Source organism: Anoplopoma fimbria, chromosome 22 (genome assembly GCF_027596085.1).
Source record: "Anoplopoma fimbria isolate UVic2021 breed Golden Eagle Sablefish chromosome 22, Afim_UVic_2022, whole genome shotgun sequence".
Lineage (NCBI taxonomy): Eukaryota > Metazoa > Chordata > Actinopteri > Perciformes > Anoplopomatidae > Anoplopoma > Anoplopoma fimbria.
The window spans coordinates 4,770,777-4,832,214 of NC_072470.1; the positions used below are offsets into that span (position 1 = coordinate 4,770,777).

Consider the following 61,438-nt stretch of genomic DNA (forward strand, 5'->3'; position numbering starts at 1 on the left):
GTCTGTGCAAGTATAGAGACAGTCTTCCTGATTATTTTCATTATCATTTCATCTGCCTGATTCATTTTCTTAAAAAACATTGATGTCTAGTTTGCTTGTTTTGTCCGACCATCTGCCAAAACCATAAAATACTCAATTTATTGTCATACAAAACAAATAAAAGCAGCAAATTATGACATTTGAGAAACTGAAACCAGAGAAACAATTCATTAATTGAGAATTAATTATTTTTCAACTGAATTGATTAATTGACTAATTGTCGCAGCTATAATTTCCACTCTACTGCAGACTGTCAGCAAACTTTCATTTGAGCAGTCTAGTGTGATGCCGTTAATAACTGTTTACAGCATCTGAACTCAGAGAACCTTCTGGATTTATGATCTGCTCACGCTGGTGCCAGTGTGTTAAAGTACAGACGCAACCCCGTTCATCATCTCACATGCGTATATCACCGGTCTAGTATCACATCCACAGAAATACGCTAACATAATACATTACATCATCCTGCTTCATGTGCGAGAAATTTAAATTACAATTACAATAATTCTTTTGCTTTCTAAAATGTTACTTTATGGAAAAATAAGATTATTAGAAAGATTATAAAAATCCCATCACACTTATACGCCCATCATATGTTCATCATAATCAAACTTTGATGAAATCTGTGTTGAATTTAGATTATCTCATCAAAAATTGAGTAAAGCCAAGCACAGTAAACTAGAACAAAGCCAGTTTTGTTACATAAACATACAAAATAGATGATTTCAGCACTAGAATGTAGACATGCATATGTATGAAGTTATTATTGAGGTCAGTGCAGAACAGAAGGAGGGAAGACACATTGAATACACACAAAAACTCTAATTGATTTGTAGATTGAAATGTGTATATATACTATATAATACATGGCTTTATTTTTTATATTTTTCGGTACAAATCTCTTTTTCCTCTCGGTCTGTCCCCCACACACACATGCAGGGAGGCGGGGAGAACTCAAAGCGTCATTCGTTTTGCAGGATAAAGAATGTTACATTTCTAATGACCCATTAATCCGGGTTTACATTTCCACGCCCTGCAGGGGGGGAATCATTTAAACGCTCATCACAAAGCAAACTGCAATAAATCAGGCAGGTCTGCAGCAGGAAATCTCAGAGCCTAGGCCGGTTTGGTGCCTGGGAGGTTGCTGGTGCAAATCCATGCAAAAGAATGAATATGAAGTTGTTTGTGGTTGACTCCAAACCCCATGTGTTCCTTCATCCAAAACCGATTAACCTCGTGTGTGCTGGCGTGACCTCCCGAGGCCTCGCACTGTCGATTACATAAGCGCTTCGCAGTAGAATGCCTGCGTGCAGGTCTCAGTATCGCCGGCCCCAATGGGACAGAAACCACTTAAACTGGTGATGTTGACAACATTAGTCCGACTAGCGGAGCTACGAGGCAGCTGCCTGCCAATCTGTCTTTTTGAACGAGGATTGAGCTTTTCCAATCTGTCACTCTCCAAACGTCCTGCTGCTTTTATGTTGTATTCTCTTTTTTTCCCAGTTTGAATGTTAAGTCAAAGGATGGTAAAAATGTTTGTGTTTTGTATGAATGAATGAATGAATGAATGAAGAGAATAAATGAAAGGCCAGTGGACATTGATTGGAATGTGTTTTTAGAGCTGTCATGCTTTATTAAATGCTGTAATGCATCATTCTTTTCCTTTAATTTCGCTGTCACTCAACAAGCCTCGGGAGTCAAAATGCATCAATCAGCTGTGTGATGATCCTAACAGACGCCTCCTCTCTCTCTCTCATCAGATGTAGCAGCAGCACGATAATGTGATGACAAAGAACAGTTAGTGTTATCTGGACAAGTTTCTGAGAAATACACCAGAGAGTGAGATCTGTCTGTTAGAGAGTGAATATTAATGCTGTAAAGTGATAATGATCATTTCACAGTCACAGATTACCTGGAATAAACAGTTTAGGGGTAAACTGTGTCGAAAGGTAACGCAGTATTGGTGTTATGTAATGACAAATTAAAGAAATGCAGCTCGGGGCATTGTAACCAACACTGAACTGAGCTGCTCTTATCAGGGAAATAATAAGTAGACTATGAGGACACCTGGTGGACGCTGTTGGGAACTGCTAGCAGAAATAAAAAGCTACATTTTATCTTTAAATATAACAGAAGGAGATTTAGCTTTTTTGAAATGATAGCTATAGTGCATGATTCAAAAACCCAATTCAATGTAAAAAATTATTTAACATACTTTGCTTTGCAGTCATGCATATAATGCACTCAAATAGCAGTCTCACAGTTGACTCCTTCATGACACTTTAATATAGATTATGATGCTTAATACAACAAGACCTTAACATTTATTGTTCACATACTGTAGTTTGCATTTTTTGGAATAAGATGGATTGATAAGAAACATATTAATATAATGAGCAACAATACATGAAACCAAAACACATTACAGTGTTTCAGTCCCTGAACACAACTGATCTTTGACTTTTGGCTAAATTCTGCTTCACTGTAGCTGTTTTTCTATCAGACAACATGTTCATGATTTCGGGTTGTACCAAACAACACCACACCATGTTTCATTGTACATCAGAAACAATTTGCGATGAGTATCATGATGAATGTTAATCTGGAATCTGCTCTGAAAAATGATAAATAAATCATACAAGAGAAGAAAATAACCAATGCAGTCTTTGTAATGAGTGAATTCATCTCACATTTTATGTCGTTCTACATTTATATTGTTGTTCATCCTGTTGATTTAATGTTTTGGCTCTCCTCCCAGTGAGACGTTGATATCTTCAGGTTTGCATAGTATATTTTCAGGTTTTTAGAATGTGTAGTGCAATCTTAAGCCAAAATGGTTCATCTGTAATCTTCATCAATGGCCTCAATGTTACACAAGTTTTAAGATTGTGACAAAGAGTAAATATAATTTTTTACAAAACGACCATAATTGATGATACATGTCCTGTATGCAGCAGATTCTGATCAATCAGGCTGATCCAGTGCTCTCCTGCATCACTCTGTGTTACCACAAGAGGGCGCTGTTGTTCTTAAAACAGGAGTTGGTTTACAGCAGGGGACATGTGAGGTCAAGGATAAGTTCCTCCTCGTCTTTGCTGTTGAATTGGAACATAATTGTTAAGACACATCACTTTGAATAGATGTCTTCTAGCCTTTTACTTGCAAAATATTAAGTGTTGTTTTGCTGAATCTCTCCTTGAAGAGGTTTTTCAATTTAGAGAAGAGATTTGGTCAAAGCTAAGGGTGACACGTTGCCCCCTTTTCTATTCAGTCTGGGCGTTTCTGATTTGATTAGAAACATGTGATGTCTGAAATGAGTAGTGTGCGAAGGAAGGTGAAGTATATTCATCCTTGGATTGGAATGTTGTTCTCTTCATTGGTCATTTTTTATGAACTCCGAGACATATTTTAATGAAAAATAAACGTTTAAAACAAGCCAGCCTTTTAAAAATACAAAAATCTAAATATACAAATGAATGCATTTGACATTAACCCATTGCACCTTGCATTCTTCATATGAATATGATATATTTCTGTACATCAATAAAAAAACCTGACTGAAATCAATCATAGAGAACAAATATAGAACTGTAATAAAGAAATAATCTGCAGAATACAGACAACAAACCATCACCAGCTATAAACTCATGGATAACGATGTAAGGTTATTGAGCACTTTTGTAGATAATTTTCTTTCGATTAGTCCATGAAAGTTCAAAATATTGTGAAGAAATGTCCTTCACAACTTCCCGGAGCCCAGGGTGAAGTCTTCATAAGTCTTGTTCACCCGATGATATTCAGTTTTAAATGATAAATGACAATAAAAGCAGCAAATCCGCACATTTGAGAAGATTGAAAACTAAAACAACATGAAAACCGTCGACTATTCGTGTCAACTCCACATTTTTGCTTCATGTTTGCTGTTTAGTGGATGGATATGTATTTACGTATAGATGGACGTGAACCCCACTCTGACGTTAACGCAGCGTTTAGTGTCACCACTATCTTCAGAAATGCTAAATCAACTCTGTGTGGCGCCGTGTGTTAGAAGCTTAAACTGATTGTTGGATTTGGGGATTGAAAGAAAAGCAGGGCCGAATCACTCAGGTGATGACCCCGACTTCTTATCTCTCCTCCCTCCCTCCCTCCCTCCCTCCCTCCGTCCATTCAACTCCCCCTCCAGATATACCCTATTTCATTTTTCATCATTTTCACCCCCCCTCCTCCCCCTCCCCTCCCCTCCCCCGCTCCGTCCGAGATGAAGATTTGGCTCTCGCTCATCCACTCGGCCCCCGCGTGACCGCCGTAATTCAATTTTTCCAATCTTTCTAATCTAAAGATTTCGTTTTCATTTTTCTAATACTATCAAGGCAAAAGAGAAGGGGTGGGGGGTGGGGGGATGTGGTGGAGGGTACACAGCTTGGGCACCATTTGTGAATATTACAACCTTGTTTTGTTCCTCGTCTTGATTAATAAGAGACTTCTTTGAACCCGTCCCTCCCCCTCATGTCTCTTCATCTCTGGCTCTCTTCTCTCTTTGACATTTCTGCTGTTCTCTCTTTTTTTTTTTATCCTTCCCCTTCTATCTTTCACTCTTTTTCCTTTCTTTTTTCATCCGTCTTTTCTTTTTCTATCCCCCTTGAGTCAGGTCCCAAGTCCTAAATCATTACGATTATTTGGCTCCGGGAGGGGCAGCGGAGCGTATGGGGAAATGTTAAATCCATGATGGATTACGACGTCCAGATTGTCTTTTTGAATTAAAGAAAATGATAAGGAAAGACATGTAAAAACAATCATAAGTAGATTTAGTTCTCAAGGAGAAACTGTGTTATAATGACAAGAGAGTGGGTGGGGGTGGAGGGGTGACGGTGCTGCATTCAATCAGTGAACATCGGCTCGGCGTGTCCCCTTAAAACCTTCCCCTGGTAAAACGCAGCCAGGCTTAACCGGGACCTGCATCCACTCAATTTAGGCTCTCATCAGGAAGGCTCTCGGCGGCCATCTTGTTTGTCAGTTTGTGTTATTACTCTCCTCCTTCAACCGTCTGAAGAGCAGAGGAGCTTTCTCATCGAAGATTCTTCTGTTTTTTGTTTTTTTTTGCGGTATCATCTCCTATATATTTTACTTGCAGTCTGATTTACTAGAACATGAGACCTGTCAATCACAAGTTAGCCCCGCCCTAAAGCATACACTGCTTTATGGTCCATTTTAATCTAAATAAAACCATAATTAACTAAATGAACATCATGCTGTGTTGAAGAAGACTTGAAACTAGAGATTGAGACCATAAACTCATGTTTACAATGTTTACTGAGGGAATAAATCAAGAGAGAAGTAGAGTCATTTTCTCATAGACTTCTATACAACCAGAGGAGTCGCCCCCTGATGGACAGTAGAGAGAATGCAGCTTTAAGACACTTCAGTGTTGACTTCACTTTCTCAGAACTGGAGGTTGACGCCTGCTTTGGATCAATGAGACATGAGCAAGAGTTAACTCTGCATTCATGTCTTTTGATAAATGGAATCTGTATCTGTATGTGTGTGTGTGTGTGTGTGTGTGTGTGTGTGTGTGTGTGTGTGTGTGTGTGTGTGTGTGTGTGTGTGTGTGTGTGTGTGTGTGTGTGTGTTGTCTGAAGATGGAGGGGGAAGAGGGGCTGAGGATGAGAAAGAGTTGGATTAGTGGAGGAAGACTGAGTGGTTTTTGTGGAGATTATGTACTCAGGTCACTGGGTGCTTAAATTCAGATTATATTTATGAAACTATGTCTTTTGTAATTCCTACCATGTGTTCTTACTTTTAGTGCAGTGACGGTCTTCACTTTTGAGATTTGGTTGTAACCCAGACAGGATGTTCACATCATTGTACTGTAGACCATGACACTGTATATTAAGGCATTTTTGTGGTACGGGTTACTTTTTGAAAGTTTTCCTACATAAACCCATTCAAAAACACTCCCCAAACTGGGAAAATGATTGTTGAATATGCCTTTATTCATCTTTACTCGTCAGGATTGTCATTTTTCCCTTATGCACTTCCGATAACTTTTGGGGGCAAAGTCCTCTATCTGTTCAAAAATAGGTTAATCTGAATCTACAATGAGGCTTCTGCTGTCTGAGTTAGTATTTTTAGTATTACATTCCTAGTTTTATTGACCATCTCTCCTCTGTAGGACAGAAAGATGTACCTGAACAATAAAGACTGTAACTGAAGAAGATGCCTTGATTTGATACTGTCAGACTGTTGAAGCCTCATATTAACCTCAGATGTAGTTTGGAATATATATTGTTGCACCAAAAGAGGACTCTGGATTTGTCCCCATCCCTCTTATGTTATGAAGAGATCTTTTAATAGTCAGTATGAACAGGAGGAAGTTTTAAGCTGCACAGAGTCAGCGGTCAGGGACGGATTAGGGTCAGCTAATGTCACGTTTAGGGTTACATCGTCTGTAGAGTTGACTCTGCTGCACTTCTACTTTCATTCAGATATTATACTCCTACAGGTTCTGCTTTTGTCAACAACTTGATCCAGTCTAATATTTAATTTCACTCTCTTTTCGACTATTTCGGGGAATCTGTAGCGACCCTTAAAGCCATAGCAGCATAATCTTTCAAATATTTTCATAACATTTCATTATCATCATATGTTTTTGCTCCATTATCCTAATTTGAAGGCTTAGATTCTGCCTTTTTTTTTTGTCCGTCTTTCCTGTCTCCCTCCCCGACTTTTCTCTCCATCTCATATGGACTTGTGCAAGAAAAAGCAGGGGGCAGTAAAAGAGCATGACATGTTAATGTGCAGCACTGTGCGCTGCTGTATTACGCAGTACAGTGTGATGCCCCGGCACTGTAAGAGGCTTTGAGTAGAAAAAACCCTGAAGCGTATTGCTATGGATAAACAATGTCTAATTGATTAATTTGTGTTTTCATTTCAATAGACATCCTTGTTTTCTGTTGTCTGAATTTGTGAAAAACTTGTTGGAAACTGATAGAAAAGAGAAACAATAGTACACACGACATTTTACGAGGCATTTGTCATTATTTTCTGAATTTTTACAGACTCAACAACTCATCAAAAATTGACAATTGTGAACGACTCATTTGCTTACCTTGCTGCTTACATTATTTCTTCTCTTTCTTCTATTAAAGTCTGCAGCGTCTCGTGCACACAGAGACAGAGAATCCCTCAGTGTCTCACAATGTTGGCAGTAACTGTAAAAAGAATTGGTGCTAGAGGATGTTTGCGTATTACAAACACACATAAGATATTCGGCATGCTGATTTACCATTTCACATGCCACCCTGAGAGCTTAACCTTGTTTTAACCCCAATAAAACTATTTGCTCTTCTCCTTCAGCCCCATTGTTTCACCTCAGACCTGCTTAGCTGCCAATTGACAGCTGTCCACAAGTGTGTGTGTGTGTGTGTGTGTGTGTGTGTGTGTGTGTGTGTGTGTGTGTGTGTGTGTGTGTGTGTGTGTGTGTGTGTGTGTGTGTGTGTGTGTGTGTGTGTGTGTGTGTGTGTGTGTGTGTGTGTGTGTCATTTTCCATGTTCGGGACACCCAGTCCCCCAGCTGACCTGCCAGTGAACCTTGACCGCTGCATGCTCAAAGGGGCCGCACAAGCTTATTTGTAGTCCGTTTGTATGTGGACAGACGAGCACGGGAGGCCTGAGATTCTTTCCCTCTGTTACTTCTTTCACGTCAGTTATGAAGAACTGCATATTTCTTTCTTCTTCCTTTTCACAGTCTTTCCGTCTGAAATGCCTTTCCTCCCTGCTTACAAACCCAACGTGATTTCTTTCTCTTCCTACAGTAACCAAACTCTTCCTCCTTGTCTGTCTACTCAGTGTGTCATTCAGTTATTTATAGTATGTCTTTCTGAAGAGGGCTCTTCTAGGAGCCCTATCCATTTCTTGATAAATGAAATTCCTCGGCCCACTCTGGGGTCTTAACAATAGGACCATGCAGACGCTGAGCTTAAGAGTCTTAGAATATTTAAACACATGCGCCTGCTCCTCATGTCACATTTTTGTCTTCTGTCACATACATATTTCATCAAAATGACAGAATTCAGATGTTTAAAATAGAAACGAGTTGACACCTGAAGGGGTTTCTGTCACTGTACTGTTACAGACGTGTAAAAGAAACTCTCAAACCAAGGACACTAACATAATCACAGTAATTATTGCAAGTTATTTTAGTGCTAAAATTGGTCTATTAGTCAATTTATTCAATTAGTTTTGATTGTCAATTGTTTAAGTAATTTATCAAGGAAAAATGCCGAGCAATGTCTGGTTCCAGCTTCTCAGTTGTGAGGATTTTTCTTCTTCTCGTTGTCTTTGCAAATAAATTCTGAACCGCACAACCAAAACAATAAATAAAATTGACTCTCTGGCTCTGTTAACAAAGTCTAAAGTCAAAAAGATTGTTTGCTTTCACGTGATTTGCAACTACATTGCTGCAAATGCACAACTACTCAAAAGGGTTCAATGCTTGTTAAAGATTTGCAAGTTGCTGTTCTGCATTTAAAAGTTATTACATAACAAGTTTTAGGTTGTGATTTTGGTTTATGTTGTGTTTACTGGATTTATGTCTTGCACATTGCCTAGTTGTTAGCATTGCTAGCTGAACACTTGGTTGTGTTGCTACTTGCTTTGTCAAACGTGGCATTGGCAATTGTTCCCTCGCTTATTGAGGAGCAGCAGTGTTGCGTTTCAAGTTGTTTGACCCAGAATGTCTCATAGTTTCCAACATTTAAAGATTTATGAATGGGTTATTATTTTACAACAATGCTTTGCTTTTGATTGGATTTTTGTGTTCTTCCATTGAAATATTGTTTTAGCGTCCCCATCACATTAACGTCTCCTGATGTGATGCTTTCTTCGGCCATGAAGGGAGGTACTCCTTTTCTTTTGGGGTTCTTTCAGGACCGTCATAGATAAGTTTGGCCCTGAACCGGATTCGGAGGCTCGCTCAAGGACACTGGATATTCAGTCATAGTCTTTGTATCCAAGGCCGGATTTTGCTGTTCTTTTCAGGTTCAAATATCTTCAAAAGATCTTTTTAGTTTTAGAAACATTGCCTCTCATTAACATATTTGTGTCTCCTTTGTTGTGCCGTAGAAGTTTACACAGACTTTTCATACTATACTTTTTGACAATTATTATTTTTTATTTCATTAAATCCCTTAAATCTTCTTTGAAAAGCAGTTTCTTAAAAGAAAATATGATTAAACTAAACATATTCATCAAATATAGAAAATAATCAAATCAGACTCATCAACAAAACCATCCCTGGAATGTGACACTTTATATGGTGCCCATATCTATAAAGCAAAACAAACATACTTATTATGTGTTATAATATGTGGCACTGTATCATTTAGGCTATAAGCACTCATAAATATTCACAATGCTGGCTAAAAATATTCATAACACATTTTATGAGCATTACTTATTAGTTCTAATATCAAAATACTTTTATTACATATTTGTCTGTTGTAATACATTATATTCCTTTTTAAAAATGCATTATAATGTAATAATAAGTAACTCTAAGTGTTGCTTTAAGTGAGGGGAAATCCCCAAATCTGCAAGAACAACACAAAACGTTGTAACATGAATATTTCTGATATTATAATCACATTGTAATGCATTAAAACAGGGGCTATAATGCATAATAAGACTGATGGAATTATAATATCCTATGATCCTTGCAAAAAACTGTGAGTGAAGGAACAGAGATTATAAAGTATTATGATACTTCGGGTGATTATAAAATGCTTTATAATATGTTGTGATTATTGTTGTATAATTAAAGATATTTATGACTGCTTATAGCTATAATTACACAGTTCTATAAGCAGTTTGAGTACGTTTATAATGCATTATATCAAAAGGGACGAATCCATTATTCCACAAAACCCAAAAGACAGTAACGCATGATATCTTGAGAGGAAAACATGAAAAGTAAGAAGGATGAGAGACAAAGAGAGGAGGAAACATAAAAACGTGTGAGTTGGAGCGGTGTCAGGAGAGGTAGGTGATGTGGATTAAAATGGAACGGCCCCGGGCTGAACTCCATTTTTGTCTGGTTAAAGGACAAAGTGAGCGGGGGAAGTTAGTGTGTGTGTGTGTGTGTGTGTGTGTGTGTGTGTGTGTGTGTGTGTGTGTGTGTGTGTGTGTGTGTGTGTGTGTGTGTGTGTGTGTGTGTGTGTGTGTGTGTGTGTGTGTGTGTGTGTGTGTCCGTGTGTGTGCGCACAGATGAGAGCACGATCTGTGTGTCAGTGGATAGAACCCCTGTTATTCTTGAAAGGCTCTTATTGACGGACTCAATGGCCTTATCGGACATGAGACACGTGGCCGACACACTCCCTCAAGTGTATGTGTGTCCAAGCAAATGGTGAAAGTGTGTACATCTATAAGCATGTATTAACGTGTGAGTGTGAGCCCCCTGTATCCGCCCTGTGTGAGGCTGTATTGATCGCCACACCAGAAGTCTCCTTTCTCTGCTGGTTGTATTAAACCATCACAGGGTGTCCAGTCGCTGCCCTCAGGGAAACTTGATGAATACAAGTTTAAAAAGCTTTGATTTTGGAGGCTAATGCAAACTTTTATAATGCCAAATTATATTTTAAATCTACATTAGTGCTTTTGTTTGCATCTTTGTAGTGGTCTCTGGCTAAAAAAACTTCTTAGCTGGCAAGTCATTTTATTTTCACTGCTTTGGTGTTTGACAATATGACATTGTTTTAATGACTTTACACACCTATTGAGCAAAGTTTATCAGGTAGCATTAATTGAAAAGAATAGACTGCAACAAAAGATTCAGATGTCCTCGAAACATCATTTTCAATTTATTAATTCTTTAGAAGCAAAGAGAAACACGAAGCTTTGAATAAATCCATTCTTGTCTCTTTTTTTGTAGTTGGCAGAGACTTTTGTTCATTAAATTAAACCAGTGGGAGAAAAAAAGGATGCATTGTTAATGTGTGGCCAATTTTCTTCAGCCAACATAAGCTGAGTTTTTCTTTTTTCTTATTCAGTCAAAATACTGTATATCCCATCCGCTGAATAAGATATTTATGCCGACCAAAGACCTTACAATTACCTTTAATCATCTGAAAGCAGACTGTGAAGGGGTTAAAGCTGTAAGACAGAATCAGGGACATCGCCGTCATAGCGACCTGTCAATCATATCCTGCTTTATGGTCTATTTTACTCTAAATTGGACCATAATTGACTAAATGAACATCATGCTGTATTGAAGAAGACTTGAAACTAACGAGTGAGACCATAAACTCATGTTTACAATGTTTACTGAGGGAATAACTCAAGAGAGAAGTAGAGTCATTTTCTCATAGACTTCTATACAACCAGAGGAGTCGCCCCCTGATGGACACTAGAGAGAGTGCAGCTTTAAGACACTTCAGCGTTGGCTTCACTTTCTCAGAACTGGGGGTTGGCGCCTGATTCTAACAAAACCACCTTTTGTATGTAACAGACTCTGCATCATGTGACAAGCATGTAGGGAAATCTTTTTTATCTGCTGCCCCAACAAACTCATTCAAAACAGAACAGAGAAGGAGAAGCACTACAACCATTAACACACTTCAAGCTGGATGTAAACTCTCCCACTAGGTGGCATGTTGAGGCACTTGGATGCTCCATTGCTGCTGCTTTCACTAATGATGTGATGTTAAGCCATTTGTCTCCATCACATGCAGCCTCTTTCTTTTCTTCTTCACTGCCGTTGGCCTCTTGACTCCTGTGTTGCAGTCTTTTACCTCCACTCTTTTTTTCATTGTGTCTCTGGCTTCTCTATTCTGTCATTGCCTTCCTTTATTTCTTCCTCCCCTCCTCACCCCTTGTCCCTCCCCTTTGTGTGATGAAAAAGTGCAGTCTTGGCGTTTCAGTCTCATATCAAATGCTCATATGCATAAAGGGAGAGCGAGACAAAGATGCCAGCCAGTGTTGTACTGTGTGTGTGTGTGTGTGTGTGTGTGTGTGTGTGTGTGTGTGTGTGTGTGTGTGTGTGTGTGTGTGTGTGTGTGTGTGTGTGTGTGTGTGTGTGTGTGTGTGTGTGTGTGTGTGTGTGTGTTGTTTGCCAGGAGAACATTGCATTGAAGCACCAGTGAACATCTGGCCCATGTGCCAATGATTGGTTGGGGAAGTTCCTCAGGATATAACACTTGAAAATGTCTTGGCATGTTCGCGACAACAGCAGTGCAGTTTGTGCAGCAATTCTGTGTGTGTGTGTGTGATGACTGTATTTAATATGTGTGTGGAGGTGTACTCTGGTAAGTGATTATATTTGTGATGCGTGTCTGTGAGGGATGATTTTATTAAATGTGTGAGAAAACTTTCATGTGTGAGTGAGTTTAAGGTGATTGTATGCCGGTGTGTGTGTGTGTGTGTGTGTAGTGGTGATCATTGTACAGTACTTGTGTGTTTGTGTTGGGAGCTTTTACTTCCCACCATTAGCTCTAAACCCTTTTTTTGAGCAGGCGGCTGATTCTTCCCTTGATTACTATTTAGACTTCTACTCATTTACCGAGCGCCATCTCTCCTTTGTTTTATCTCTCCATTTATACCTTCTGCTAGCTCGTTATTCCTCTTTCTCTAGAATGATTTAATTTTCTTTGCTGGTTCCTGACGGTGCTTCTTAGGTTCAACCAGAGGCCAGTAGAAGTTTTTAAAAACTTTTTTTCCTTGCTGTCTTTAAAAAAAACACCTTTTTTGTTTTGTTCTCGTCTGTTCTTCTGCACAGTTTCTTCTCTCCTCTGCGACTCTCACACCCTGATCTCCTCATACGCTGTAATAGGCTACGCATGCATGGCTCTGTACGCCGCTGATCGCACATGTGTCTGTTGTGTTGGTGCGTGCCCGTAAAATGGAGGCGGTGGCCCTCATCGGAGACGTCCGCCCGGTGGCGGCGGCGGGCGGCGGGCCGGGGAAGATGCGGCAGGGTTGTTAAAAGTGTTGTTAAGAGAGCGGCTGGCAGCTGTTCCTGACAGGTTGGGGATGGAAGGACAGATGGTGTTTGATTAGCGAACAGACCGCTGATGGAAGGAGGGATGGAGGGAGGAGGAAATTGATATCAGTTAGGAGGCAGGGAGAAAAGAAGAGGGAAGGATGGATTCTTTGACTTAAGGATGGATGGATGGATGATAAATGCAATACAGGAAAAAATTGTTTGACTCAATGTATGGTTGGATTGTTAAAACTGAAGAACAAACATAACTTTATGAACCATAGAAGTTTTTTCTGAGATTGATGGAAGGATAAATAGATGTTTAATGACTGAAAAATGAAGGATTCCCGGTATATGAGAATGAAATGGGTGGAATGGGAGCATGACCTGATGGAGAAACGAAGGGATGCAGAGCGAGTGCTGTGAGAAGGAAGTGAAAACGCTGTCGGGGCAGCTGCTCCAAACAACAATTAGCTTCATCCACCTGGGTGCCATCTTAAAGAACTGATGCAAATAAACCTGCAGCGCTGGCTGATTAAAGTCTGTTCAACAAGCTAACAGTGATCGTTGCAGCCAGCGATGGTCCGATTCAATCAGTCGTTTATTTGAATGATGTTTTAAAGTTGATGCGTTAAAATGAGTGATAATTAGACCTGAGTTCATCTTTCTAACAGGTCAGTCTGAGGTCAGACGCTGAGGTTCTACTTACGCAGCTTGAAAACACAATGAAAACGACATCAAACAGCGAGACAGAACTATAAATCCTGCTAGTGTGAAGCAGAAAGAAAGTCTAGACAAAGAAACACACTCGTCTCCTGGACTTTTCAACTGTATAACCTTTATTTACAACAACGTTTAAGGTTGAAAGATGCAAAGGTTGCAAAGATATGTTCAATGCTTATGATTTATTTTTAAAGTTCAGTAGACTGCAGACTACAACTAACAATCACCTTCAGTATTGATTAATCCAGTTGTTGTGTCTGTAAAATGTCTGTTAAAATAGTGGAAAAAGACCAAGTTAATGAAATGCTTGTTTTGCCAGCAGTCTAGAATGAAAAGATATTTCATTTACCAACACCAAAGGCAAAAGAAAAGCTGCACATCCTCACAGAGAAAATTTGGTTCTAAAAGTGACTTAAAAAATGAATCCAAATCAAAATAGTTTCTGTTGATCAGCTCATCAATTAATAGACAAACAAAGCTGTTTTAGCTCTATTAGACAGTGTGCAGAAGTTTGGTCTTTTCCTAGTTATCACAGTACTTTCTACACCAATTTCACGGTTAATTAACACTTTGCTTCTTTCTTTTTTCGCTTTTATTAGACATTAACACAGAACAATAAACAGAGGTTTAGCCCAAAGCGCACTTGGCAGCAGAACCTTTGTTTCTATAAAATACGGGTAATGACAAGTTGTTAATCAGTTTATAACCTCCAAACAACACAAAATAATTAAGATTAAGATTTGCCACGATTATTTATTTTGTTATGATAGAAAACAGACTGAAGAGGAATTCAAAAATGCAGATTGAAGAAGTAGATTTCACACAAGGTGTAGCAAGAGAGGAATGTCATCTTGCAATCATAATCAATAATGCTTATTTTATTTTCACTGTACATCACCAGATGAGTAATATGCTGGTAATTGCTTTCCTGTCTTCTTCTTAATGCACTTACAAACTCATTATTTATTATATGTGTCATTGCAAAGGCGAGGGTCATCAACATAATGTGAATTTTTTAGATACCAGGAGTAAAACACATATACACATAAACAGCATGGAAACAAGTTGGTGGAATTTCTTTTTCTGCAAACCAATAAGCTGAACGCTAAGTAAAAATGAAGACTTTGGTAATGAGGCAGCGATTACCACAGTGAAGTCGGGTGTTTTTGCGATTATTGCCATTGTTGTAGCTACAGACATAAACGTCTGCCTCATTGCATCTATCCACAAATATGGCAGTGGACGTGAATAAAGTCTCTTTCACACACATTCACACGCGCCACAGTCCAATTTAGCAGCAGTTAACACGGAGGAGACAGTTACAGCTATTAGGATTATGTGGAGGAGAGATTTTCCTCTATAATAAACTCTCTCTCCCTACTCCATAATAATAGCGGCCATTACCCAAGATGTATCACTGTCATGCCATCTCGGCCGACAATAAGTGTGTTTGTGTCCGCCTAAGTGTGTTTGTGCATATGACGAGGTGATTGAGAATGAAACAATCAGCAGGCCAACACAAACACAGCTGTTTTATTGTTGCGCTGCTCAGAAATCTGCTTTCACAGGCAGACGGCGTGAATGTGTATGAGTGAGTGTGTGTGTGTGTGTGTGTGTGTGTGTGTGTGTGTGTGTGTGATCATATAGAGCAAAGAGTGACCCCACCTCCTGTTCAGCCCCGCCTGTTCTAATGAAAAGCTTTGGCAGTGTGAGCTAGCTGCACTAGATGATCATGATTCTGCCTTTTGTTTTCCCTCAGAGCACTTAGAGTATTCTATGTAGTTTTTCTTAATGCTTGTCCTCGGTGCTGCTGGGTCTGAGTCCAACAAAATCATGGAGGATCAGCCAAAAGTCTCTCAGCTCAGACTCCCACGGGCCCTCCTGTAATGACCAATCTGACACACAACTTATCTATCAGTCAGTTAAATAGTATGAGTAAGAATGTTTAGTGGAGGAAGGCCCCTCCGAAGTACAGCCACACAAAGCTGCTAGTAATGCCCTTTTTTTATGCTTTTATTCTGCAAAAATGTGTGAGTAACTATTACAGAAGCCATGACTTTGTATAGATAATTGTGCTCTAATCTTATATGCATTATCACATATAAATGCTACTATATCGTTGTTGGGATTGTATTGAAAGTTGAGCAAACAAGTGTGTGTAGAGATGTCTTATACTCATTGTTGTCATCTCCTGTATGTGAGACACACACACATACACAGAGAGAGAGAGAGAAAAAAAGAGAAAAGAGACACATTGAGTGCTGGTACTTTATCTCATGCTGGTGATGGTGGTTGGCATTGTGTGATGCCAGTTAGCGTTGGGCGCCAGCACACAGAGGGCATGGTGTGTGTGTGTGTGTTAGGGAGGTAAGTGGTGTGAGAGGAGGACAGAAATAAAACCTACGAGAAAGGAGGTAAAGAGGAGAGGAGACAGTGGAGGGAAAAAAAAGGGAGGACGGGGTGAGAGAGGATGAGCAGAGGACATGTAGAGGAGGGAGAAGGATGGTAGGGCAACGAGGGCAGACGGGCCTTGTCCCTGTGCTTTTGTGTGTGTGTGTGTGTGTGTGTGTGTGTGTGTGTGTGTGTGTGTGTGTGTGTGTGTACGACTGTGAGTCTGCACCTATGTCTTTTTGTGTGTGTGTGTGTCTGTCCCTGCGTCTTTGTACTGGCTAATCTAGGCGTCAGCAGCTTTTTGAGGCTTTTGTGCTGACAATAATCACACAGCGCTCCTCTTTTCAATTCATCAGCAACAACAACAAGGGATCACATGTCCCCTATACACAATCCGGAGAGAGGGAGACAGAGCGAGTGAGTTAAAGTGGCCATCATGTTGCCTGGTTACCGCTCAGGGTTGAAGGCGATTTTCTGTGTGTGGGCAGGTCAACGCCTTCTACACCTCTGCTGAGCGCACATAGAACAGAAAAGTACAATCACACACCTTTTTTTTTTTTTTTTTTTTTTTTTTTTTTTTTCAAAGAATAATTTATTTCATGTTGCAGTGTGATGGATAAACAATGAGTAAAACCACTGGTCAAATCTGTAGCAAGCATTAATAATAATCATCATCAGAATAACATTAATAGGAATAATTATTTCAATTATAAATAATAACAATATCAGAGTAATTGTTACATCTATACAAGCTACAAATATCAGCATTTTGTCCTATGTCTTTTTTTTTCTGCTGTTAAAACCTTAAACACTTCACACATGACCCGGCCGGAGCAGCTGCCCCTCTTGGCCCCAGAGCAAAGAGAAAAATCTGTTTTTCTAATGGTGGTTTGGCTACTTGTGGTGACTTCCAGTTCCAAGGTTCGCAGCATGAAAGGGGGTTAAAATTAGACATTTTGACGTGTCTGAATTTATTTACTCGATATTAAGAACGGCTGTTGCACCACCGATACTCTCTTCCTGCAAGTGTCTGAGTCCAGTCAGTACATAAAAGATGCACTGTGAGGAATGAATCTTGTTTTTGCATCATGTGGGAATGACCTACGGAGCACATCAAACTGGTATGAATAGTTTGGTTCCTGTTATTTATGATTCATTAAAACAAAGATTTACAATACAGTAAATCCACTTTGCATCAAAATGAAAATCACTAATTGATGTAAATGTGATTTTCAGATTAGATATTCTGAGAAGCATAATGGTACAAATTATATCTAAAAAAATGCCAATCTTGTTCCAGCAAACATGCCGTCAGTGCTGTGTCCTAAATGTATCCAGCATCAGGGCTATATATTTAAAATAATATAAATCCCCAACAGATGTTAATTAAGAAACACTGCCGCTTTTACAGGTTGTCCACCAGAAAGCATGGACACTGAAGTGTATTTTTCAATTGTGAAATCTTTCAAATTGTCTGGTATGTGAGGGGAAAAAAAGAAAAGTGGCCATTCTTAATAATAAATAATAGCATTGGCCATGTTTGTCAGCCTTTTCATTTCGTCATTTTGTATAATAAGTGCAGTAACAGAGTTTAACGTATCAGCCTGATTCATGACGGCTAAATATACAGTTTGTCTCATGTCTGTAAAACTAGGACTGATAGTATTTAGATCTGAGAGATTTTAAGAAGTAAATAAATGTTTATTTTTGTCTTCGATGCTCTGAGTGCCTGAATGCAACATTAGCCAAGAGGGGCGGCCAGGGAAGGGTGGGGCAGGGAGAGCCACACAGTCAAAACAAACACCCAGTAAGTCTCAGTACAGTAAGAAAGGGGAGGAGTCAAAAGAGTAGGGGACAAAAGAAGGGAAATAAACAACTAAGTTTATTTATGTCCAGTTTGTCTGGGTTCAGGTGAGGATTTGGGAATGCTACTGTGCTTTTCTATTCAAGAGGTGTGTAAGTGTGTGTCTGTGGTTGTGTGTGTGTGTGTGTGTGTGTGTGTGTGTGTGTGTGTGTGTGTGTGTGTGTGTGTGTGTGTGTGTGTGTGTGTGTGTGTGTGTGTGTGTGTGTGTGTGTGTGTGTGTGTGTGTCTATGCGAGTGACTGAGGGTTCATAGAAGAGTAAGCTTATACAAAGGAGAAAAAATACAGAAACATCACTTTTTTTTCTTCAAAAATGTCCATGTAACTTAAAAACATCCACAATAAAAAGATTTTTTTTTTTATATATTATCATCTTTATTTTCTAGTTCGCTCCCGACCCCCGAGTCACGGGCTGAGGATTGATCCGTCATCTTCCTCATCTCTTCGTTCCTCCAAAGAACGATGAAGAGCGAGCTTGGACGAGGTGGAGGAGAAAGAGAAGACGGAGGAGCTTTTCTGTAAGTGCAAGAGGTTCAGTTCTCACTGTTTTGCTTTCATTTATAAAAGTCTCAGCGTTTGACTCTTTGAGAGTTCGAGCCCTCCGTCTTCTTCAAGAGGGATTTTTATTTCTTTATAAAACAATTTGAGGGCAGTTTTGTCTTTAAAAGTTGTGCTGACCAAAAGCAACCATCAACAAACCTCCAGATTCCTCCTAGTAGAACCACTTCAAGTCTCTGCATCGAACACCAGTCTAACTCTCGCTCTCTAACAGTCTTCTCTCGGCCCTTGGAGGTTTGTCCTGCTCGCCGTGTTTCCGTCCTCTCCCTAGTCAGTCGTGGAGGAGTTCTTGTAGACAGTTTGGGGATTTGAACACATCTGGGACCTCGCTGTCCAGTTTGCAGATCACCTTGTAGATGGCCTTCTTCCAGGACGGGTCTGCGTCCTTTCCGGCCACGATGGCGTTGAAGAACTCACGGAGAGTCACCTGGGAAACCTCCAGAAAACGTTCAGGAACCTGAGGGTGAAAAAAAGGAGGGAGGAAATCATGAGTTAAATGCCCGCTTTGATGAGGAACTTCCCTTCAATCACCTTCCTCTTTCTTGTCCTGAATTTAAACCTTCAATACAGTATTTATGCAAAACGATTCAGAACTGTTGAATACTGCAATGTGTATGTTTGTTGATTGTAGAGCATCTAATTCCAAAAGCATGCACAGTAAAATAAGACATATTTGTGAACAAGAAATTAGTTTTAGCATATTATTACTTGTGTAAATCTTATTAAACAAGAATATATGTTCGGATAAACTGCTAACTCTTCACATAAAATTATTGCAGAATATTGAATCACAAAAAAAATGTCAAGTTATTTCTCTGTAAGTATAGAATATATATCTTTGACATTGTTAATGAGTAGATGGTTTAAATGATAAATGGTGCTTTATAGGCTTTCATATGTCCCACAGCGGTTAATAGACAATATTCTGTTTAGGGCTGCCGCCTCTTAGTCGATCAGAATACAAATCAAGTTTCTTTAGTCATTTTTCCATGCTGAATTACGAATTTTAAAGAAACTTCTGATCACACATCTGGATAACACAAGATTCAAAGTGGTGCTTCTTTGTGAAAAAACTCAACAGATCTGTTGATTTAAATCAAATAATTGATAGGTCGACAAAATGGTTTCACTGTTAGTCGACAGCCCTAATTCTGTCAAAATACGTTCTTCATGAGACATCCACACGTGTGAAATCACAAGTGAAATCTTCAAATATAGACAGATTGCTTTTAGAAAAGTGGTTCTGTGACTGAAAGCGATCAAGACTTTGGTTAAGTGTGCGTGTGTTTCAGGTGTCCATACTGTATACTACTATTCCTGTACCAAGTTCTTCTTCAGCTGTCCACTTCCTCTAAACGTACTTCCCCTTTCTTAAAAGCCCCCAGCTGTGTGTGTGTGTGTGTGTGTGTGTGTGTGTGTGTGTGTGTGTGTGTGTGTGTGTGTGTGTGTGTGTGTGTGTGTGTGTGTGTGTGTGTGTGTGTGTGTGTGTGTGTGTGTGTGTGTGTGTGTGTGTGTGTGTGTCAAGAGTTCCTTATGCACACGCAGGCTCACACATGTAATGACAGATGACACACTCAGTCCTTGACAATGGCAGGTGAACAGTTGTCTTAGATCGGTCACTGTGTGTGTGTGTGTGTGTGTGTGTGTGTACGTGTGTGTGTGTGTGTGTGTGCGTACATGTGTGTGTGTGCGCGCGGGGGGGGCGCAGAGTTTAAACAAGAACGAAGGGAGTGCAGGGATCCAATTGTCCTTTCCACATGCAGGCATAAATATACTGTCATCACAAGGCTTTTTGCGTTTGTGTGTGTGTGTTATAATGCTGTGTGTTTGACAGCTGAACAATGGCACACACACACACACACACACACACACACACACACACACACACACACACACACACACACACACACACACACACACACACACACACACACACACACAGACACTTTTTATTCTTTTTTCTGCCCCTTCTCCCGGGGGCAAGATCATACAAAGACACTAAACAACCTCTCTCCGCCCCTCTTTTTTCTTCTTCTTTGTCTCTTTTTCTTGCATGCAGATGCACACACACGCACACACACACAGACACACAGGAGGCTGACTCTTCCAGACGAGGTGCATGCTCCTATAAACCCCAACAAACTCTCTCTCACACACACACACACACACACACACACACACACACACACACACACACACACACACACACTCACACACGACCTCAGAGACGACGGAGTGCCGTCTGGGTGTAACCCCGTCATGCGTGGCAGAACAAGCCAAGGTTAGCCGCCACCAGAACGGATGAATCACCCCTCACACACACACACACACACACACACACACACACACACACACACACACACACACACACACACACACACACACACACACACACACACACACACACACACACACAGCCTAAATGATTCCCTGGACTCTCATATACTCTGTCTCCCCTCACCTACCCTCTCTTTTTAGCCGGCCCCTTGAGACCACAGTTATTTCAATGAGGCCCTCTGTCACTGTCTTGCTATAGACACTACTGTACACACACACACACACACACACACACACACACACACACACACACACACACACACACACACACACACACACACACACACACACACACACACACACACCAAACACACCCCAAAGATTTAACTTTATAAGAGATACATGGTAGATTTTACCCTGAAAAGTGTTCTCATATTTTTGCAGTTATTCCACCAGAGTAAACGCAATGACAAGTCCAAGAGGGGCGAGATAATTCAAACCACTTTATTTGGAGATAAAACAAAACTTGATTCCTTTAAAAATGTCAGTTATGATCCTTTGTGTCAAATATGATGGGTCGAAGTTGAACAAGGTAGTCGGTCAATAAACTGTGATGAACAAACAACGTCATCTGACTGTTTGTTTTTCTTCTTTTTAGTGATGCTGCTGCATTTGAGATCTCAGCCATTAACTCTGTGAGTACAATCTTTAGTATTAAAGATGGGAATGATGGATTATTAAACCTCAGCAGGTTAAACCTTTTTGTTTTACCTCTAAACGAAAACACACAAAGCCCCAAAGTCAAGCTGATGTTTTTAATAGTTTCTGTGAATTTGCCCGCTGGGACAAATAAAAGTTGAAACCTGTGTTTGATCTTGAAGATGAATGTGCCTTTGAGGCGTCTTCTCCCTCCTGAATAACATCCCTTCATCCTTTAGTTGTTCAAATTTGCTCTAATCTTAAAGGAATACTTCACCCACAAAATTGAAATTTTGTGATCAATTACTCACTTCCTGTTACCTTAAATCCTTGAAGAAAAACTTTATTTCTATTATTTTCTTAAGCTTTCATGTTGAATGAAGAATATAAAAATGTAGAAGCCTTGATGAATTGAAGGAAATGGAGGCCGCATTTATCAACAGCAAAACTATATTAAACATCCGTTGACAAACTCCCACAAACCTCACGCACTATTATCCGAGTCTCCTTTATCCAGTTGTGTGCTCACTAATTCCCAACAAATGCATCCCAATCTTTGCTAAAATCTGTCTTTTAAAGCACATTGGAAACACGGCTCCCATTTACTTCAATTGATCAGGACTTTTCTCCGTTTTTTTCTTTCTCTCTTCAACTTGGAGACATGAGAGAATTTTTTTGCGCAAGAATTCAAAGAAAGTTGTGTGAGTAATTTTGGGGCTTTGAAAAAACCCCAAATTCACTCCTTTTAACATGTTCCAAGAACTATTTTTCTTTTTGCATTGCTGATGTGAATATTCTTGATCTTTGACATTTTTACTCGGTATAAGTAATCTCAAAATTGAAGTTTACTCTCGGTGTGTCAATGAAACACGAACATCCAAGGCTGTAGCTACAAAATCTGGATTTTGCTTTTGCTTTAAGCCCACCTCTTCGTTTTTAGCGATTGAGTGTTGTGAAACAAAAACCTCCACGCATAGTAGGACAATAAGAGACTCAGTGACCTTGTCCTAGAGGAGCCCCGCAGTGTTTTTGTGTTGCAGCGCTGGCACTGCCTTGTTCAGCATGATGATCGGTGTGTTTTTAAAATGTTTCAGGATGCCGAACGTCATCATTGCAGCAGCTTTAAGGACTCAAGAGTGCTGCAAAAAGACGGTGACGAGGAGAGGAAACGACACCGCCGATCCACAAAGAGGTAGAGCAGAGAGAATGAAACCAAGCAGGGAGGATATTGTGTGTCCGGTCGGGTATCAGCTCCACTGGACAAAGACACAAACACACATACAGACACACACTTGGGTCCAGATGCCCAGATTTGTCTAGCCGTCGTAAATCAGTCCAATAAAGAGATCTAAATTAGGCCATCATCAATACAGATGGGCCTGTTTCCCCCGTGTGTGTGTGTGTGTGTGTGTGTGTGTGTGTGTGTGTGTGTGTGTGTGTGTGTGTGTGTGTGTGTGTGTGTGTGTGTGTGTGTGTGTGTGTGTGTGTGTGTGTGTGTGTGTGTGTGTGTGTGTGTGTGTGTCATTTACTCCTGGCTTGGATCTTGATATGGTGTCTAGTTGCCAGGAGAGAGAGAGCGAGCGAGGAATGGGTAAGAGAGGGAAAGAGAAAGAAAGATAAAGAGGAAGAAAGACACTTGGTTCCCAGTAAACATAATTCGCATGATTGCTCCGGTTTGGTGGGTAAATATTGGATGAAGGGAGGCTCAATTACTTTCTCTTCACAGACACACACACACACACACGCACACAGAAGGACAAGAGCCTGTAAATCTCTACATCGCTGCCCAACAAAGAGGCCTACTGGGACGACCCTCCCTCCCTCTTTTTCTCCTCGTCTCCTTCCCTTCTCTCATCCTCACTCTCTCCCTTTATCGTCCACCTCGTTGGCTCCTCTGTCCCTCATCTCTTCTTGGAAATGTAGTCGAGTGAGAAATCACAAACTTACTGAATGCTTATTATACTTAACACACAAACTCATTACACTTAGTTTAAGACATTGAAAAGTTCTCAATGTGGGGCACAAGCATTTGCTGCTTTTAAGAAATGTCACCTGCATTTCGTCTTCTTTTTTCGCTGATGCTTTTACTGCTTGTCCTGCTTTTGTCAAATGCAAATTTATATTTGCCTTTTGGTGTTTGCTGCAGCTGTCTCAGTTGCATGTTAGCAATGTTAAGCCTTTGTTTTTTTTATGGGGGGAAAGTTAAGGCTAATTTTATCATGAGTATATAAAGAACAAATGTAAAGACGCATTTATCTCCAAACAGGAAGCTTCTTGTAAGTATTGATAGTTTCAGTTTTGCCAACAAAGATAATTGGCATGTATGCAAACATGAATATAACTGCTCTATTTTGCTTACAAGTAGTGATTTAACAGCGTTTACAGTTTAAAAAACTGGAAGAAATGTTGTTTATTCCACGTTTCTAGTTGCGGCTGCTTGTTTGCGATAAAAAGAGGAGAACACAAAAGAGCGCCACCTGCAGAAACTCAAACCATCACAAAAAAAACCTGCAGAAACAGCACAGCGACGGGCACTTAGCAACAGTGACGTCTGCTTTGCTAATTTTTCTTACAGTGCAGGCCATGAGCACAAAAGGGCAGTGTTGCACTAAAACATATTTTTAGAATAAAGGAGAGCCCTTTGTAAGTAGGTTACTTCTTTATGAATACACTGCCCCATTTTAACACATCCAAAATAGAAGAAAAACTTAACACAGACTTAAGTTACATGTGGAACATCAACCGTCATCGACAGTATCTTCACAGTGTCTCACACGAGAGACGCCTTCAGTGAGCAGAGGAACAGTTTGTGATGTTGATCATCATCTCTAATGTGATACTGATGTTTGTCTTTAGGCAACCTGGCAGTTTTTCCCTTGTTTTAAAGAAACTTTGAATTTAGGACTCTGTAATTGATCAAATGAAGATGTTCTTGCTGTGTGAGGTAACCAGTCATTTATAAATATTGGCAGTAAATTACACTTGTTGTATTAAGCGACACATTTTATAGTTCCACTTCATCTCCTCCTTGCTGTCTTCTTTCGTTCCGTTGCACCCTTAAACTTCTTCTTTCCTCACATTATCTGGCCACCTCTTTTTCACCTTCCCTTCTTTTCTATCAACACAGTTACTCACCTTCTTCTCATCTCATTTATCCTCTCCCATCCTCCCCCCCCCCTCTCCTGCCTTGTGAGTAAAAGCCACTCCTCTGTCTCCTTAAGGATTAATGTTTTCTTCTCAACATGAGGGCCTGATGGAGACGTCTGGGCTGTGTGTCCTCAGTTGACTCTCCCTATTCACCTCTCCCTATGTCTCTCCACCTGCTTTTCCACTCTGTTTCCTCTCCATCCTCACTCGCCGTCTTGCACAAAAGAAAAACACACACACACACACACACACACACAAACACACACAGGCTCTTAAGAAATCACTGTACAAACACCATATGTTTGATTCTCAAGGTGTACAAACAGAAAGAGGCTGTTCGTGTGTGTGTGTGTGTGTGTGTGTGTGTGTGTGTGTTGTTCCTTCTCTTCTAGTCTTTCTACCTCGCTCCATTAGCGTAGGAGACGTTGACAATATTTACTCAAGTGTGTGTACACTGGTTTAGTGTGTTGGTAAGGATTTTTTACAAGATCACGTCTACGTGCGTTATTATCATATGTCCTTTTTCAGCTCACAAACCATCTTTGGTTGCAAAATGTTGCTCTTTTCAATTTCAGATGACCCCCCTACACACACACACACACACACACACACACACACACACACACACACACACACACACACACACACACACACACACACACACACACACACACACACACACACACACACACACACACACCTTGGCCATTTAATTTTGTTGCCATTCAATGGCTCTGTGGCTTTGAGGTCCACTTTGCTGTTGGTCAGTAGTATTTTTCTATCGAGACAACTGCTCCTTCTGTAGTGTGGGTGTGTGTGTGTGGAGATGTCATTTTTGTGCCAACACACAAGCATCTGCTTCCTTTTTCCTCTTCTTCTCTCTCCCTCTGCTTCTCTTTTGCTGCTATCAGGTCTGGCTTTTGTCACACACACACATACACACACCCTGGCAGGAAAATACGACTACACACGCACACAGACTTTCAGAGTTGATAATTCTTTCACTCTTCTTTATCTTTTTCTTCAACAGGAATTCATACTTTGACATTTTAAGTGGTTCTTTTTTTCTGTTTTGTAGATATTGACGTAATTGTTGCAGTGATTGGATAAATGTAGAAGGACTCAATGTCCAGGTACTTTGAATCTGCTCTGGTTGCTCGTGATGGCTGAACAACTTATGATGAATTTTCCATCTTTATTTGCATTCTGATCTGATTTGAATCTTTATTTATGTAGGGAACGCAGACTGAGCATGCGACTGCTCCTCTGGTTAGAGCCAGCCTCACGCTAACACCGATTCATACATTAAAAGGACACTCCTTCATTTGTGTCCAAAACATTGTTGTTTTGGTTTGAAACTCCAATTACACACCCCTCCTTTCTATCAGTGGGCTCCTAGAGCATCAGCGTCTGTTTCCTCTGCTGCTGCCACACACACTATAACTGATAATGTTAGTGTGACAGACTTTGTAAGTAGTTTACTTTTTCCTACACAGTTGTGAACCACAAGCTTCTCCTTCTGCAGACGCAGCGATAGCTGTAGACTCAAGAGGACTTGAGAGTGAACTTCAGACATTCGAGTCTTGAGTTTTGACCTGGTTAAATCAAAGTAACATCAAAATAAAAAGTAAAAAATAAAAAAGTTGGTGGCCTAACATGACTTTAATTAACTAATCATGAGGCCAATGAGAGAACTTGGTCTAAGCTTTGAAATGAAAATGTTCAAATGCTGCATCATTTTGTCATTTAGAAACCTGAAAGACTTGCAAAGTGCCCTCAGGCCTTTAACACTTGACTCATTAATGCTCATACATATCATAGACATATCACAGGCAGTGACCTGCTGTAAGAGTCTTTGACACAGTCACCCATGTTTGCACCAGGCAGATAGCAGTCATCAACATATAACTAAAGAAACATACATTTTAGAGTAATAATTCTTGTCCCCATCTCTCTATCATGGCCTCGGGATCACACATCCTTTGCCAGCTGCCATTTAAAGTGTGAAATTAAAGGTAGAAGTGGAGACTGGAGGTTCCTCCAGGACATCAGCAATATGTTTCCTTTCTCTGCTGCTCTTTTGTCAATCAGTCACTGATCTCACTGTCGCCAGGACAATGGCAATAAAGTTTCTCTTTGTTCAGACTGCATGTGACTGAGAGGAAGGGTCTGCGTCCTGAGATTGCGTCTGTGTCTGTGTGTGTCTGTGTCTGTGTCTCTGTGTGTGTGTGTGTGTGTGTGTGTCTGTCTTTTCTCACTATCTCATGAGACAGTGTGTTTCTTCTTCTTTTGGTGTGTGTCTTCGTATCTCCTCGCTCTGCAGTTTGCTTGTGTCCGTTCATACACGTGCTGTCTTTCCTTGGATTGGTGTGTGTGTGTGTTCTGTGCTTCCGTGTGTGTGTGTGTGTGTGTGTGTGTGTGTGCAAGTGTGTGTCACCCATAGAGGACAATAGCCTGGGTCATCTGACTGAGAGGCTGCAGACCACTAGTATCACATGACGGAGGCTGAAGGCCACGTCTTTGTTACCAGGCCTATTGTTAAAGCTAAGGAGACAGCTGGGGCAGGGGAAGGGAATCACTGCACGCACGCACACACACACACACACACACTCATATTCACACACATACAGGAAGACCAAGGAACACACACACACACACCACACACACACACACACACACACACACACACACACATACACCGCCCCCTCGTGACTCCAATCAGGCTCAGTGACAGAGATGATGCCTTCGTCTTCTCAACTGGAATACTAAGACACACACACACGCACACACACAAACACACACACATTGCAAGCAGATAGCTATAATTATAGTGACAGAAACTGGCAGGTGGCATTGTCTGTACCATACCGCTCTCTGTCAAGCAGCAACAGAGAGGCAGAGACAGTGAGGAGGACTTGGTTACTTGGTGCTCATACTTGCTTAATGACATTGAGTGACGGCAACAAAGAGTGTGTTCACATAGATTGTGGGCTTATGTGTATGTGTGTGTGTGTTCAACCTTGTTTTCTAATAATGCATGTTCATACTCTGCAATTAAAGCATGAATAACTTTTTTATGGTTCGGCCATTCAGAGCTTTTAAGCTTAGGGACAGATCAATGTCTTGGTTAAACTTTGAAAAGCATAATGCTGCCTTTAACATTTCAGCAAAACCTTGATCTGTTTCTTTATCTTCACCAAGTGTTTCAGCAGCTAAAAGTTTGTTATAGGATGCAAATCCCACTCTTCAGTGTCAAAACTTTAAGGTTTGAATGCCTGTCAACTAGGGATAACAAATTGGTCTTTTTGGTCTCAGTTGACTAAGATTTCCTGGTCTATAAATCATTCTTTTATGCTGAATCTCTGGTAAACACAAGATTTGTAGTGGTGCTTTTCTGTGATTCTTTGTGCAGAATTCTTAGTCGACTACAAATGCCTTTGGTCAAGGAAAGCCCTGCCGTCCACCAACCCTGACCTTTTCAGACATTCATTTGGCAAAGCAGATCAGGAGCACATTTTGTAGGAGACAAGGTTGCATCTAGCTTTGGTCTAATAGATTTTTTTTAGCTGCACAATTATACTGGAAGTGATTATTTCACTGCATTGGTTGTTTATGGGAATCCCTTAATCTGGACTGATTCCCTCGAGACACTCAAATTATTTGTATTCTTACTTTGAAGAGAGAGTTTTGGTTTCCCATGATAGACTCAAATTCAGTTTCAGGTGCTTTGGTACCCTCGTTTAATATTTTTCAGGGGGAATTTAAAATTCTTGGCATGGAAATAGTCAAATTAGAAATATTAAAAGCTGGTGTCTGGTAGTAAAAGACATCAAAAAGCACATGAACCCTGGTGTGTAAGATGTGGTAATTGCCCAAAGCTCTGCGCTCAGAATGAGGGAGAGATCAGAGTTGGAGAAAGAGGGAGGAGAGGACAGGTGTAGTCTTTGAAATGTGTGTGTGCCTCCTGGGTAGGTTACAAATAGAAGACATAAAAAGGTGAGGACAACAGAAAGACGGATGAGACAGGAGCAGAAGAAACTTGAGGCTAATGGATTTAGACAGACGGATCTTTAATATTTTGGAGCGTTTTGATTCATTAATAACACATTGATGAATCACAGCCTGTCAGCCACTTGAATAAGCTGCAGAGCGTTTTCTGTGCAGAATCTGACAGAGAGCCCACTTTGAGAATCGATTACTGAGAGTCGAACTCTGCCCTTTTTTTCAATGGACTCGTATGAAGAGGAAGTGGAAAAGATGAGTGAATAGATGAATAAGGAGAGACAAAGGACGACAAAGAATCTAAAACGCCGAAGAAAGACATGAGAAGTTTAGCCTTTCATAAAGAGCACAGCTTATGAAACCAGATAGCCCTGAAATGTGAGTGTGTGACCACTCTGTGGCCTCCAGGTGTGTGTGTGTGTGTGTGTATGACTGTGTGTGTGTGTGTGTGTGTGTGTGTGTGTGTGTGTGTGTGTGTGTGTGTGTGTGTGTGTGTGTGTGTGTGTGTGTGTGTGTGTGTGTGTGTGTGTGTGTGTGTGTGTGTGTGTGTGTGTGAGAGAGTGTGTGTCGTTCAAAGTCAAAGGGCAGATTTTGGTAGCAGCCACACCCACCCTTCAAGGGAGGGTATCTCTGCTCTTTCAGACGAACACAAATGAGTATGTGTTTGTTCGTGTGTGTTTGTGTGTGTGTGTGTGTGTGTGTGTGTGTGTGTGTGTGTGTGTGTGTGTGTGTGTGTGTGTGTGTGTGTGTGTGTGTGTGTGTGTGTGTGTGTGTGTGTGTGTGTGTGTGAGAGAGAGAGAACATATGTGTGTGTGAATGTGTGAGGCGCAGCTGTGCCGTCTTTCGGTGCTGACAGAGCCAGCGAGGATCCTTGAACTGGAAAGATGAGAACGTCCTCTAGAAGGCTTCATAAAAACGTCTCATTGTCCCTCTTCAGCCGACACACACACACACACACACACACACACACACACACACACACACACACACACACACACACACACACACACACACACACACAGAGACCAAAATATGACAACTTCATCCCTTTCTACGCTCTCGGCCTCTATTCTTCCACTTCACATGTAGTTGTGTGTGTGTGTGTTTTAGTAGCGAGTGTAGAAGTTCTGCAGAGTGTGCATGAGCTCTGGCATGTCTAAGTCACCAGTGTACTGAAAGGTGTGCTTCAAATATTGCACCAAAACTTTAACACACACACAAGTTAAGAATGCCATGCCCAATGCTGCTGGCAGACTCGTCAATCTGTTCTCAACACAAAAAAGAGGAAGCGTTTCTCTTCCTCTTGGCAGAAAGTAGAAGCTGACACCTTTCCCTGAGTGTCCTGGCAAAGGAAATCTCTCTCTGTCTCTTTTTGTTTTCTCTCTCTCCCCTCTTTTCTTTTTTTTGTAGATGAGACTATATTCCCCGTTTCCTTTCCCCATTCTCCAGCCTCCTTCCTTTCTTTGCCTTCCTCATTAGTTTGTGGGCAGAGCTGCAATTAGGACAAAATTGTTTCAGGGACGGGGGATGGGAGGGGGAAGGAGGAGAGAGTAAGGATGGAGAGAGAGAGAGAGAGAGTGAGAGGTAAACAAGAAAGAAGAGTTGAAAGAATGTGGCTGGAGAGGGGAGGAGGAGGTAATTAATGAAGCTGCTATAATTACTGGGGTCTGTTTACGCCAACTTTGGAAGACAGCACACACACAAACTCAACAAATTGCACTCACCTTTCCACAGCAGTAATCTACAACGACTGTTTAAAATGCCGTCCATGTACAGCGATTAATGACACAAGCTCTTTCTTTCAACCCATCAAACCGGAGAACACTTTCTTATTTTAAACGTGTTGACAAAGATTACGTTTTAACCAGAAAAACATCAAAAATGCAAATTATTTAACCTTGCAAGGCCTTCGTTTGGCAGGTAATTTGACAAAAGAGCAGATTTTCTTTATGGAAGAAATAAAAGCTGTTGGGGCATAAAAATGAGAGGGTGAAGAGACAGATGAAGAGTGGGAAAAAAATGATAAAAGAGTTTTGAAAGAGAGTGAAGTGAAAGGAGATGGAAGTCAGGGGAGTTAAGGATGGAGTGAAAGAGGAAAGGAAAGGCGAAGAAAAAGGCAGCAGAGGACAGAGAGGAAGGAGAGGACAAAGCTCAATGAAAGAGGGATTAAAGAAGAAGAGGATAAGGAGAGGAGGTGATGAGAGAACAATCGACAGAGGACAGATTCAGCAGGAAGGCTGGGAGGAAGGAAAGGGAGCAAGGAAAGAGCGAAAAGAGGAGGAAGGAGGGGAGGAGCTGAGGTGGGTGTGATGGGGGACAAACCAAGGTGGAACTCTGATGATGCTAAATTTGGCAAAAGGAGAAGACTTCTGCGTGTGTGTGCGTATGTCGGGAGACTTGCTGAATCGGCCGTGGTTCCAGTTTCACGCCTCTGAGTTTGACAGAGAGAGAGAGAGAGAGAGAGAGAGAGAGAGAGAGAGAGAGAGAGAGAGGTCCCTAGCCAGTAATGTTCCCTCAGGGCAGGCGGGCGAAAGGATGGAGGGATGGAAGGAGGGAGGCAGGAAAGGGGACAAAGTACGGGAAGAAAATTTATACCCACCTTTGCAAACACACCATCACCTTCTAGGACAAAGGACATGTTCGTTTACTGAAATCCTCATCAGTCTTTATCCTTCTATGTATTCTAGTTTACATTCATCTCAGGACACGCAAATGTGTTTTTGTGCTGCAGGTGTTGGTGTTCTCTCTTTATTTGGATCTGTGCAGGTCAACCCGCGTTAACTCTCAGGTCTGTGTTGGACCGAGTGACTTTATTTTGAAAATATGAATGAAGGTTTTTGATACGTTGACTAATCTGTTGTTTTGGCCTTTGTCTATTAAGATTTCTCTAATCGATTAGTAATTTTTTTATGTTTTTTTCATGCTGAATGAAAGATTCTGGTGCTTCTGTGTGATTGTTTGTAAAGCAAAGTCAGAAAAGCAGTAAAGTGAAGCTTAAATCAACTAATCAATTAGCCGACTGAGAATTCCTTTGGTTGAGGACAGACCTAGTTTGATTTGGAACCAGAACAAAATTTACGATACCAGACGGGTTGGAAATACATTTAAATACTTACGGTATGCTTTCAACAATAGTTGCCGCTGATTTAAAGTATATGAATTTGTGTTTTAAAAAAGCTAAAAAATGCAGAGCCAAAGTCATGCTTCTCAAACTCCTGACCCATACATGAACCCTACCCTTTGGTCCCTAAAAATAACCCAACTCATGGCCAAAATAAACACACAGACATGATTTGCATGTGTGTGTTTGTTGCCTGTACAGGCTCTTTACATACACACCTGTGAAAAGCTACCTGAGTCTTGTTATGCAAAGCATGCAAAGCATTCGCTGTTCATTCCTCAAACAGAATACCTAGATAGCTTCAAGTATTTCTGTGTGTGTGTGTGTGTGTGTGTGTGTGTGTGTGTGTGTGTGTGTGTGTGTGTGTGTGTGTGTGTGTGTGTGTGTGTGTGTGTGTGTGTGTGTGTGTGTGTGTGTTTGTGTGTCTATCTCTATTCTTTATGCATTTATGCTCCAACTAAGCTTCAGCGTTTTCTCTCCTTAAGCAAAAAAGAAAAGCGTGTGTGTCAGCGGCGAGGTGTGTGTGCTAATGGACATCTAAATGCTGCTGATGTTACGTTGAATAGTTTAAGGGCCCTCAGGTCCCCTTAGACCAATATTGGGAGAGAAAAAGTGAGGGAGGGAATGTGACTTCTACAAATCGCTTTGACAAGGACACCCGCGCCTCGAGCGGCGTCCTCTTTCGCCTCATCGAACACACACACACACACACACACAAACACACACACACATACTGCGACATCCACACCTCAGCAGAATCGTGAGGTGAATGTTGCGCTCTGAACAGCTGACTTGGTAGAGGACGTTTGTGACAGAGTTGTGCTGAATCTAGTTTTAATTCAGTTCGAAAAGTGAAGTGAGAAACTGTCTGTTTATGATGAGTCTTAATATTTTAAGTAATGTTCTATTATCAGTTACATATTGAATAAACGAAACTAAACGAATCAAACTTTTATCCTTGGTTATATTGGAGCAAAAGATGAATGAAAAAATTGAAAATCAGGCGGCAACCTCCGACTCTGAAAAGTGAAATCTGAAAATGCTTTAAACTTGCATTCTCTCTACTGGCCATATTAATAACTTGCTTAATGAATTAAGCAAACATATAGTCCTTCAGAAAAAAAGACGGCTTTTTGGCAATAATAGAACAAACACTTAACAATGAATAGATAACTGCTCTCAATCACACACACTTGCCATTGTTATAATTTATATTGTTGAGTTGCAGAGCTCTGTGTTTCTTCCCTCCATCTCCAAACTGATAATTATCTGCCGGTATATAAACCAAACTCAGGCGCTTAACTCCGCTTACACACATTCAAAAGTCTCCCTCCGGCTCCGCTTACCTCAAAGTCATTGGCCTTGTTGTAGTGCATGTTGAGCGCCCTGAAGAGCTCGGCGTCGCGGCTCACCACCAGCTCCTCGGAGGCGGTCACACCCTCGTTGATGGACTGCCGGGCGAACTTCTCCATCTGGATGTAGTAGAACTCCCTGAAGTTGCTGAACCACTTGATCAGCTGGGAGGTGATGCAGCGATTGAACTGTGGCAGACGTCGGAGAATGAAAAGAAACATTAATTATGTTTCGTTACAAATGAAAATGTATTTATTTTATCATGCAAACAAAAAGTTAAAGCATTGTAACAGATTTTAAACATATCTTAAAAGCTTTTAACATATGTCAGTTTCATGTTGATACAAAGTAAATTTAGTGCTGAATGTTTCTTCTTATTTTCTGTTGCTTTAGATTTATAATAGCACATCTTAATTGCATGCTGTATGTCATCTTAATTTGACTTGAACTGGGCCCTGTTTGACTGCTTCCTTTGGATTATAGCACAACATCTGCTTATGAATTGATTTTCTTTTTACACCGTGTATATTTCATGCAGTTATATATTATCTTACAAGGTCAAAGATATTTTTGTTTCTTTAAAAAAACCTCTGATCTGTAATACACTGAGTAACTGCAGTCCTCCAATTACCTTAAACTAGCACCCAAACAGTTAAAAACAAACTAAATATAAAAAAGAAGTTCAATGTATCCTCCTCTTTAGCCACTAAAACCCAGTTTGCGGCTTGACTGACCTCGTTGGGAAAAAAAGAGATCGAAATCTGTCCCTGGAAACCTTTCTAATCAAACAAGAATGACCCACATATTACCTTATTGTTATGCCATCAAGGGCTTTCAGACTGAGCCGAACCAACATTAAACAACTCTCCTCAAACACCGTTCCTGCCCCGCAGACCTTAACACTACACTGCAAAGAGTCCATCCCAGCATTTCAATGGTTTTCATATAAACCGTTTTCAGCTTACAGAGCTCGTCTTTCCAAAAATATTCTTTAAATGTCCATCTGTACTTGTTCTAATCTATATTTCAGCAAATAAAGATGTGAAACATGTTGGATCACACCACTAGTGTTCCATACAAAAATAACTGCACTTAATGCAATGAAATGATGTTAATCTAATGCAGAATTTAAACATACATACTATACTTTGCAGTTCCCACTTTTGAGTCGACAGATTTCTTGTATTTAACCACCTCATATGGGCTGCATTAATGAGATATCGAGGAGGTTATAAAGAAAGGAATGACTGTTTGAAATAATCTGACCATGTGGCTGTTTGTGCGTGTGTGAATGTAGAAAAGTAAAAAGTAAAAATGACAATGCAAAATAATGTTTTTATAAGCATGAGATTACTGCAGGTTGTAGGGAAATAATTTGTAGTTATAGACTTGTAGTTTGTGTAACATCTAGAATATAAGCACATATCTATTTGCCTGTTTTGAGCCCAGTGAAAGTGTGTGTGTGTGTGTGTGTGTGTGTTTATGTGTGTGTGTTCGGTGAAGGGGAAAAACGGCTTTGATACGGAGATTAAACTCGGTATTGTTACAAGACATTGTCTCACAGGAACAAGCGATGAGCAAGAGAGAGAGATGAATGGAGGGAGGTAGCATGGAAAAAAGGAATGCAGGGAGAGAGAGAGGGAGAGAGACAGAGAGGGAGAGAGAGAGACTGGCAGAGAATGACGGAGGGGGAAAGAGATATTTTTTCAGGAGCGGTCAGAGGGGGTGACATAATGGAGCATAATTGGGAGGCTGTGTGGGTGCGGTGTGTGTGCGTGCGTGTGTGTGTGTGTGTGTGTGTGTGTGTGTGTGTGTGTGCGTGTGTGCAGCAGAAGGAAAGGGAGTTGGTTTTACAAAGCACAGTGACAGGAGGGGAAAGTGTGCGTTTGGTGGGGGTGTTTTCAGTGTTTAGTGAAATGAACGTACACATTAAAGTGCACACAGTTACACACACAAGCCGATGTCATCTGTCTAATGTAAAACCACAAAACATCATGACAACGTCTGATACACAAACAGAAGATTACACAAATACACTCTAATCTCACCAGATACCATAAAAATACTCTGATTCTGACATTTTTTTAATTAAAGGAAAAGGTACATAACCAAAGGCTGTTGTACCAATAGAAATGTTTCTATACAATGTTAAAGTTTCCTATATTTCTCACTATTAAATAAGCCAAGTTAGTAGGAAATCAAAGATAGATAATAATAATAATAATAATAATAATATCACACCAGCATCTTGCAGTGGCCTTTTCTGTCTTCTTTTCTCCCAGATCCCCACTAGTAAGCAAAGCAAACAATAATGTTTCACATGTTAAATGGATAGTTGTGGTGTTTTGAAGTAGGGTGGTATGAGGTACTTATCCATAGTCAGTGTATTACCTACAGTAGATGGTAGTCTACATTAGTTAAACAAATCTCTGGGTTTTAGACTGCTAGTAAGACAAAAAAAGGACATTTAAAGATGTAGTCCTGCCCCTCTGATTGACATTTTCCATTCACCACCACTCAATTAGTTTGCAGCCCAAATTAAGATGACATAATCAGTATTCAATTAGCTTTTATTAAACATTTATGGTTTATGTGGTAAAATACGTTTGTTGCAATACCACAGTTGACCACAGGGACAAACAGGCTGCCCACTTTGCCGTACTGTACAGAATCGTCTGGTGTCAGGGACTCTAATTGCAACAGGAATCTTGAAACTAAGAACATTTGATTTTTGCAAATGAAAGGAATTAAAACATAAACAGCACTGTCTTCCCCAAAATTGTCAGTATCAGACTGCATCTATAGTTCACATTGAGTTCCCTTTTCTCCCTCCGTGCAAGTCATAGGTGTACAGGCTGCAAAAAAACACTTTTTGAGTGCAGGTGTAGCCTTAAATCTGTATCCGTCAGGTGTGTCATTCTCAGCCGGATGATTTCCTTTCAAAAGGTAGATATTTCAGGAATGGCCTCACATGTAGACACAAACACCCAGCCATCCCACCACCTGCCCTCCCACCCACCCACTGTCCTGTCTAGCTCATCACAATCAGCACAAACCAAAAAAAAAAAAACAAGAGGCCAGAGACAAAAGACAGACAGAGAATGTAGGAGGGGGAGGAGGAGGGAGGGGGGGTAAAATGCTGAGCTCGAGGAATGCCATTTTCTGTTTACAACGAAAAGGGGGAAAGAGAGAGTGTCAGGGTGCCTCACCCCCTCTCTCCTTCCCCTTGATGGCGGGTGTTGTCAGCCCCCCCAGGCCATGCTGGACACACACACACACACATCCTTTAAGAATCGGCCCACTTCAACCAAATTCGTCGTAGCTCGGCACTTTTTATAGAGGTCGACGTGAATGTGCACGATCAACATAAATCTACAAGTGTTAACGCCAAAGGTTTCCTGTTGATCCTGGAAGAAACGCTGCTGAGGGAACTTTTTCAAATCATGATTTGGGGCTTTTCTGCTTTACAAGACAGAATACACTGCAGGAAAGTTATGTGTGTGTGAAGTTTATAAGTCAAACTCAGGCATATTTAACACAACCCATAATTCACTGTCATAAAGTAGTTCAAAGTAGTTTTTGGGTTGTTTATTGTTACTGGAGGCAAACAATAAGAAACTAACTTACTAAATCTTTAAGTGTAAGTACATGTAGTATTATAACCATATTTACAGCTTAATATAATTTTATGTTTTGTTAAGCTCTATTATTTGACATTTAACACACTCTGCCAAATACTTTACCCACAAAAAAGAAAAAAAATATGACTTAGTTACCTTAGCTCTGTTGCAGTCTCTATTTTTTAAATACTGAGCAACTAAAAAAGCTTTGTTTGACATTTTTTCCATCGAGATAATTAGAAATGTAGCTACATCTTTTTATGCTGTATATGCCGTCATATTTTGGCTCCACCGTCTTCAAAATTCATTAAAGGCAGACAGATGTAAACGATCTGTAATCTACAGTTGAGGATTCAGACACGTCAACGCGGTAATTGCTGGAGTTGAGTTCCATCTGAATCAGTAGACGAGCTGTTGCTGCTTCATGTCCTGATGTTGCCAAATTGGCTGTGTGGCTTTAATTGACAAGACGGGTGAGAGGAGGGTTGGACGCTAATTGATTCCTGCTGAGACGGCGGCATCAAGATGTCATTTCAGCCTCTCAAGGCAAGAGTCTTCAGGGCTCTCGCTGATAAATGTGTCACTGTTTCACGCTCGCGTGTGTGTTAGAAAAACCTCAGCTGGCAGGGAACTTGTGAGTGAGAGTGTGTGTGTGAGTCGGAAGGAGCTCCCTGAGCCACTGAGCGTCTAATTAATCCTAACTCCTCCAGTCTTAACGAGGTCGTAATTACTCTCACTGACTCTCTCTCAAGACGGGACGACGGAGACCTGAGCGTCTCATGATAACATATATGATTGTCTGGTTAGAAGGCAAGCGCTTTCACTACGCAATTAAGATCCCGTGTGTGTTTATGTGTGTCCGCGTGCTTGCTCATCTGTGCTTAAAACAGTTGTCAACTCAACCCACTTCCCACACCGAGCGGGGCGGCCATTGTGTGTAAGAGGCTCATCTTTAAGAACCAGTTTCCCATAGACAAAGTCCATTCAGGTCCAATTAGGGGAAGCCATTCAGGGCCCTAATTCCCTTACAGTGAATCTGCCTGATCCTCCTAACACATGCTACTTATTGTTCCCTGGGAAGGAGGGGGGGAGGAGAGGGAGTAAGAGAGAGGGTGAGAAAGAAAAAGAGAAAGAGACATTGACCCGGATTTTGGGAAAATATGGTAATGATGAAGGTTATGAATGCAATGGGACAATGAAACAGGACACACACACACACACACACACACACACACACACACACACACACACACACACACACAGAGACAGACAGCAACAGGGTGTGCTCTCTCACTTAGTCCAACACACACATACACACACACATAAACACACACACACACTTTACCAAAGCCTTAAAAAGAACAGCCTCGCTCATCACAAATAGGATTATCCATGATTCATTTTTTTTATTAAGCGAAATAATATCTGCAGAGTTCCTCCCACGGATAACATTGATGGATTAACTGGGATTACGACTCAATTAAAACTAAATTTGAATGTAAACCATTTGCATAAAATGTGAATATTAATAAATTCAGATTTTCTTAAAGGATAAGACTGTAAGATGAATAAATTCTTCTTATTAACATCCCATGTAAAGAACAAAACCAACAACGAACTGATCCTACAGGTATTGTAAGGCTGACGTATCTTTTCCTCTTTCTAAAAACTATTAAAAAGACCTCAGTGAGCCACACTGTTGCAAAAGCTGACATGTTCCTTCATTATAATAAACACACACACTGTAGTTCATTTTAAGGTAGTCCCACATACACCATCCTGCTGCTGTAAATACTCAATAAAGCACTTGATGGTTATCCTTCCGCATCTGAAAGTAGTCCCCCCGAGAAATGCATTAAGAAGGTAATTTGAATCCAGCATAGGAATGGCAGACTCACATGAAAACAATTATTCCTTGTGTTTGAGTACTGTTTGCTAAAGACTTCAGTCTCCAGCTGTTTTAGGAGATACATCAGTATTTAAAGAAAATAAACATTTGTGACCCATTTTGTAAGAGTTATTTTTTCAGCAGGAGGCAGAATGCCACAAATATGGTATCAAAGGTATAAAGTACTGAGAGACAGACGACTAATTATACATTTGTGGTTTTGTTCAGTTTTAGATTTGTTCCCTTTAAGAAAAATATAGAATATTGTGTCATTCTTATCCTTTAAAGTTGTAATCCTTAATCAAATTTGACCTTATTTGTCTGCATTTCCCCATCAAAAGGCATTCAAATAATTTACATTAGGTAATAACCTCAGTTGTTTTCATTAGTTAGTGACGGAGCTTGCCATTCGTATGCTGGATTCAAATTACCTTGTTACGCACAAGGGATTCACAGGAAATGATGCATGCATGTAATTCAGCGTTACGTTTTTCAGTTTATCTAATGGCTGTATTAAATTACTGCTAATGTTAAGGATTATGACATTAAAGATGCATTGCGGCTGTAAAAGTGACTAAACTGTGTGAAGAAAACTGCAAAACTAATTGAATATCTGCTTTTCTTTGTCTACAATATAAAAAGCTCAAAAGCTTGGATAATAAATTCCAGTAGAAACCTGTTTCCATTCCGATAAACCCCTCTGTTTGTGGTTGTGACTTCAGCTGCAGATCGAGCCTCTTCAGTAATACTGTCCATCTGCTGAGCGACGTTTCAGGCCAAAGCACTGCAAACATCTCCTAATCTAAATCCATGTTTGTTGAGATGAGGGAGATTAATTGATATCATTTTGGAGATAAACCCACAGAGTGGAGATTGGATTAATTTTTAAGGCTAATATCAATCTCCAAACTGAGCCTTTGCATTAACTCATCAGTCCTAATTCATCACTTTTACAAATGAAAGCCCAAAGCTGCAGTTTATTTGGCTACCTAAATGTTAATCATATTTACTCAGATAATTGAAAGTATTACTTAGACGTGATAAGTAAGCTGATTATGGGACACGATCAATGTCAGCACAAAAGAGTTTAAAATCACTAATAATCTTGGGAGATATTCTTTCATTTACAGTCTCCTCTGCTCAGAGATTATCAGAAAAACTGAAAACTGACGTCCATCATGTTTGTCCAAACGCTTAGTTTATTTATTCGGCACATTCACTGCTTTAAAAACGTTGTAGGTGACACAGGGAAAGTCAAATGCAATTCAAAGCTTGAAGCTCTTCTAGGATGACGAGCAGTGTGTGTTTATATCTCATTTAGTCATTTTTATTTAGTTTTATTTCTATCCAACAGTTGACTCTCAAATCAATTATAATTATTTCAGGCAACGGGACTTGCGGAGGAGACAAAAAGTTTTACAGCCTCTTGTTTTGTCCGATTTTCTATCATTTTCTCCTTTTAATTGTCTCAACGCCAGTAAACAGCGGTCTAACTCTGCACTGTGATATCCATTTCTATCAGACTCACATGTACTGGGAGCAGGTGAGCTTAGCAACCTTGTGTTTGCCTAGCAACCTGGTGTCCCGGCGACCCTTGTTGCCATGGCAGCCGATGAGGATGTGGCACTGCCACAAGGAAGTGGTCACCACAGATATGAGACGAAGGGCAGCTGGTGTGTGTGGTGTGTGGTGTGTGTGTGTGTGTGTGTGTGGTGTGTGTGTGTGTGTGTGTGTGTGGCTGCTCATTTGAATACAGTGTCCTGAATCCGTGGAGGAGCCGTATGCTCCTTTTGCAAAACACGTAGCAGCCTGTAAACACGAAACAATCAGCGCCTTTGTTTTAAAGCTGTTGTTCTGTTGTCATCCCTTTCATTTGTTTGTCAACCCCCCCCGCTCCCCCTCTGTCGTTTTCTCAAAAGCCCCCGACACGCAAATGCACACACGCACTTTCCATAATCTCCTTTTCCCTTCTAATTAATTTATCTGACTTTATCATTTTCCTTTCCTACCTGTGCGTCCTGTCACCTGTCAAACTTTGGTCATTTATCTTGTTTCAACAAGTTCAACTTCTCATTTTATGTTGGCGAGAGTGAGAGTGAAAGCATTGTTGCGTGTGTGTGTGTGTGTGTGTGTGTTTTGTTTTCAGTGAAAGGGAGATGGAGGTTGAGGTCTGTGTGTGTGTGTGTGTGTGTGTGTGTGTGTGAGAGAGAAAAGTGGGCGTTAACGACCCCCCCTCTCCAACCCCGGACCGATTAAGGCCAGAAACTCTAATTATGCTACAAAGACGTGACAGACTGGAGCACCCATCTGCGGTATAGGGTCTCACACACATACACACACATACACACACATACACACACACACACACACGTGTACAGAGTAACGGAATAACACACAAAACTGAATAATATGAGACGACAAAATGCATAAAAGTCACAAACTGTCGAGTGTGAGAATATCTAACAGTGAAGGTTGGTGATTAATAAGCTCAGAAAACAACAAAAACCGCCATTATAATGTTATCTAAAAGCCAAATGCTTCACACAAAGACGCATACCTGTTTACAACTGCTCCTCTGAACCATCTGTCACTGATTTCTGAGCTCTGATTCTAAAGATGCCATTGAATTCCCACCGTTTAATGTCCACTCTGTTCTCATATGAGCCACTTTGTCCTGCCCGCTCTACGATTTCTTGTGGATTCTATCGTAATCCCAATGCAAATATGACCTACTCTTTTTCTAGTTTTGATTATCCAACAGCAACTTAAGCAAAATCTTATCCCCCAGATCTGTCTATTTATCACCTGATAAGTGTGTTCAGTCAGTTTTTGCACCCTTAAACATTTTGTATTCATTAATTTGCTGCTTTTATAGTTTATTGTGTGAATGTCTGCAGAGTGAAGCAAGTTTAAACTGTGTCTTTCATTATTATTATTATTATTATTATTATTATTATTATTATTATTAATCTCTGCTTAAAACAGCTTTCCTTCTACTTACTCTTGGATTATAATTACATTGTATTCAGGATAAAACCAAAAAGAGGAAAATAAGAAGAAAAAGACACAGAGGAGAGATTTAATATAGTAGAACTAGAAGAGAACAGTTATTTAAGGTTGGTACAAGAGATTAAACAGGAGAGAAACACTAGAAAGAAGAACAAAATGTCCTTACCTTGACGTCTGAGAAGAATATTTTGAGCATGTTGGAGGAAGGGTAGCGGGTGTAGAAGAACATCAGCTTGGCCTTCTTCAGGTGGTTGGGAGACAAACCCTCCTGAATCTGAATGACATGTTAAGGAGCCAACAAGCAGTTGTTTCACTAAAACCTTATGAGGAACACAGAAGAGGGAAGTTTTAGCACAAATTTTATGCTGCAAATAAACCTCAATTTTTTCTTAATTGTCTGAGTTTTTGCAACATGAAAGCATTAACCAATCACTTTGTGTTGAACGGACATATTCAAAAGATACGCTATTTGTTCAATCACTTAAAGGCTCTGTAGTTTGAGCCAAGATGGTAAACTTTATAACTCCTTTCAACCTTGATTAGAGACCAGATCCGCTCCTTCCGTCCTTACTTTTCACAATAAAAGCCCTAGACATACACTGCTTTCCTGTTTACCAGAGGAAACTCAGTATTATCTCAGAGCATTTCACGAGAAAGCAACTCCATAAAATAGCTTTCCGTAGCTTAGGTGATGCAATAATTGACCTCAGACAGACTGCCAGACGAAACTATTCAATCCTTTTGTTGAAAGTGTTGCAACTGTCACAAATTCCAATCACTGCAAAATGTAAATGCCTTGATTTGAGACAAAGATTTGTTGTTGCATGGGTTCCACAAAATGCCGGTGAAGCTAAATGCCAGCAGAACTACAGAAACTCTGCTCACTTCCCTTTTGTATTCATTAATTATTAAAAAGCAGTAGCCAGTGCAAACGTGAGAGTGACAGTGTGCGGAGAAGATTCTGTAACCACAGAGCGATTAGTGCCAGAGAGGGAGGGATATTTATTATTTTTTTATTTTCTGCATGTCACAGTGAGGAAGTGAACGCTCCATTAAGAGAGGAGGGTGACAGCACCTCTAGTTAGTCATTTAAAGAAACAATGAGAGACACTCCGTTCTCGGTAGACGTTCCATTTTACACCCAAAACAAAAGCAAACACGAGCACCTGCTGGCTTTGGATCAAATCCCACTTTCACTCCTGTATCTCGCGTCGTCGATCCCACTGTCTCAACAATAAAATAATTGTGGAGGCCCTGGTTGCAGGGCTGCAGAGTGTGAGTGTGAGTGTGAGTGTGAGTGTGTGTGTGTGTGAGTGTGAGTGTGAGTGTGAGTGTGAGTGTGTGTGTGTGTGTGTGTGTGTGTGTGTGTGTGTGTGTGTGTGTGTGTGTGTGTGTGACAACAGCTGTGCCCCACCATGCTGCCATTTCCCCACCACATTAACAGCCCTATAATCTATCAGAGAAGATGAGGCAATCAATGGAACCCCCTGCAAGGTCAATTAGCACACCGACAAACACACACACACACCACACACACCCACATACAGAAACCCCAGGGGCCCTATATGGCTGGAAAGAGGGAGAGAGTGGCATCAGCAATCGGGAAAAGAGGGAGAGAACGGAAGTGTAAAGAAAAAGAGAGAGGGAGCAGCTTCAGGGCAGGAAGCAGAGGAGGAATTAAAAAATGTATTGTGCTTTTTTTTTTTTTTTTTTTTTTTTTCTTTAGGTCCAAATTGCTTATCTAAACAAACGCAAAGATATTTAAGAAAGTGCAACTGCGCCTATTAGCTGGAGGGACCAGGGTGTGGTCTGATAGATTGTTAACTGTTGTCCTAAAACATAACTGTGCTGACAAAAAGGAAACTTTAAAACGTAACCTAGAAAACATATCTGATTTGTTACAAATCACCCCGAAGCCTCAATAAGGGAAGCGAGCCGTGTTGTCATCCATCATTCATTTAGCAGCAGGTACGTCAACAACACCATCGCCTAGTTCACATTCATACCAACCTGTCACTATCTCTGTGGGTATAGGTCACATAATACATTGTGTTGTTTTCTATGGACACACACACACTAACGAAAGCACACAAACACTAACAAATACACACTGAAACACACTCAGACGTGACTCAGAGTAAACTGTTAGAGGCTGTATCATAATGACAAAGAGCAAATGACGTGTGTTTGTGTGTAACAGTAGCTAAAGTGAGTCAGTGAATAAACAACACAGCTTCTTTTTTCTTGCTCTCCTCATCCTCCCTCTCTCTATGGGTGTGTGTGTTTTGTTCATCCCGGTGCACATCTGTGAATGTGTCTGTGTGTTTTGCGCAGGGCTCACTGTATCAGCTGTAACTTGACCTTGCTGCCAGGTGTGTGTGTGTGTGTTTGTGTGTGAATGGGGGGGAGGATTGGGAGGGGATGAGAGGGAGGGAGGGAGGGAGGGGGGATGAATTCATAAATGAATGGGGGACATCTGCTCAGCTCTGTACAAAGGATTAAAGATACACAGACCTGAGAGAGTGTGTGTGTGAGTGTTTGTGTGGGTGTGTGAGTGACTCTCAGGTGAACTAGGATCGATGCAAAACACCTTAACCTAACTGCCAGGCTTCCTTAAACGCCGTCACCTTTTTATCCCGACCATGCAAATCAAACAAGGATGCGCTTCTAAAACTAGAAGAGACATTACAAGAATATAGAGTGAGAACGAAGAGAAGTTCAAACAGCATTTTTTTGTAAAGGATTGCGTTTAGATTGAGAGAGCACAAAGCATGTTCACAAGAGCAAGCTAGAGTATGCATTGCACAATATAACATACATTGTATCAATAGAAAAAATAGGTAAATGTATTAGTCTGTGTGTCTGAATGAGTCTTGTGTGTTTTAGCACATTTGCAGTAAAACTATTTGTTAATTGCACATCATGACACAACTTATTTTAATAAGCTTCCATTTAATTCAAAATATCAGTGATCTGAATGGTAACATACACAAATATGTGCAAAGGTGTAAAAATTTAAGTCCATGAAATATGAGAAAATAGTCAAATAAACACAATCTGCCAGAGCCAAAGTTGACCACTTAATATTATTAGTTTTCTCGGACCAACAGTCAAAAACTTTTGACTGTTGGTCCGTTTTTGTATGATTAGTAACTTAAATAACTCAATAGATTATTCAAATTGTTGTAAATTAATTTTATGTACATCAACATAATTTCAGGACCAGCATTAATATTTGAATATGTTCAGGAGGTATCATGTGATGAAAATAATATAAATTAATTTATTGACTGAATTCTTAGTTTAAAAAGATAGATTTCCTATGAAAATGATTCAACTCATGCTGAAGGATTGCTGTTATTAAAATGAAAAAATACCAAACAATTTTAGATGTGTTCATCTACCAAATAAAAAAAGAGAGGGTTGAAGGGTGGTCAACATCTTTGAAATACTAATGTCCTATTTCAAAGACTTTTTTCTTCTTCTAAATGAATGGAAAAGCATTTTGGTATGAAACGGCTCAGCAGGATCAAGAGACGTGTCAAATATTTCTTTTTTAATTAAAGCAACATCTAAATTGGCTTTGAAGACGACACTGTGATCACATCCTCATCGCAGCTGCAAGGAGTTCCTATTTGTCAGGTTCAAAGTCTTATTTTTCTTTTCACTTTGTTCTTCAAGCGTGCACGTCTGTGTGTGTGTGCGTGCGCATGTGTGCCTGTTTGTGTACAAGTGTGTGTGTTGTGTAGTGGCCGGGAGAAGCCCTCTCAATATGAAAGGTTACCTGCAAACACCTGTCCACATGCACACGCCATTAAAGTGCACGTGTGTGTGTGTGTGTGTGTGTGTGTGTGTGTGTGTGTGTGTGTGTGTGTGTGTGTGTGTGTGTGTGTGTGTGTGTGTGTGTGTGTGTGTGTGTGTGTGTGTGTGTGTGTGTGTGCTGTGAAAGGTAGCAAAACACACACAGCTGCCGAGCAACTGCGAACGAAGGCCAACAAATGAAAGCGAGTGCAGGAGATGGACGATCACGGGGAGGGAGACGAGAAGCTAAAAACTGAGAGCAGGAAACCAGAGTGGACATTTTAGATATTACACTTCTCCTCATGTGTGCCCACACACACGTTTAGAAAGGTTCCATCAATGAGGCCAAAGCGTTCACCTGTTCCTCTCCTGTGCTCTTTGAAATATGATTAGCTTTGAGCTCCTATGAACAAGGTCTTACCCCACACACACACACACACACACACACACACAACACACACACACACACACACACACACACAAACACACAGAAAATATGATTTGCTTTGAGCGTTTATGTACAAAGTCTTTGTGATGAAAGAGACCCTAACGGCACTAGAGTGTCTCAGACAGTGTGTGTGTGTGTGTGTGTGTGTGTGTGTGTGTGTGTGTGTGTGTGTGTGTGTGTGTGTGTGTGTGTGTGTGTGTGTGTGTGTGTGTGTGTGTGTGTGTGTGTGTGTGTGTGTGTGTAAAGTGTGTGTGTGTGTGTGTGTGTTAAAGAGGGAGCTCAGTAGCCTTTCTCAGCACCTTTAAACACCACAACCTGCTGCAAAGACTTAAAAGAGCTTGAGAGAGCAGCGCGCAACCTGTTTAATCTTCCCCCTCTTGCAAGACCCATCGCGGCCCATTTCATCTCCCCCACTCAGCGAGGAAACAAGACGGTCGGATGAGGAACCAATTAATGCGGATTAATTGATATTAAAGACTTTGTTTTACTACAGTCTGCTGCCGCTGCTGCCTCTGAGATGTCTCAGTGGTAAAAATGTGACTCTTTGAGAGCTGCAGATGAAATCATCTTTCCAAAAACACAAACAAAACTGTAAGAACGTTCTTTATGCTCACAATAATTATATCATATTATATGTCGTCATGTTGAACATGCTCAGCGTAATCCTCACTAATACCAATGTGTCCCAATTACACACTGCATGCTTTTTCCATATATATGTAAAGCTGGATTTAATTAGTTATAGATCAAAACAGTCACAGTACCCAACATGAGGACATAAATATCATAGCAACATTAAAAAAAGGAAAGAAATTGTCATAATATACTGTATATTTCAATTAATATTTGTCTAGCTCTACTGGCAGTTATCTATTAATCTTAAGTATACTTTTTTTGCAGTGAGTATAATTGAAATAATGTAGTGCATTGACAGATGTCAATCAAAGTTTAATTCAAACGAAACAAAAGGAAAGATTGAAATACTTAAATACGAGTGGAGGGTTATAATTATCATTTAGTTTGGAGTTTAACGCTTCTTAATTCTAATCTAAACCCGAACCTAACACAAGACAACAAAGGTTTAAAGCACTTGTAAATGCAAGAACACACACACACACTCTCACACACATCTGAACGGTGATAAGGATACGGTGCTGCCTGAGTACGCCGATATGTCGGCCATGTCTTGCAGGTCCCCGCACTCAGACTTGATGAGGGACAGGGACAGACCCTCCGGCCCATGCTGGCCCGGTGAGCTCTGCCTGTGGTGGTGGTGGTGGTGGTGGTGATGACTGAGATGGCCCCCTCCCAGGGACGCCATTTTGGTTCTGAGGCTGACAGTTTCCCGGGTCATGTCCATAGAATCGGGGGAGGACCGATGATGGTCCTTGGGCCCTTGAGGGTAGCCGCCTCCACCTCCGTGTGAAAGGTGGCTCTGAAAGGGGTAACCCATGAGGGGGAGAGGGAACGGGTGGCGAAAGGATGGAGGGCTAAACCCGAGCGAGGCCGTGAGAGGAGAAGGGTGGAGGGAGGGGTGGTGAGGAGGAGGAGGAAGAGAGGGGTTAGTGTTCTCCCCTCCACCTCCTCCGCCGCTCTTGCGCACCACCAGTGGCAGCGCCTCTGTTTGGTCGTTGGACGTCGGCACTCCGCTCAGTCTGCCACTCAAACCGCCGAATGAATCCAGCGGGCTCGGGACGATGACATCGCCAAAGCAATGCAGCCGCTGGGTGGAGGAGTGGTAGTTAGGGGTGGGACTGCCGTCGCCGTTCATACTGAGGGCTAGCGCGCCACCGCCGAAGCGCGAGTCAGGGGTGAGGGAGGGTAGGGGGCCGAAAGGTGGAGGACAGGAAGAGGATGAGTTGGAGGAAGAGGATGGTGCCGCTGGTGTGCTGCTGTGGCAGCCATGATGGTGGCTAACGGCCTGTTTGGGCGAGGAGAAGCCCTTGACGACGGTGTCGACGACCTGCGACACGGCGCAGTTCAGCTCCTGCTTCAGCGTCTCTGCTAACTGCCTCCCTCCTCCTCTTTCTCTCCTCTTCATCACCCTCTCTACGTTCCTCTCCACCTCCTCCCTGCCGTCCACATCGTCCTCCATCTCTCCGTCTATCAGGGCCTGTTCTCGGAGGAGGGCTCTGGCCCGGTCCAGGAACAGGCCCGGGTCCAGCTCGGACAGGTCGTCGTTGCTTCGCCGCCCTCTGTCTCTGTGCCTCTCCTCCAGGCCGTCGGAGCGGATACTGTCCTCTGACAAGTTGCCGTCCTCCTCCCTTTCTCCACCTCGGTCGGCCTCTCCGCTCTCGCCGTTGTCTTCATCTTCCTCCGTCTCTGAGTCGTAGATCTGGTAGAACTTCTCCTGCAGTTGACGCAGCTGTTTCTGAACAACAGAGGACAGAGACTGTTAAAGAAGATGTTACCATGAATTTACAAAAGGAGAAATGAAAATACTACAGTATGCTTTAGATTAGTTATAAGCCTTTATATATCTGCTCTCGCTTCTCTCTAAGTACAGATTCAGGGAAAAGAATAACATATTGATTTTCCTTGAATCTGTGCCACTTTGAAAAGTTGTCCTTCTTTTAGTTCCTGGGTTTTACAGGGTTACTTATGTTTTTCATTAAAGCATCAACTCAGAAACTCCGGTTTTACATTGAAAATATGAGCGGCTGTTGTTTGTGGTGCATATGAGCTGCAAATGTCTGGAAAGGTCTGTTCATAACGTCTTCTTCTACCAACCTGCATGTCCTCCAGTTGCAGCTTGAGCTGCCGTCTCTCCTCCTGTCTCTGCTCCTGCCTGGAACACACCAGCTGGGTGAAGCTGTGTTGCTGCTGTGGCAGGCGCTGCTTTCTCTTATTCTCCCTGTAAACCTCGCCAACGCCCACCACGCCGCCCCGCGAGCCTGGGGAGCTCAGGAGGGAAGATGGGCCGTCGCTCCGGCTGTGGTTGTGGTTGTGGCCGCTGCTGTTGTGGCTGTTGCCGTCTCTTCGGTGGTCATTACTGCCGTTGCTGCAATTTTCGTTTTCGCGGTTGCTTTCTTGGTTGTGGTCGCCGTTGGGCCGGACCAGTGGCGAGTGACTCATGCCGCGGATGATGTTCTCCACGCGGGCACGCTTGGCGCGAAGGTGCTCGTCCGACAGCCTGTCCAAGTCGAAGGTGGAGAGGGAGAGGGGCTGAGACGCAGCGTGGGAGTTTAGGCTTGAAGGAGGCGGTGGTCGCCCGAAGGAGGAGGAGGAAGGTGGAGGGGCAAGAGGAGGCCCAGGAGAGAGGCAGTCAGACGGGCTGTCCCGGTCGCGAGAGGAGTTGCTGCAGGCGTCCTCGGCGTGGATCTCTGAGCCTCCACTGGACAGAGCTCCACTCCCCTGTGATGGAGGACAGGAGGACTGAATTAATGATAAAATAAACACATTATTTGATACATCATTGAATGAGGATTGAGGACTATTTGTTTGGTTGTTGGAAAGATAAATTGCAGATGCAAGGTTGTTGATTGATTGATGGACTTAACATTTCACCACCACCTTTATGTTTGTGTTTACCTGGAAGCCTGAGTCGCTCCCTCCATTCTTCCCCATGTTGTTCTTCAGTAGCTGAGAGATGATGGTGGCACCAGGGAAAGGCATCATGGCGTCTTCGTACGAGTTGGCCCTCTTCAGCAACTTCCTCAAAACATTTGACTTTTCTCCGTCACCGTTGGTGCCGCCATGTCCGTGACTTACCAGCGAGCAGTCGCCGTCCTGATCGGGGCCGTGTGATTGGTTCATGCTTTCAAACAGGGTCTCCCTGGCGCGGCTGAATAACGCACTGGCCACAGTCCTTTTCACCCCGATGTCGACACGTCGGCGCTTTGTCTGTCTGCTTAGGAGGGTGGTGCTGTCATGATCAGGCATCACGCAGGGGAGCTAAACGGACATGACCAGGGGTCCTCACAGACACGCAGGATGAGAAGAGTCACCTGGTCAAACACAAATAAACACAACTATAATTTAAATTCTCAATTTCAATCTTTTAATATTAACTGGAAAGTAGCATTAAGAGAGTTTTCATCTTCATAATTTGGCCAAAATCTGTCAGAGAGAAACCCAATCATTGAAATTGGTAGCTATTTTTGTTGACTTCATTTTGAAAGTAGCTGGTCAGCCAGAAAATAAATATTTTTAATATATAGTCATATATACAATTGTGAGATTACCTTGCGCAAAACATTAAAGATGAATTAAAATTCATGTTTTTAAGTGTTTTGTGTTATTTATTAATGTCAGAATTATTCCTTAGAATAAAGTCTCCACATGTAAAAGACATTAGATGACTACAGATAACATACGTTTTCCCATGTTTTACCTTTTGAACTATCAAACACAGTAGCTGTTAATCAACATATATAAAATCATCACCTGTGACCTTCACAAAAATGTCAAGCAACTCAACAACAACAACAACAACTACATGTCTGACTGGAGCGAAAGGGGCCGCCACTCTTATCCATCACCGCATTCTTAAAATTACACATTTCTAGACAAGTCTAGCGCATTTCTAGACTAGAAGCCAAGGGAACCACTGTGTGAAAGAACCACTTTTTAAAATAGTTCAAGGAGATATTCCCAAAGAGAAGTAACACCTGCCTTTAATAACCAAAATCATTTCCCATTTCCTCCTTGTCCCCTGAGAGGTAACCTTGATTTCTGCATCTTGTGAGGAGCTGTGAAGAATCGACAGGCTCTCTCTCGTATTGTCTGAGGTATTTTACTCCACTCTGGAGAAAAAGAAACGTAGTGTATGTCTGTGCGTGTGTATGCGTGTTCATTTCATTTTTCTGCTTTTTTCACATGCTTTTTAAGAAATAGGTACTAGACATTTTTAATGTCAGTGAATTTTGAGATTTAGGTATTTTGTTTAAACAAGAAAATGTATATTCTTGTTGCTCTTGTGGTTTTACCAAGTTCTCCACATACTGCACATTCAAAGCTAGGTTTCTTTTTCCGTCATGAGTAAATATATTGTATCTATTATACGAATAGTGTAGAGAGGTACACCTATTGTAGCCGGGAAAGCACTGCGTAAAGGTTAGGTTTCTCTTATGATGCTCTGGAAACCCCTAAAACAAGAGAGCTTCATATAAACTATCACCTATAACTGGATTTATTTGACTGAGATAATTACAAATAAATGACAAAAAAAACTCCAGAAAGTGCAGGATATCCTAACCTTAACTACCTAAACCTGATTTTTTTAAAGAAAAGTCTCAAGCCAATGCTGAATTTACTGCGCGACTGCTTTCCTCAATAATTTAGAGATCAAATCAACAAAAGCTAAATTAAAAAACGTCCAAAAAGTGTCACTAAAAATAAACCATGGCTATTTTAAAAGAGGTGAATGTTGGAAGTGAATACCTGCTTGCTCTTGTGCTCTCACACACATGCATAGTCAGCAGCCGGCAGCGTTTTTCCATGTTACATGTTTGCATCTGTTTTGCAAGTGATTTCAGGGTCAGGTCTAGGGAAATATTTTCAAAGCTGCTTCCTACAACAGTTTTGCCAGAGCTGTGCCTGTGTTCGTAAGAGTTGAGCAGTTTATATTCCCACTGTTAAAATGCGTCGACCTAAAAACTGCAGCGCCACTCAGATTTTAGAGAAAATGCGAACATGCTCAAATACACATACGGACTGAATCAGGGACACAAGTAATTGTTTTTCAAAAGCCGACAAAGCAGACAGTGTTTTGTTCCAGTAGGGCCATTAACAAATGAATTATTTCCCAAACAGAGGAGAAGGGTTCGTTTAAATGTGACTCCGTGTGTCAGTGTTGGAGACGAGAGGAGTAGAAAAAACACTCAGCTCCTCGGCACAGTGGCCGGCAGTGACCCAGATACACTCACACATGCAGTACATGCATACTATCTGTTTGCGTGATTGGTTCCTCTGGGCAGAGGTCTGACACACACACACACACACACACACACACACATGCACGCACACACCCAGAGGGGAGGTAGAGAGAGACAGTGAGAGACAAACAGTTTAGATTAGGGAGTCCAAAGAGCTTGAAAACTTGGTTATATTGAAATTTGGGTCCGAGGTCAAATTGAGAGTACATCATTGTAAAAACAGCAAATGTTTCCTGTCTTCATTAGTAAAAGACTAAATGCATTCACCAGCATCTCTGTGAACATATTACATGACTCATAAATACTCTCTTAATACCAAGCAGCAATGCAAAGTGTTTAAATAGACAAGAAGTTCAGTAGCTGTTGCGTTCATGTTTAAAGGTGAGCACTGAAAGGAGATGTGAGAGTGCGTGTGTGTGTGTGTGTGGGTGGTTTCTGTATCTTAACAGACCTTTTAGTTTTAATCTGCATTTGAAGAGCAGGAATAACTTTACTCTGCAATTGAGAAGTGAAATGGGAAGTAGAGTAACTGTAAATGTCTTATTTCCATATAGAGAGAATACAAGCGAGTGGCTGAATTCATTAGATTTTGTGAAAACTCACTTTAACCAAAGACTTTAAGCCTTCTATAAATATCTTAAAATGGACAATAAGGATAAAATGATACACAGAAATAAGACCTTTTTTGTAAGAGCTTGTCATAATTTGCACGTCTTTTACTTCCCTCTGCAGTTCTAAGAGGAACCAAATAACGAGGTTATTTATTACAGCTGAAGTGTGAAGTGGATCGGAGTCTGACTGAATCCTCCAGCTGCTGCTTTTACGCACAGAGATGTCTGTCGTCCGCATACATCAACACATCCCTGAGCTCTTGTCTCCTAAAGTTGTATTACAGTAGTGACGAGTTGTGCCAAATAGAGAGATAACCACAAGGTGTTCCTTAAAGTTTTAGCCAGATTTGTATCAGAAACGAGGCTGAATATATAAATTACAGATCAATACAAATGAAACTTGACTTTCAAAGCGAGATGATGTCGCTTTAAATTGAGAATCAGTGTATTAGAAGAAGAAATTAAAACACATTTCCATATTGTCTGACTTTGTAATTGTCTGCCTATAATAAAAAAACAAAAAACAAAATCCAAAACGCAGAGGCAGGTGCGTAAATCCCCCAAAAAACACCACAAACTGGCAACCAAAGTTTACACATAAACCTACTTTTCATTTTAAAGTAAAACTTCAATGACAGACTCGGTGTTTTAGTCAGTTCCTTGTCGTTTACAGCCTGAAAACAAACCCACAAGCAGCCTGAGATCAAACATGGGCAATAAACTGATCCAGAAAATAGTCCCGATGCTGGAAACCAACAGTGGGAGTCAAGTTTCCACAGACAAACCACACACACACAGAAGATATGAGCCCACAATACTGGGAATAAAGAAAAAGGTGTTTCCACTTACTTCTCCTCTCTCCTGCGTTTCTCCAAGTCGGGCTCCGTCGAAGAAAAGGGTTTGAACACAAGAGACAGATCCGCTCTCCGCGTTGAGATCAATGCCCTAATTTACTACTGCAAAGAGGAGACGTATGCAGAGAGTGGGAGGGAGAGAGAGAGAGAGACACAGAGAGAGAGAGAGAGAGAGAGACACAGAGAGAGAGAGAGAGAGAGAGAGTCTGCTCTTGTGCGCCGCTCTCCTCCCGGGACTGGAAGTGTTCAGTACTGTTTCTCCCTCCGACAAGAAGACAAGACTCCCAAAAAAGACCCAAGAAGAGATGAGCATGAAGGATACTGAAGATGCTGCTGCGTCACCGGAGTGAGGTAACGACTCCACCTGACCAATAAGGAAGGAGGAACCAGGGGATGGAGGATTTTTATTTATAAGGAGACCCCCAGAAAACAGGGAGGAGAGAAGAGAGAGTCAGGTTCATTATTATCTACACATCTTCCAGTGTTTTGGGACTTTTTGTAAAAATGAAATCTTAAGTAAAGAGGTTAAAAAATGAAAACACCAAAGTATGGTTTACATTTTGTACTACCTTCATTTCAAGTGTTGATTGTAGAAAGAAATGTTATGTTAGCTGCAGAAATATGTAAAGAATAAATCCACGTCGGTTTCCATCTTCTGTGTTCAAGCTTTTATTTCATTTTATTGTATTTGTATGACAGAAGAGAGGTCAAAGCCCGGTTTGTTTTTTACAAATACATTTATTTACAACGTGTACTTACTTCCAGACTTGTGTCATTAAATAAAAATAACTTTAAATGGTCAGTTATATGCAGAGCCATTGGTTTCATTGTGCAGCACCCAGCTCTCTGGTTATTAAGTTGTTTTAAAATAAAAACAGGATTATAATTGCCCTGTTTATTTTATTTTCTCCTCACATACACACTGTGTAAACCTAATATCCAAATAGAAACATGTGTGTCTTATTGGAAACAACCGAGCTCCAGGTCGAGCTGAGAAAGTTGCCGAAACGCAGAAAAGAAACCTGATACTTTCTGACTGGAAACTCCCATCTTCTGCAGAGACCAGAGGTCAGGACACCCTGCAGCTGATGGGGAGTCAGGGTTTTGCCTTTTATTCCCACCAATCCTCCTAAAAGACACCGAGAGGAGCAAATAAAACAAAATATATAGAAATGTTTTCATCCTAACACGCAGAGGCCTTTTAGATCCTGCATGAATCCTGCACTGAATTTTGATTTATTGCATAAGAATAACCAGCTTTCTTTTTCAGATTTTCTATGAAATACTTTTAATTACAGTTAAGGCAAATGAAATGAAATAGTTGAGGCTTGGAGTTGTGTGTTGTATAATGATATATATATATAACTCATATATATAAATAAATATATATATAAATATATAAATGTAACAGATCACTAACATGTCAATTAAACAAACAGTAAAAATGCATGAAGCGATTTTATTTGGGTTTTTTTTTAAGGGAAGTTAATAAGAATAAAACAAAAAAAAAGGCAGAAAGTGTCAGATTATGTCTCATAAAAATAAACATGTATTTCTATTGACCCGTTTATGAGACAGATTACTTCTCAAGATAACTAAAGAAAAAACAAGGAAATGTGTAAGAAAAGTGGAACTATTTAATATCTACATTTTTTGGGTTTTGATTTTTTTAAAAATGAGATAAGAGATGAACTCGTGGGCCACTTTATGAAAAACATATTTCATATATATAAATAAATCGCGTTCGTAATTCACGTTATTGAGATGAAACCATTTTTTTTCTTCAAGCATCTTGTTCCTCCGGATTCAAACGAGGTCATTGAAAAAACGAGAAATGAATTTCTCCATTATTACTCAACATGAAACATCAGCTCCATTTACCCACATCTCTCCTCTCAACTCATTAATCTGCATTTACACCAAGTTACACAGTTATTGAACTGCTCGTCAGCTGTGACGTGAGAAAGATACAATATTAAAAGCCAGGAATGAAAATGAATATTTCCCCCGAGGAGACAGATGTGTGTCCCGTGTTAAACAGGCCGGTTCTTCTAACCATCCCTTGCCAATTATTTGGCACAACCATGCAACACACAACCTTTTTTTTTTACTTCTACTTAAACAATGAGCTGTAAAAGACTTACATTACATTACATTACATTACAGTCATTTAGCAGAGCTGTATTTATTTAATAGTAACTTATAAAGTGGTGATAATAAGAATTTTACACTCTTAAGTGTTAAATATGTTAAAAGAGATGATTTCATTTGTCTTTTTTTGTATTATTTATTGTGAAAATTGACTTCCTCATATTACATTACATTACATTACATTACAGTCATTTAGCAGATGCTTTTATTCAACATAGGTATTCAAGAGAACTACTAGTCACCAGAAGTCATAAGTGCATCTCCTTTCTTAAACAAGCATCTTAAAGCATAAACCAGAGCAAAAGTACAGTGCAGAAGCAAATTACTACGAAAACAATAATTGCAACAGACTAATACGAATATAATAAGTACTACAAACTAATATGAATAGGATAAGTGCAGTAAACGAATATGAATTCAATAAGTGACCTATTTGAGTTTTGTAGTTTGGTAACTTTGAAATGAATGTGAATATTTCTGCGCGGAGTAAATGCGCACCTGTAGAGAAAACAATACGTTTTGCTCCTGAGCTGATGGAACAATATGTATTATGGAGAAATATGTATTTGTAAAAAAAAAAAAAAAAAAAAAAAAATCCTCGTTTTGTAACTGTGAGGACGTAAAGAGGAGGGGACATTGTTTCTTATTGAACAGTTTGGCTGCTGAACATGGTCGGAATGAGACAGTAAGGAAATGGAACATAATGTCATTTTACAGGAAACAAAAAAAGTAAAAGGGGTTGGAGGACAGTTGCTAAATATAAAACAGTAGAAAGAAACAGCTCCATAATGACCAATGCAGGATGAGAAACGACCTCTGAAGAAAGTGGAGACAATCTTGTGTTATAATTATGTGCTTTCAGTGTTGGAAATATTTGTTGCTGCAGCTGTTTTCACAATCACAGTAGAAAATAAATGTAGGCTATTAATGTTTAACTCACTGACCTCCCTGCATGTGTTTACATGCCTGATGTGGCGATGACCCCCCCCCCCTAGTGTTAATGTGTGTGTGTGTGATGTGATGGAGAGAGTGTGTGTGTGTGTGTGTGTGTGTGTGTGTGTGTGTGTGTGTGAGAGAGAGAAAGTAACACACACACACACACACACACACACACACACACACACACACACAGGAGGTGGATGGTGTGTGGGGTTGTGGATATGTGTGTGTGTGTGTGTGTGTGTGTGTGTGTGTGTGTGTGTGTGTGTGTGTGTGTGTGTTTCGGTCATGGCCAGTCACCCCGAACTGTCCCGTTTACTGAACACCGACATCCCAGAGTGACCGCACAACCTAAATACCAACAGTGAGCATTTAACCAAAGAGTCAAACTACAATCCAGAGAAAAAAACACAGTATCACCCCGAATGCCACAGTAACATCTGAGGAATAGCTTTTGAATGTAAAACATTATTCAATGTGATATTTTTCAAGGAATCAGTGTCAATATTTATTGAAGTGTGTGATTCAATGAGGATGACTAACATCCTGTTACTGCAGTGACTCCAGGCTGTGTTTGTGACATTTACAGTACTATGCTCGCATATATTTAAAACACCCACAACCACTTTATAAAGAACAGAACTTAAAAACAAAGTGAACTCATCTTTTCCCAGGCAGTTTAAAGATGCACCATGTGGTCAGACATCTGAGACCAGTATTGCACAGAGATAAAGAGACATGAGTCATTTACCACAGGTTCAGTTTAAGTCTTAAACTGTTTTACTCCAGTTCCACTTTTCTGTTTCAACCAAAGACTGAAGAAGACACGTACATCGCATCAACAACGTCAGCTCTACATCTCTGAAGGACTGTTCTGACACAAAGGGTTATTGTTTTTCTTCATGAACCATTTAGTTTTCTGGTTTATAAACTGTCAGAAAATGGCGAAAAATTTAAATCAGGAGTGAAGACACCAGAAAATATTCACATTAAAGAAGCTGGAATCAGAGAATTTTGACTTTTTTCTTAAGAAATGACTTAAACCGATGAGCAAAAAAGTTGCAGGGCAATTTATTAGTTGACAATTAATCGATTAATTAATTAATTTGGTTCTATTCTGTATGTCAGTGGCATCAGTATCAGCTACTGAACTCAGAAAAAAAAGTCTGGGTGAAGCTGAGGGTAGAAGAGTGAGTGGAAACCACCACGAGTGACACCAAAATGTACTTCTCTTATGCGTTATATATACGAAATATATCATTTGAAAACACATGTTACAAGAACCAATATACAACATTGAGATCTAGAGAAAGTCTGGGGGGGGGAAAGCAAACTTTGTTGATCCACATAAAACTTTTTCTCACTGGACTAAAGTAAACTTTTTGTCCGATCTAACATCCAGCTGCTGTTAGCGATGCTACATCTTAAGGGATCATCTAGCGGCTTCAGGTAATGTTACTAAAAACAGCATATTCTTCCTCATAATGGCTCAATGTCATGAAAAGTTCCCTTCGCTAAAAGGTTGGCACGCCACAAAAGAATGCCTTACACGTGCACGTGCACACACTGAGATGTGTGTGTTATCTCTGCGGATCATCATCACGCTGAAAAGGGAGACAAAAAGGGAATAATGAAAATAGAAAGGCGGAGAGAGGGAATAATGATAGGCCTGCCGCTGATGGAGGTCTGGAGGTAAAGACAGATGGATGCAGAGGTTTCTCTTTCTGTCTTTTGCTCCATCTCTCCGCTGTTTTTCTCTCGCTCTCCTTTTCTCCCCCTTTCTCTCTCTCTCTCTCTCTCTCTTTTCGTCTGCTCCCTCTCCATCAAGATGCCATTATTCAGGACATTAGCGAAGAAGAGCTAAAAGCTCTCACTGTCGAGGAGGGTCCCTGGGTCCTTTCTGAGAGCTGCGACGCAAACACACACACACACACACACACACACACACACACATGGACGCACGCACGCACACACACTTTGACTACAGAAGTACCATGCAGTATAGGTGAAGAGGTAAGAGGTGGTGAAAAGGTCTTATTGCAGACATTACGGTATCCAGGCTCCTCTACTCTCCTCTGTGGCCGAAAACATGGACATTAGCTGACACAAAGAAAAATGAACAGTACTCAATAAAGCACATTTTGACGCACATCATCTTCGCTCTCTGCTTGCTTTTCTCAGCTCTCCTTTCTCCTGCCACTCTCATCATGCCTTGAATAATGCTGAAAATTGGGGCATATTGTGTGGATGAATTAGACAAGGGCATCGATGTGTGTATGTGCTCCGGATAATGTGACGACTGGCAAGAGGCTCTGTGAAATGATCCGCTGTGTTTGATTGTGCGTTATATGTTATCAAAAACGTATTATGTTTTTAAGTCGATTACACCAGTTTGTGCCTGAATACATGAAGTGTGAAAAACTCAAATGTGTGAATTAGTTGCCCTGGTGCTCCAAAGAGAAGTCTTCCTAAGAGCATATGTGTACTTTTAAAATCAATTTTGCACACTTATTATAGACACACTGGTTCAATTATTCTGCCGTTGTAGATGGTATAGGTAGAAGAACATGCAAACTATTCAAAACAAACCATAACAGACCTTAAAGTTTTTGAAAGTCCGTATAATAAAATGCTCAATTAGCTTCATCGGCTTCTATCCTACAAAGTCAGAAATGTCACACATCAGCTGGAAGCTAAATATATCAGTGTGGTTTAAAGAATGACTGGACTCTCCATCCATTTAAACTTCTTTCCAAACTGTTGATTCATCCAAATGTTATTATCGCAAACATACTTCCTCACATTCCTCTAGTTGTATGAAACTATATAGAGGATTTGATTTGCCACGGTTTTAAAATATCCATCATTTAGGTTTCTGTGTGCACCCCAATACAATGATGGTTTGTATCGTTATTTTTTTGCCGTGCTCAATTGTTGTTGTAAATTTGACAAATTATGTTCTCATGAAACTATTTTGCATCTGCAGTTACATTTTATCTGGTACTTTAGTCCAGTCAGTTGCTGGAAGTGTCACTTGGAGTCGCAGTAGAGGGGAAGGTAAACAAAGTAGCAGGTTATAGTTCTGATACTTACAGTAGTGCTTGATATTCATGAGGTTATTCTATGAGTTTTGAAGTTAAAGGAGATGTAGCAGTGGTGATGATAATAGTTGTTTGAAAAGAGTTTTGGTAGAAATAATAACATCTGTATCAGCTATAGTAGAAGATGTGGTAGAAATAATAACATCTGTATCAGCTATAGTAGAAGATGTGGTAGAAATAATAACATCTGTATCAGCTATAGTAGAAGATGTGGTAGAAATAATAACATCTGTATCAGCTATAGTAGAAGATGTGGTAGAAATAATAACATCTGTATCAGCTATAGTAGAAGATGTGGTAGAAATAATAACATCTGTATCAGCTATAGTAGAAGATGTGGTAGAAATAATAACATCTGTATCAGCTATAGTAGAATATGTGGTAGAAATAATAACATCTGTATCATTAGTTATTGTGTTACTGGTTGTAGTTATGTTGTTGCAGTCTCTGTTTGATTGTATAATTTGATTTATTTGTCAGAAATAATTGCACTTTAATCATCAAATCGGCGTACTTCAGTACACTGGATACTGCTGCACAAGTCAGAGGCCTGTGGAAGTTCATTTCTGCCATTCATTTTCCAACTTGGCTCTTTAACTTTTCCTAATTATTCCGTTTCCTGAGCTCAGGGACTTGGAGGATTTTCATAATTCATCCCCCTCCTTTTGCCGTTTCTTTTTTCCCCTTCCCATCACAATTACTGTAGTACAAAACCATCAAAATTATTCATCTGCTCCCTTTTTTTCAATTTACCATTCTTTCTTTCAGTTCCTGTAATTCATGTGTGTTTTTCTTTCTCTTTATCAGTCCTATGGAGCTCTACACTGCTCATGTATTTATTCATGCTTTTCTGCCTCTGATGGGCGACATGGATGGAGCTGAATAGAGGCAGTGTGTATGTGTGTACGCCTCTGTGTGTGTGTGTGTGTGTGTGTGTGTGTGTGTGTGTGTGTGTGTGTGTGTGTGTGTGTGTGTGTGTGTGTGTGTGTGTGTGTGTGTGTGTGTGTGTGTGTGTGTGTGTGTGTGTGTGTGGAGCTCCGCTGTAGACCTCTTCTATTGTGCTGATTCTAAGTGAAGGTCTTAATCTAGCCACTGCCATTACCGCTGCTGAGACCTCCAGCCTCCACCTCCCCTCTTGCCCTGATGTTGTGCCCAGCCACGAAAGGCCCTTTAGTGGGCCGACTGGCAAGCCAGATCAGGGTCTTGGGTCTGTGGCTTGGCCTGGATCCCTGGTCCTCATCCTCCATCACCGACGCCCCCCACAACCCTACAATGAAGCCACCGTCCTGGCCTGACTTGGCCCCCGAAGCCGCCTTCCTGGCTCGCGGCCTGGATGGATGGAGAGGGGGAAGAAAGCCTGTAGCTGGATGTGCAGTGGAGTGAGGAGAGGTGGAGAGGCTAACAATGCTATCAGAGAGCTGGCGTCCGTCTCTCAAACGCACAAACACACATACTGCTGTGCTTGTCTTTATTTATCACAGCTCTTCACACATAGACGACAACAAAGGAAGAAAGGGAGTGAGCAGACTAGAGAGGGTCGGAAACAGAAAGGGGAAAAGAGGAGAGAAGAGTGGCAGAGAAGAAGAGAAACGGAGCTGAAGCACTGCTTAAAAAGATGGAGAATGGAAACAAATGGTGAAGCAAAAACGCAGAAAAAAGTGAGAGGAATTTAAAGAAATATAATGAGTGGATAACAAAGACAGAGAGAAGTGGTAGAGATGGAGAGTTTAGGAGAAATAAAGCGGCACAATGTGAATAAAAGAGGGAAAAAGGCAGCAGTGTTTTCCACCAGTCTGTTGGCCGGAGCCTCTGTGACATTGTCAGGCCTCCTGGATCCCCATGGAAACAAAAATCAACATGTTTGCTTGAAATGCTTTCATTAACGCCTTGTAGCCGAGCCAAAAAAAAAATCCCAACGAGGGACGAGGAGATGCCGAATAAAAGTCCCAACACAAATAATGCAAACAAACAAAGGATAAAAAGACGAAAAAAAAGAGCA

The 61,438-nt window shown here is 40.9% G+C and overlaps 1 protein-coding gene across 1 annotated transcript; it reads right to left on the bottom strand.

Moving 5' to 3' along the window:
* Window positions 1-18,798: 18,798 nt before the first annotated feature.
* On the bottom strand, window positions 18,799-53,329 carry LOC129111756 (prospero homeobox protein 1-like). Its single transcript, XM_054623839.1, has 7 exons — window positions 53,244-53,329; window positions 49,439-49,854; window positions 48,638-49,261; window positions 47,058-48,278; window positions 41,825-41,932; window positions 33,135-33,329; window positions 18,799-18,999 (listed from the first exon to the last, which is right to left on the bottom strand). Exons 2-7 carry the CDS (start codon window positions 49,787-49,789, stop codon window positions 18,814-18,816), a joined length of 2,685 nt encoding a protein of 894 aa, XP_054479814.1. The 5' UTR covers window positions 49,790-49,854; window positions 53,244-53,329; the 3' UTR covers window positions 18,799-18,813.
* Between the last annotated feature and the right edge of the window lie 8,109 nt (window positions 53,330-61,438).

Coding starts and splice junctions, on each gene's coding strand:
- LOC129111756 (XM_054623839.1), bottom strand. CDS start 49,789: ATGCCTGATCATGACAGCACCACCCTCCTAAGCAGACAGACAAAGCGC. Junction 33,330..41,824: donor TATTCTTCTCAGACGTCAAG/GTAAGGACATTT, acceptor CGTCTGCCACAG/TTCAATCGCTGCATCACCTC. Junction 19,000..33,134: donor ACAAGGCCAATGACTTTGAG/GTAAGCGGAGCC, acceptor TTTCACCCTCAG/GTTCCTGAACGTTTTCTGGA.